This window comes from Chanodichthys erythropterus, chromosome 22, assembly GCF_024489055.1.
Source record: "Chanodichthys erythropterus isolate Z2021 chromosome 22, ASM2448905v1, whole genome shotgun sequence".
NCBI classification, from domain to species: domain Eukaryota; kingdom Metazoa; phylum Chordata; class Actinopteri; order Cypriniformes; family Xenocyprididae; genus Chanodichthys; species Chanodichthys erythropterus.
Window position 1 is genome coordinate 34,178,947 of NC_090242.1, and position 52,710 is coordinate 34,231,656.

Below are 52,710 nucleotides of genomic sequence, written 5' to 3' on the forward strand. Positions count from 1 at the left end.
AATAGGCCTACATACATGCATGCACAGTTTTAATGCAGCTTTAATCGCCTTTTTGGTTACATGACTTGGTATACGACAGAACTACGACATTGCATGCTCATATTTTCTTTTGCGCTTTATTTATAGTAAGTAATATACAGAGCGCCATATTCGTGCGTGATTGAAAAGTGCTCGGTCTTGCAGCCCACCAGTTGAGGAACATTAATGTAAGCTATAGCTATATAATGTTCGCCATTCACTGTTGTCAAATACGTATTTCAAATACAGAATAGTATTTTGTAACTTGTATTTGATAGGGTTGACAAATGGCTTTGTATTTTGTATCAAAATACTTTTAGTGTTTTGTATTTTTAAAATACTGTAAAATATTTTGTAAGAAGTCTACATGATGACATCATAAAATTGCGGCCTCTGATTGGTGCTTACTCAGTAGTTTGCAGAGACTTGTTGAGATTAGAACAGACAATTGATCCAAATGGAAGAAGGTGGTCAAGAAATGTGAAGGCTGCCAGCTTTCCATCAATTTTTTTTTTTTTTTTTTTTTTCTGTAAATTGCTGTAATTTTTAAGAGCTCATATTAAGTTTTGGTGTTCGTTTTGGTAGCCTAGGCTAAATAGTTTACCAATTTACATAATGTTCTTGAAATCAGTTATACTGAGCAGCAGCCCCCTATATGATTAACAATCAAATGATTAATTAGTTAGAAACTAGTTGCTATGGATACAGCTGCCGTCAGTTGTCTTATAAATTACTTGTTTGTCACTGAGTCAGTGTTGCTGATGCAAAGTAGGCCCTTTGTTACTAAACACCAAGTAACTAAATTAGGATTGAGTCACTTGCGAACATTAAACTATTGGTTACTTTAAAACTAACCTTCATCTAGGAGATCACAGGGATATGTTAATATTTGATTTGTTGAAGCCACAATATGTGAATTTTGGCCACTAGGTCGCTTATTCAAAACAAAGGCATAGCTTGATGACGCCTTGATTTCACTGAATTAATGGGATGTGTTGACTTCATGCCTACAGCTGGTGGAAAAGAATCATGTTGAGACTCAGGCAGAAATCATGTTCATGAATGTGATTATTAACGTTACTGTAGTATGAAGCAGAGCAGGCCGAGTGCTGTGAGAGCTGAATGAGGCCGCTGGAGTGATTGATAATGAGAGACGAGTGCGACACACACCTGGAGAGCAGCGGGACTTTTATTATGCCACATTCGCTGCTTCTGCTTCTTCCGGTCAAGCGTATGTGATGCAGCGCTGTTTTATCATATTGTTAGATGCATTTGTGTGTTGAAAGTTATAGTGCTACTCCATGTGATCGCTCGTCGGTGAGACACTTGTTGCACACTACAGTAAGATCAACCCGATCTCACGGCAATTCGTGCGTATTTTACGAGGTGGCTATATCGTATGAATTCATACGACCTCACTCGTACTAATTCATACATTTTTTGCTAAATCGTATGTATTTTACGAGTTGACAAATTCGTATGAATTCATACGAATGACCTACCCCAAACCCCGCCCCTAAACCTAACCGTCACTGGGGTTTAGACAAATCGTACGAATTCGCACGAGTGAGGTCGTATGAATTTATACGAAATAACCACCTCGTAGAATAAGTACGAATTGGTCGTGAGATAGCGTTGGATAGATCGATATTAGTCATGGTAAAACATGGTACTCACTTTTGGAAATTTATTTGGTCAACAAAATATATAACATTGTTCTAGTGTTTTTTTTTTTTGATATTTTAATCTAAACATATTTGTGCCTTTAACTGGTTGCATATGTCAGATTTATTGATTGACCTGGCAGAGAAAAGCTGTTGCTATCAAACATTGTTTACTTCATTACACTGACTCGGTTGATTGTGAAGGGATAGATCAAATAGGCCAACTGATGGAAGGTGAAAGAAATTGCATGCTCCCTTGTAAAAGTATTTTGTAGTATTTTTAAAATACAAAAATACAGTAGTTTATTTTGATACATTTTGTGGCTGCTGTATTTTGTAGTTTATTTTGATACACTTAAAATTAAGGTATTTGGTATTTTATTTTAAAATAAATTTGAATGTATTTTTGTCCAACCCTGACTGTTGTTCTGCTGAAGCTCATTCGGCACATGTATCATTTCTGCGCGCGTATGACTTGCGCCTGGCGCTGAGGCGAAGTTGGAGTGTGCATCTGAAAATCCTCTTTTTTTTTTTTTTTTTTTTTTTTGTTTTTTTGGGGGGGTCTTAAAGAGACTGTTCTGCGTTCAAATAAACGCAATTCTTGTCAACAAAAAAAGTAGACAAACAGCAGTTATGAGCAGGGTGGCCAAGCTTAGGCCAAGGGTAGGGCTGGGCGATATATCGCATGCGATTGTCACGCGCATTTCGTCAGCAAAGCCGGTTTCCTGATTACCGCTAAATCGCCATCACCTGCTTTCAAATGGAGCGGCATTTAATAGACAGAGCCGTAGATCACTAAGCCACGCAATAACGCGTTCATATCGCAGATGAATCGCCTTCGACAATGAACGAGATATTGCGTGGTTTGTCGGTGAACTACGGCCACCCCTGGCTCCGCCCCTGCTTACGGGAACAACATGAGGGTGAGTAATTACATTATTTTCATTTTTGGGTGAACTAACCCAATTTGCTCTTTCAATTTTCACCAAAATATGCAAGTTATTTTTTCAAATAAGTAACGCAAATTCACATTTAACTGACAGCTCTCCTGTCCCAATGTTGAGAAATAAAGTGCAGAGGTTTTGTGTGCGCTGTGTGAATATGATGGTTACTTTAGTTCTAAATGTGAACGTGCATTTACTCCTCTCACTTGCATGAAAACATTTAAGTATTTGTAATCATAGGTAATCCAAGGCATTCAGATCAAGCGAAAAATATTGTTAAAAACCCTTTATTTCATCTTGGCTATTACTTAAAAACAGGTGAGACACACAAGTAGAACACCTACGCGTTGCGGCTATTGCCTTCGTCAGGGTGTGAACAACAAACACATTGAGAGTTCATCTTGAGCAGCAGTTAATTAGTCCAATAACAAACACCTGGTTATGCTGCTTCAGGTAGACAAGAGTGAAGGAATTTTAAAGATTACATTTTTTTTTTTTTTAACCAGACACTGTGTACACCATAATTGAAATAAAGGGAAAAAAAAAAAAAATCATGAGTATCACAATGCTAATGGCATCACAAATCAAGTAACACAATTTTTACAAAGATCATTCAAACATATTACAAAAAAGGTACAAAGTCTAATTCCCCATTTAAACCTGGAAATGTAGTTGCTTTTAACGTATAAATCGAGAAAGACTCTTTGTAAAAGCTTATTAAAGGGATAGTTCACCAAAAAATGAAAATGTGATGTTTATCTGCTTACCCCCAGGGCATCCAAGATGTAGAGGACTTTTTTTCTTCAGTCGAACGCAAATTATGATTTTTAACTGCAACCGCTGCCGTCAGTCAGTCAAATAATAGCAGTGATTGGGAACTTGAACAATAAGAGTCAAATTAAACCCTGCGGCTCGTGACGACACATTAATGTCCTAAGACACGAAACGATCGGTTTGTGTGAGAAACCGAACAGTATTTATATAATTTTTTACCTCTAATACACCACTGTCCAACCGCGTTCAGCTTCCGGTTAGTGAGGTCTGATCGCGCTCTGACAACGGAAGTGATGTCTCGCGCTCATTGAAGTATATGGGCGAGACATCACTTCCGTCATCACAACGCGTTTTTTGACCTCACTAACAGGAAGCTGAACGAAGTTGGACATAGTGGTGTATTAGAGGTAAAAATGATATAAATTTGGTTTCTCGCACAAACCGATCGTTTCGTCTCTTAGGACATTAATGTGTCGTCATGAGCCGCAGGTTTTAATTTTGATTTGTCTAAGCAAGTTTTATTTACTGTTATAGATGAAGTTCCCATCTACTGCTATTATTTGACTGACAGATGGCAGCGGTTGCAGTTAAAAATCATAATTTGCGTTCGACTGAAGAAAAAAAAGTCACCTACATCTTGGATGCACTGGGGGTAAGCAGATAAACATCAAATTTTCATTTTTGGGTGAACTATCCCTTTAACTCTATCACCTCCTCTTTATAGACCTAGGAGCATGTTCTATGCCGATTATCTTCAAAGTACTTGGGCTGCCATGATTTTTTTCTTTATAATGAAGAGCCATCGGATATAAAGGATTACAGTCTCGAATAGCATTTTTATGTTCTGCTAGTCTAATCCTTAATTTCCTGGTAGTCATCCCTATATAGAAACAACCACATGGGCACTCCAATTGATACACCACAAATGAGGTATTACAACAAATAAATGATTTTACTTTAAATTCAAGACCAGAAGTTACACCTTTAAACATGTTCGTCTTAACCATATTGTCACAGTGATTGCAATTACCACATCTGTGATTTCCTGCACTCGGACTTAACCAAGAATTAGATTTCTTAGAGGGAAGGTGACTTCTCACCAATTTATCTCTAATCGTGGGTGCTTTTCGAAAAACAATGAAAGGAGACTTAGGCATAACTTCCCTGAGATGGGGATCACTCATAACAATATCCCAATTACTTTTTATAATTTTCTTAATTCTATTCGCTTCTGTACTATACTGTGTAACAAAATAAACAGAATTATCAGGATCTTGTGGTCTGTGTTTCTGTTCTAATAACTCATCTCTATTAATATTTTTTGCTTTAACAAAAGCTTATTTAATAACACTATTTTTGTACCCTCATTCTTGAAATCTTTGAGTCATTTCTTGCGCCCTGAAAGTGAAATCATCTTCCCTATCACAAATTCTTTTTAATCTCTGAAATTGTCCAAGGGGTATATTATCTGTCAACCAAGAGGGATGGAAGCTATCTGCTCTTAAAATAGTATTTCTATCAGTTTCTTTCCTAAAAATAGTAGTATGTAATACACCATTACTTTCTTTAAAAAAAATCCAGGAAATTTATCTCAGTGTATGAAAAATCAAGACTCAATTTCAAGTTCACATTGGTATTTAAATATAAGTGAAATTTTCAGGGCGCAAGAAATGACTCAAAGATTTCAAGAACGAGGGTACAAAAATGGTGTGATTAAAAAAGCTTTTGTTAAAGCAAAAAATATTAATAGAGATGAGTTATTAGAACAGAAACACAGACCACAAGATCCTGATAATTCTGTTTATTTTGTTACACAGTATAGTACAGAAGCGAATAGAATTAAGAAAATTATAAAAAGTAATTGGGATATTGTTATGAGTGATCCCCATCTCAGGGAAGTTATGCCTAAGTCTCATTTCATTGTCTTTCGAAAAGCACCCACGATAAAATCATTTATTTGTTGTAATACCTCATTTGTGGTGTATCAATTGGAGTGCCCATGTGGTTGTTTCTATATAGGGATGACTACCAGGAAATTAAGGATTAGACTAGCAGAACATAAAAATGCTATTCGAGTCTGTAATCCTTTATATCCGATGGCTCTTCATTATAAAGAAAAAAAATCATGGCAGCCCAAGTACACATACATATACATGCATATACATACACATAATAAATAAATAATCATTAACGTAGTAAACACAAATTAACATAATTTCAACATAATACTCAACCTGTTCGAAAAGGGATAGGTAGGAGCCATAAGCTTATTAAATCCTACCCCAGTACTTCAAATCCAAATCCCAATTAAACCAGATAAATCCAACATATCATTTTGACTAACACAAAGATGCTACTCCAATTTCCAACCTACCATATCTAACAAATAATATAAGGAAGAACAAACCATAACAAAATTCATGCAACATTGACAACAACTAAATTATCTTTCTGTACATATCAAAAATGTCTTATAACTTTTTTTAAATTGCAAGATATTTACACTTTCTTTGATAGAATTATTCGAATTATTCAAACTATTCCACAAGATCACCCCACAAATTGAAATGCACATACTTTTGAGCTTTGTTTGTGCATTCTGCTGTTTCAAATTTAAAGCCCCTCTCAAATCATAACCCCCCCTCTCTTTCTACAAACAGTTGTTGTAAGTTTTCAGGCAGCTGTTTATTTTTTGCTTTATAGATTATTTGTGCGGTCTTAAATTCTACCATATCTTTAAACTTTAAAGCACGTAATTTTAAAAACAATAAATTGGTATGCTCATAATATCCTACTTTATTAACTATCCTAATTGCTTTTTTTTGTATTGTGCTTAAGGCTTGTAAGGTGGTTTTGTAGGTGTTGCCCCACAATTCAACACAATTCAAGTACGGCAAGACAAGTGAGTAATACAAAATATAAAGTGCCTTGCTTTCCCCATTACTCCAATACTCTGTGCTACTTTTGCTCTGACATGTTTAATGTGGGGTTTCTAGCAGATTTTGTGATCCAAAAATCACATCCAAAAATTTATTTTCATATACTCTATCTATTTCAACATTATTAATAATTATTTTTAGTTGTGTATCAAATTTACGATTTCCAAACAGCATACATTTGGTTTTATCTAAATTTATCGATAATTTATTTAAGTTAAACCACGTTTTTAATTTATTCATTTCTGCTGTGACCATCTCCAAAAGCTGCTGCAAATTGGCCCCAGTACAAAAAATATTGGTGTCATCAGCAAAAATCACAAATTTTACAAAATTTGTCACCCTACATATATCCTTTATATACAAAATAAATAATTTGGGACCCAAAATTGACCCCTGTGGGACTCCACATATATCCAAGCACTCTGATCTATACTCTCCTATTTGCACAAATTGAAGTCTGTTACTTATGTAGCTTTCATCCAATCTAGTACAACCCCTCTTATACCATTCTCCAATTTAGTAATTAAAAAATTATGATCAATTGTATCAAATGCTTTTTTTATATCAATAAATACACCCAATGCATATTTCTTAATATCTATAGATCTGGCAATATCTTCAATTAACTACATTAATGCCATGGATGTAGATCTATTAGACCTAAATCCATATTGACTATCAACCAATAATTTATTCTTCTCAATAAAATTATCCAATCTATTAACAAAGTTTTTCTAATATTTTGGAGAACTGAGATAGTAAAGACACTGGCCTATAATTAGTAAATTGTTTTCTCTCACCAGCTTTATATAATGGAATGACTTTAGCAATTTTCATTTTATTTGGAAATACACCTGTTTTAAAGGATAAATTACAAATATAAGTTAGCGGTTTTACAATTACACCAATAACTTCCTTAATTAAAGCCATGTCAATGTCATTCCAGTCTATAGACCTTTTATTGTTCCATTTACTAATAATTTCAATAACCTCATTTTCATCAACTGGTTTCAGAAACATTGTATTTGGGTTACTATCTAAGTAATCCACAACATTCACCTCTCCTTCAATCTCTGGACATTTAATTTCCTCTGCCAAATTTGGTCCTATACTTACAAAAAAATTATTAAATCCATTAACCACATCATTCATGTTACCTAAAGTCCTCCCATTATCTATAAAGTACTGAGGGTATTCTATATTCATGGATCCATTCCTGACAATATTGTTTAACACATTCCAAATGCCCTTGATATCATTTTTCTATATCATTCAGTATCTTATTATAATAATCTTTCTTACTTATCCTCATAATACTAGTCAATTTTTTTTTTTTTATCTTTTTATATTTATTCTCAGCTTCTAAAGTTCTAGATTTTATAAATTGTAAAGTATTATTTTTTTACAAGCATTTAGTAAACCCTTTGTCATCCATGGTCTCTCTTTATATTTTTTATCAAATTGTTTCAAAGGACAATGTTCATCATATAATTTCAATATTGTCAGGAATGTTTCATATGCTTTATTGGTATCAGTCTCCTCATACAATTTATTCCAGTTATGTTTTAATAATTCATTTCTAAACGTATTTATTGATTCAGCTGTTCTAACTCTCCTGTAATTAATCTCATTAACATCTCTATACATCACATAATCACAAATGCACATCACAAACACTGGTAAATGATCACTTATGTCATTCAGAAGTAACCCACTCTTTATACTAATGTCCATTCTATTTATGTTATCTATTAGAGTTGCACAATAAGATGTTATTCTGCTCGGTTTAGTTATTAATGGAAAATAACTCATACTGAACATTACCTCAATAAATTCATCAGTAAGTTTATGCTTGTTGGGATTTAAAAGATCTAAATTAAAATCACCACAAATGAACACAACTTTATGATCTTTCTTAGCAAACAATCTTTCCATACTGTTCTTGAATGTTTCAACATTAGACCCAGGTGCTCTATATACACAACTAACGATTACATTTATCTTTTTTTCCAAATTAATTTCCACCGTTATGATCTCCATTACATCATCGATATTAGTTGTCATATTTGTCACAATTTTATAATTCAATCTTTTATCTACATACAGAGACCCTCCTCCTCCTTTTTTGTTCACTCTATTAACATAATTCAGTTCATATCCATTCAACTCACAATCTACACTCTTTTCATTAGTAAGCCAAGTCTCAGATATGGCTACCACCTGAAAAGATTTGTTTAGCTGACTTAAATATTCTTTGATGTTTTGAAAATTTGCATATAAGCTTCTGCTATTAAAATGAATAATTGACATTCCCTGTTCAGCTTTTATATTCATGTTAAATTGATCTTCAGAGTAACAACAGTTGTTGTTTATATTGTTAAAGAAATTATTCTCAGGGTCAATATCTTGTTCAAAGTCCATTTAGTCCATAGACACATCAATCAACGTCCGTCACACACACCGATACACTGCATATTCTTTTCTTATGGGTGTTGTTTCACAGTCAGATATTTGTCCAGCTCCTCGATGCATCTTACAATCAACACTCTAGCCTCCTCTGGTGCCCCTTTAAGTTTTATATACACCTTGCAGTTTTATGTCCAAGTTGACTGGATTTTTTTTCTGCTTCCTTAGAAAGCGTGCCCTTTTGGCTATATCTGCATTCTTTTTTGTTAGGTGATAGAGTTAATAAGCTTTTCTTTCTGGATTTATACGTTAAAAGCAACTACCTTTCCAGGCTTAAATGGGGAATTAGACTTTGTACCTTTTTTGTAATATGTTTGAATGATCTTTGTAAAAATTGTGTTGATTTGTGAGCATTGTGATACTTTTTTTTTTTTCTTTATTTCAATTATGGTGTACAGTGTTTGGTTAAAAAAAAAAAAAAAAAAAAAAAAAAAAATGTAATTAAAATTCCTTCACTCTTGTCTACCTGAAGCAGCATAACCATGTGTTTGTTATTGGACTAATTAACTGCTGCTCAAGATGAACTCTCAATGTGTTTGTTGTTCACACCCTGACGAAGGCAATAGCCGCAACGCGTAGGTGTGCTACTTGTGTGTCTCACCTGTTTTTAAGTAATAGCCAAGATGAAATAAAGGCTTTTTAACAATATTTTTCGCTTGATCCGAGTGCCTTGGATTACCTATGATTACAAGTATACAGCTTTCCCTCGTATCCAAAGAGCACCGAGATTGAATTTACACCCCGTGCAGCACATCTCTTGCATTATCTTTTTGTACATTTAAGTATTATTCAAATAAATTACACAAATATAATGTATTTAATTTCACTTTATTAACCAATGTCTTTGCTGCAGCTGACCTTCAATGATCTAGTTCAAACATATAGTAATAAGCAAAAATGACTTAAGAGTGTTGAATTTCCTTCTCCTTTATGCTAATCTTTAATAAAGAGTGGCAGCACAGCTGAAAGGTTTGCCCTCTATTGTACAGGTGAGAATATGCAATCCCTTCACTTTTGGTGAGAAATGTCCTTAACATTTGCCCAAAAATATAACTTTTTTTGCTGTTATTAAAATACAAACAAGCAAGCCCAGCCCAGGTGAGGAAAAAGTAATACAAAGGTAGAGGTAGAGAACACATTAATTTTCATAAAACATAACACTTGTAAAATGTAAGCTTGTTACGGACTCGTTTTTCACATTTCTATATTAAGATTGAGGTTTTTTTTCTTCGTTTTTTTTTCATTTTATGGAATGAAACCTGGTAAACAGTTTTAATGCATGCAACTCATTATCTAATGTAAGAGCATCATAAAAATCAGCTGAATGAGTTAAATTGTTTCTAAACGACTATTTGAGCAAACATTTGCACCTGAATATTCCAGAGTGATTGTACTTAAACCTGAATAATTGAGAGTGATTGTAAGTGTGATAATCATCTGCTAAACGAGTAACAGTGACCATAATTCACACATTCAGTCAGTGAAGCCGCTCCCACAGCCGTTCATCAGAGTTCAAATGCTGGGGAATATTCCTATCTTCCCACAGGAGAAGAAGCAACAATCAGGAGGAATTACTCCAGGAGAAACTGCTGACATACAATTGTAAAGATGGAGTTTGATGAAGAACCCTGCAGAATACAAGATGAAGATACAGAGGAACAAACAGGTTGGTGTTTTATTTCCTTTTCTTTAAACCCTGAAGTGACATACATATTTTCTGAGTGACATACACATTGGTAAAGACTCATAACAATAGATTAAAATCTATTAAATATGGACATTATCATGCTGAGAAACTTAAAAATAATATTTTGTTTATAATTTTACATATTTCTTATTTTACATGCAATAACACAGAAAGGAATAAGGTAGGTGGATAATTCTTTGTTGGTGAAGTTGTGTTCCCCTACATGCGCGCTGCATCTGGATCAAATTTTGTGGTGTTAGCATAAAGTAATCAAAAGTTGTAGGGTGTGTTATTTGTCATAACTGTGAGGAATATCTTATGATCGACGCATTTAATTACATTCATTATCTTTAGAAATAAAGTGGTTTATGCAAGGCATCAGGTGTTTCGATTACGCGAAAAGACACATGACACTCGTTTAGGTGTCTCACAATACGTCCTTCTATGTTGTTTTGCACTGAATAAAATGATTTAAAGTACAGTAATGATTTTATAGATAAACGTCCACTACTGTGGAGATGAGTCAGCATTCACTGCAGCCGAAAACTTTTTTTTGTTGTTTATCAATGAATTATTAAAATATTAAAGCAATCTCCTTGGCATTTTTCCTCGACGCATTCATAATCATTACTTCTGCTGGTGCGCTGTGGCATTAGAGATAGGCATATGTGTATGTTGTGTGTGTGTGTGTGTGTGTGTGTGTGTGTGTATAATATAATATATATAATAAATAAATAAATAAATAAAGTGTGTGTGTATGTACTCATTTGGCTTTCTTTAATTTTGTGAATTTTATCATGTTGATTTTAGACTCAATGGAAGTGAATGGAGATGGAAATGCTGCCATTTTACAGACTGAAGAGAATTGCACACAAAAAAAACATCAGAAAACTGGACTCAGAGTACCTCTTGCCTGCTCTTGGTGTGGAAAACTTTTCTTTTATGAAACAAACTTAAATGTGCACATGAGAATTCACACTGGAAAAAATCTGCTCTCGTGCACTAAGTGTGACAAGATTTTCACTCTGAAAGGACACTTAAATGTGCACATCAGCAGATCTCACCCTAACGAAGGACCTTTTACCTGCTCTCATTGTGGAAAGAGTTACAAGCGTAAAAAAAACTTTAATTTGCACATGGAATCTCACGCTGAAGATAATCCGTTCTCATGCACCAAGTGTGAAAAGAGTTTCACTCTGGAAGGAGATTTAAATGTGCACATGAAATCTCACACTGAAAAAGGACCTTTTACCTGCTCTGAGTGTGGAAAGAGTTTCATGTGGAAAACAAACTTAAATGTGCACATGAAAATTCACACTGGAGAAAATCTGTTTTCCTGCACTAAGTGTGAAAAGAGTTTCACTCTGGAAGGACACTTAAATGTGCACATGAGATCTCATACTGAAGAAGAACCTTTCTCCTGCTCTGAGTGTGGAAAGGGTTTCATCAATGAAGAAAACTTAAAAAAGCACATGGAATCTCACACTGGAGAATATAAGTTCGCATGCACTCAGTGTAGTAAGACTTATAAATACAAAGGCGGTCTCAGAGTTCATTTGCTCACTCACTCACAGGTGAAACGGTTTCGCTGTGATCAGTGTGATAAAACATTCTTAACGTCATCAAACTTAAGATCACACCTTACTGTTCATTCTGCTGAGAAGCCCCACATATGTTCATGTGGAAAGAGATTTTCACTTCGGGGAGCTTTAAAACAGCATGAGCGTATTCATACCGGTGAGAGACCTTATTTGTGCTCTGACTGTGGGAAGACATTTACTTTGTCCAGCGACTTGACAAAACACCAGAGAATTCATACTGGAGAGAAACCGTACAAGTGTTCACACTGTGAAAAGTGTTTCGCTCAGATAGGTGCCTTGAAATCTCATGAGAGAGTTCATACTGGAGGGAAATCTAAACAAAATATTAGAAAAAGAAAAGGAAAAAAGAAAAAGCATTGCCGGTAGTTGTCTAGTGAACAGAATTCATAATCCGATTAATCGCCTTCAAGCGATTAGTTTGATATTCTTCCAAAGCTAAAGATAGTTTTCTTGCAGAACTTCAACACCATCTGAGAAAGATTTTATTATTATTATTATTATTATTTATTTATTTATTTATTTGAATAACACTTATGAGGATTAGTTAAGATTTTTTGTTCAACATTGGAAATTGTGGGGAGGTCAAAATGCCACAAAATTTAGTGGGAATGCTTTTGTTTATGTTGGGGAGTAAGTATAGTTAAACTAATTGAATGATATCAGTCTATTATCTAACAAATTCAGGGCTGGGTTTCCCGAAACCTTCTTAACTCTACGTCGTTCTTAAATTATACCTTAAGCTGTACCTTAACGTTAATACGTGTTTCCCGAAACGTTCTTAGTTAAGTATACCTTCTGTAAGTCATACTTTCGTAAGGTTGGTCTGGACCACTCTTAGCTATACCTTATCACTGTTTATAGTCAATACGAATATAATTCTGAAGCTGTAATACACCCAGTGTTCGATTAGGATTATGGCAAAGAATAAAATGCAAAAAAATTTAATGCTAAATTCAAATGTGCTTAAGCGCTGATCCAGAGACAGACGCGCGCTCTGCGCTTGTCATGTAACTTTATCACAACTATTCGGTGTTTTTAACCTCATCGCGCTTTATTTTAGGTTTCAGACATTTAAATACACATTTGAATTAAGTAGGCTACTGCATAAAAAAGATTTAACTGTCTACGGAAGCTGCAACAGTAACCCTTTTTTCATATTTGATGTTTTATTCATATCAGATACACATTGTTTATGAAACAATAAAAGTTTACTCCATTCTTCTCCCAGTTCACCGGCCACATACTTTTATGTATTTCGGGGAAGATTTCGTATTCTAACTGCCGTGCAAACTCATCGCGTGACAAAACACATTCACTTCCACTTATTTTACAATCGTAAATTCATCATATAGTTAACAAGTTTGTGAATATTAAAAAAAAAAAACCGATATAAACGAGATACCTACATGTCTGTCAGCTGCATGACGCGTCTCCAAGGAATTAAAACTTTATTCTAAATAAAGGTCGCCTTAAACTCACGCTGATGGGAGCTCCGCGCCCCCAGAATATAGATAAATTACAATATAGATTTAGTTTGCAATTTAGATTACTTTTATAACATATCATGAGTCCTGATAAATGCAATTTCTACTTCTGAAGTGCTTATTTTTATAAAGAACACTGATTTCTCACATAACGCACTGAAGCAGCGACTGTATAGAGTGAATTATCGATTCTCGAGCCATCGATATCAACCAATTCAGCACCGCCACCATGGACAGCACCTGGTAACGTGGCACTTAAGAAGATATACCTTAAGCAACCTCCTAAGGAATAGTTCGGGGAACACGCCTAGAAACGGTACATCTTCAGTTAAGGTCTACCTTTTAGAGTCTTCGTAGCGCGCTAAGAGACAACGTTATCGGGAAACCCAGCCCAGGTTATTTGCTTAAAGTTAGTATGGCTTTCAAGAGGTTATGCGTTAATAATAATAATAAATAATGTTATTATTATTTATTATTATATAATGTCATTATCTATATCCACTCATGTCTTTTGTAATTAAAAAAAAAAATGGAACAAAACATGCTTTTTCAATTGTCTATGCATTGTGATGTATCAACTCTGCATTAATAAATCACTGTTTTAAACTGAAACGTTTTATTTTCCAGTTTCTTCTTAAAATATGGACTTTCACAAATATACAAAATTGGAAATTAACCTTATTTAAACTGTACTGTCTATGGATGTGTAATTTCAAAACATTATTTCATGAAGCTTCAAAGATTTACGAAACTTTTGTTTCGAATCAGTGGTTCAGAGCAAACTACCAAAGACACGTAATTTCATTAAACAAGGCTTTGTTTCGTCATGATTTTTTTTTATTATTTTTTTTTCAGGATTTCAATGGTTCACGTGACTTTGGGAGTTTGATACATGCTCTAAAACACTGATTCGAAACGAAAGATTCATAGACCTTCAGGAAGCGGCATTTGAAATCATCACTAGATATTGTTAAATAACGTTATTTTATTTTATTTATTTTATTTTTTGCCACACAAAAAGTATTCTTGTCGTTTCATAACATTAATGTTGACCCATGTAATCACGTGAACTGTTTTAAATATGTCTTCAGTACCTTTCTGGACATTGAAAGCGTTAATTATTTTGCTTTGTGCTTTCGTATCTTGCTTTGGAATTTTTGTTCCGGATATGAATGAAGGCCTTACGGGTGTGGAATGACACGAGGGTGAGTAATAAATTACAGAATTTTCAAAGTTGGGTGAACTAACCCTTTTAAACTAAAAGTGGTCTGAGTGATCTGATACAGAAGAGTTCCAAAATTTTGGGTCAGTGACTGGAAAAGCATGATCCCCCTGACTTTTGATCTATGAACCACTAAAAGAAGCTGATCAGAGGAACTCAGGCCTAACAGAGTGCCGGTTCAGTAATGTCTCCAGGTGGGTTGCGCCAACCCATTTAGAGATTTAAAAACAAACAATAAAATTTTATATTCAATCTGGAAACGGACCAGCAGCCAATATTTATTTTATCACTAAATTAATTATCATCTTTATACTTTAAAAATTATTAAAGAGCAACAAAAACACTCCAGTGTTTCATCTAAGAGAACTTGCTACTGGTCAGCATGTCTAGTATTGAAAAGACGTCCACTGAGGGGCCAGAATGAAAGTTATGACGTCTTTTCTTGACGTCTTCTGGACATCCGATATAGATGAACAAGCAGAATCACCAAAGGAGAAAAATCATCGTGGAGATGAGTGTTTGCTTTAGTTGGGCTCTTGTCCCTTGACTTAGTTAAAACAGCCCAAACTAATTTTAATGAGTCATAACAGCCAGATAAGCAAAGAGAAATGATCAGGTTTTGGTTATGTTTTCACATAATCATTATTTGATCTGAATCACTGAACTCAATTGGAGTCCAATCTCTGAGTTAGATTTGCATTATAGATTACAGCAGCACTGTGATTCTACAGCAGAAGATCAGCTTTTACAATACGATTCAGATGATTTCAGAAAAGGTGTGCTGAACAAAAAAAAATAAAAAATATTTCTCTTAGGCACACACAGACATCAAAAATCAGCCTGTGAATCTCAACAGTGGTGGCCATCAAAAAGCATGTTGCAGTGCATTCTGGGAGCCACCAATGAAAATTCACCCATGCCTCCCATCATGCATTGCTGCATGAATAAATTATGAGCTGAATTGTCTTAGTAATTTTCTTTATTCTCACTATTTAAATTTTTCTGTTTTTATGTGACTTTTTAGTAGCTTGTTTTCTAATGTTCAGAGTTGATCTGTTGATCAGAATATGTTGCTTGTCACCGTCATTGAGATTCACAGGTTGATTCTTGATGTCTGTGTGCACCTTTTATAGAAAGATTTTGTCTTTTTTTTTATCATGTGAAATCTTTCAGATTATATTGATAAAGCTGATCTGCTGTAGAATCACAGTTCTGCTGTAATCAATAATGTAAATCTAACTCGGAGATTGGGCTCTAAATGAGTTCAGTGATTCAGATCAAATAATGATTATGTTGAAACATAACCAACACCTGATCATTTCTCTTTGCAAGTCAAGTCTTTGCAAGTGTGAGTCAAAACAGCCAAACAAAAACTATTATTAAGAAGTTAAGGGTCAAGAGCCCAACTAAAGCAAACACTCATCTCCACGATAGTGGCTTAAAAATTGTGATTTTTCTCCTTTGGTGATTCTGCTTGTTCGTCTATATCGGATGTCCGGAAGACGTCAAAAAAGACGTCATAACTTTCATTCTGGCCCCTCAGTGGACGTCTTTTCAACCTGAGACAAGACCTCAAAAAGACGTCTTCTGGACGTAATTTGCTCAGTGGGATATGTGCAGTATTAAACACGTATTTATACAGATTTAATCTGGCTCCAAAAACTCTTCAAAAAGAACACAAAGAACGGCCTTCTCAGCTGTCATAGTTGCAACTCTTCAGAACAGGGTGTTCAATGCACCGCCGTTTCCTTATAAAAAACGGTTCAACGTTTTGTCGTGGCTAAATGCAGGTATCGCAAATTGATTTCAATATCCCATTTCCTCTGAATCTCTTCTAACAACTTTTCTCTATCATCTGTATACCTTTCAATATGATAACATGTTCTACCGTTTCATTTTCTCCATCGCGCCAAGATTCGAACCTCATCCATCCACTAAGGCGGAATCGAGGCTTCGAACGTCATCGATAACGTCATTGGTAGAAAGCGAAACAAGCCTCGATTCGCGCTTCGCTGAAACCTTCCGGGATTTCTCGACACACGCTCCGAAGCCTCGGCACAGAACTTAACATCCTCACCACTTTAGTAAGTGACGTTTTGAGTTTATATTAATTATAAAACCGAAACCAGATGTTTCTATGGCATGTAGATGTATATGCGTTTACTACAGCCAATATAAAACAATATTTATATATATTTTATATTATTTTATAAACTCGCGCCAAAAAAAGCAGCGCGTGGTTTTCTGTTATGCTTTCGGGTTTTTTTTTTTTTTTTTTTTTTTTTTGTCAGAATGTATGTTTATAGCCATATCTGTGACCTGTGTGTTAGATGAATTGCAGGACTATATTTAACGTGTCTTTTCCCATGCATCCTTCAGCTGAAAGGCTGAATCTGAAGGTGTGTTGATTGTCCTCTGGGATGTTTAACACATGCACAAACACTAGACGGGTTTCCTGTATACAAACAATAGTGGATGCGCGCTCATTCAGGGGACAAAACCGCCAATAGACCAAAATATTATTTTTCAAAACCATTTATTGCAATATTTTTTTAAAAGTTGTTTACAACCAAGTCACCAAAATACAGTGAATCCCAACACAACCCAACACACAACAGTAAACCTATTAGCCTAATTACAGTTCACACATATGCTTCCCTAGTGAAAAAAGTATACTTTATTGTATTTTAAATATATTCCCTTTTTCTATAGTACAATGCAAATATACTAACAAAAATGTACTATCTTTAAATATGTAAAAACTATATTAGCATCATATTTTCACAATAAAACTTTTAACACACTTTAAAATAAATATACTTTAGTATATTTTCTAAATACATTTTTTGAAAAATATACTTGAAGTGAAAGTTCAGTTTATTTTTTAAAAGTGTATTTATTTGCACTTTAAAAAAATATATATTTGCGGTATATTTTAACTGTGTGTTGAAAATTATCATTGTAACAATGCACTGAAAGTGTATTTTAAAAAATACATTATTTAATATCCTGAAGTTATTTAGAGTTAAATTATATATTTAGTTAGTTTAGTTAGTATATTTAAGTTTACTTATTCATCCTTGGAATTCATTTTATTACTTGTGCTTATTTATTTCAGTATGACTAATGCATTAAAAGCATATATAATATATATATTCACAGCTATGGAAAAAATTAAGAGACCACTTAACATTGATTTCTGAACTTGGAGTGGTCTATTATATATATATATATATATATATATATATATATATATATATATATATATATATATATATATATATATATATATATATATATATATATACACTAAGATTTTTAATGTTTTTAAAAGAAGTTTTGTCTGCTCACCAAGGCTACATTTATTTAATTAAAAATACAGTAAAAACAGTAATTTTGTGAAATATTATTACAATTTAAAATAACTGTGTACTATTTAAATATATTTGACAAAGTAATTTATTCCTGTGATCAAAGCTGAATTTTCAGCATCATTACTCCAGTCTTCAGTGCCACATGATCCTTCAGAAATCATTCTAATATGCTGATCTGCTGCTCAAGAAACATTTAATTATTTTCAATGTTGAAAACAGTTTTTTTTTTTTTTTTTTTTTTTTTTTTTTTTTGTACTTTTTTTTTCAGGATTCCTTGATGAATAGAAAGTTCAAAAGAACAGCATTTATCTGAAATACAAAGCTTCTGTAGCATTATACACTACCGCTCAAAATTTTGGGGTCAGTAATAATTTTTTTTTTTTTTAAAGAAATTAAAGAAATGAATACTTTTATTCAGCAAGGATGCATTAAATCAATCAAAAGTGGCAGTAAAGAAATTTATAATGTTACAAAAGATTAGATTTCAGATAAACACTTTTCTTTTGAACTTTCTGTTCATAAAATAATCCTGAAAAAAATATTGTACACACATATTTTGTACAATTGTACAGCAAATTGACATATAAAAAAATATATATAATATAATATTCCCTTATTCCTCATCTGGGATCATTTAAAACCCTTTGAAGCTACACTGAAACTGTAATTTTGACCTTCAACTGTTTGGGCTCCATTGAAGTCCACTATAAGGAACCCTTACCCAAAAGGGTGATAACACTGGACCCACAAATGGCCCCTCTATGGGGTTTTTGAGTAACAGTGACCACAATTCACACCTTCCAGAGTTTAAATGCTGGGGAATATTCCGATTTTCCCACAGGAGAAGCAGCAAGCAGGTGGAATTACTCCAGGAGAAACTACTGCCATACTATTTTAAAGATGGAGTTTGAGGAAGAAACCTGCAGAATGAGAGATGAAGATACAGAGAAAGAAATAGGTTGGTGTTTTCCTTCATTCTCTTTAATGACTGATGAGGAACATTATGATGAAAACTGACATATAACGGTAAATCTAAAACTAGATACTATTAGATTCAGTATTAAATTAAATTTTTGTTAAATTAAGAATTAACTTTATTTTTAGATTCTCATTTGTTCTTCATTAATTGAATTTTGGGAATTTAATATTGATTTTATACCCAATGAAAGTAAATGAAAGACAAGCACCATAAATTTCAAAAACCTCATTTTACAGATGATGATGGAAATGAAGTTGTTTCACAGACTGAAAAGAATTTCACACATAAACGAGCTGGAATATCTGGAGTCAAAGGATCTTTAACCTGTTCTGAGTGTGGAAGGAGTTTCAGACAGAAAAGACAGTTAAATGAGCACAGGAAATCTCACACTGGAGAAAAACAGTTCACATGCACTCAGTGTGGAAAGAATCTTGCAAATAAAACAGTGCTCAAAACACACCTAAAAATTCACACTGGAGAAAGGCCTTATACATGCACTCAGTGTGGAAACGGTTTCATTAGCAAAGGACAACTAAACGATCACATGAGAATTCACACGGGAGAAAAACCGTTTACATGCACTCAGTGTGGAAAGAGTTTCAGGTTAAAGATGTTTCTCAAAAATCATCTGCGGTATCACTCTGGAGTGAGATCATTCAGCTGTGATCAGTGTGATAAAACATTTATTGTGTCATCACACTTAAGTAGACACCTTAAAATTCATGCTGCTGTGAAGCCTCACTTTTGTTCTTTTTGTGGAAAGTGTTTTTCACAACTGCAACATTTAAAAAACCATGAGCGTATTCATACAGGTGTGACACCTTATATGTGCTTTGACTGTGGGAAGACCTTCACTACATCCAGCATATTAAAAACACATGAGAGAATTCATACTGGAGAGAAACCGTACAAGTGCTCACACTGTGGAAAGGGATTCACTCAGGCAGGAGACCTGAAAACACATGAGCGTATTCATACTGGAGAGAAACCGTACAAGTGCTCTTCATGTGGGAAGAGTTTCATCCAATTAAGTAAATTACAGGTCCATATGAAAAAGCATTGCCCAAAGGTGTCTTAAGTGATCAAAGTTCATGTCCAGATCTGATGCAATTAGGAGATCCAATGTCAGATGACTAAATTGATTTTATCGGTTAATAAAATATAATCAGAAAGTAAATCTTAGACATATTAATTTTAAATGATAAAAATGTAAATTTAATAAATGAAAATTATCATGCCAGAATAATACAGTTATCAATCTTCCAATATCTGAAATATTGAAGTCCAAAATACAAGTATTATCAAAGTAAAATATTAGAAAAAAATATGAATCATACTTTAGTAAAATCTTAATAAAATTTTAGTAAACTCTTAGCCCAATCCAAATATAATGTTAGTCAAAAATCTAAGTATTTATAATAGATAGGCTATACGTATGAGTGAAATGATCTTACCTATGGGGAATAAGTTTGATGAAATCGTGTTGATATAAAAATGCAAAGAGCAGAAACTGAGTCACATCTGAGAAGACGCCAGAAGAGACTGATCATAGGAGAAAATGGGTCCTTCTTATACCCCAAAACTAGACATCAGCTGTTTCCTCTTTTGGATATAACACAAGTGGAAGATTTTATGTTGGTCTCAGCATTGAAAGGTGCCCTAGAATGCTTTTTCAAAGATGTAATATAAGTCTAAGGTGTCCCCTGAATGTGGCTGTGAAGTTTCAGCTCAAAATACCCCATCAATTTTTTTTTCTAATTCATTTTTTAACTGCCTATTTTGGGACATCATTATAAATGCGCTGATTCAGTGCGCATCCCTTTTAAATCCTTGCACTCCCCGCCCCCGAGCTCGCAACTCTGATACATTCCATGAACAAAGTTCAAACAGCTAATATAACCCTCAAAATGGATCTTTACAAAGTGTTCTTCATCAGATCATGTAAGTATAGTATTTATTTGGATGTTTACATTTGATTCTGAATGAGTTTGATAGTGCTCCGTGGCTAAAGCTAACATTACACTGTTGGAGAGATTTATAAAGAATGAAGTTGTTTATGAATTATACAGACTGCAAGTGTTTAAAGGTGCCCTAGAATAAAAAAATTGAATTTACCTTGGCATAGTTGAATAACAAGAGTTCAGTACATGGAAAAGACATACACTGATTTTAAACTCCATTGCTTCCTCCTCCTTATGTAAATCTCATTTTAAAAGACCTCCGAAGAACAGGCGAATCTCAACATAACACTGACTGTTACGTAGCAGTCGGGATCATCAATATGTACGCCCCCAATATCATCCTTGCTTGCTACCTAGTCTGATCATTCAGCTCTGTGCAGCTCCAGACGTTAATACTGGCTTGTCTAATGCTTTGAACATGAGCTGAATATGCAAAATTTGGGGGTGTACATATTAATGATCCTGACTGTTGCGTAACAGTCGGTGATATGTTTTGCCTGTTCTTCAGAGGTCTAAACAAATGAGATTTACAGAAGGAGGAGGAAACCATGGTGTTTGAGACTCACTGTATGTCATTTCCATGTACTGAACTCTTGTTATTCAGCTATGCCAAGGTAAATTCAATTTTCAATTCTATGGCACTTTGAAAGAAAGTAAACAGAGGGTCTTTTGTCCTCTGTTAAAGCTGTATTCTATACTATAACATCTGTTTTTCTTTATTTACTGGAACCATTTCCATAAAAGGAACAAGGCTCTGCTAGATTTGAATGTGAGACAGGGAATGGTCGCTGCTTTTGTATTGCAAGTATAGGAGAGGGTCAATGGGATCCCTAGGAAAGCCTGGGTAACTGACCGGGAGATAACCATATTTAGACTTGTTTTTCTATATGTATCACATTTCTATACCGTGAGCTATATGATGTATTCTCTCTCTCTCATTGGTTAAATCTATACTACACCCCTTGTACTCTTTCTATATAATCTCTGACCCTGCTAAATAAAAATGAGACTTTATACTCTCCCTCAGCACTGAGATTGTTCATTCAGTTGCCAATTAAGAGGACTGGGATGAGGCACGCCTTAGGAGCTATAATCTAACAACTGAAACCACAAAAGCTTTTAAAGCCAATCAAAAATAATACAATTGTCTCAGCATTTTGCAGGTCCAAAGTACAGTCTGAGATGGACAAATAAGTTATTGGTTCCTCTTTTCATGTAAATCAGATACATCTGTGAAGACAAAGACCTGTTATGGTATACTTTGGCCTTTTTTTCAGAGTATGCATAGGTCTACTTTTGCAGACACTGCCTTTTAAAAATATATGTACTTTAACACCCATATGCCAATGGAAACTTTCAGACAGTGTGTGCGTTTACAGCAGACTTAGAAAAAACACACTGGTCAAGCAAAGTGACCCTTAAAAGGCTTTTTCATTAGAAACAGTGTATGTTTGCCATAAAATGATAAAACAATAAATGATTACAATATTAATGATTAAATGATTGACTATAATAAAAAAAATAAAAAAAACATTTATCCATGACTTAAAAATAACTTATTTGATATTCAGATTAAGCAAAATGTGGAATTTGTGAGTCAATGGCAACAATAGTCTATTTAAGCTATTATTCATACACAAATAACTTGGTTTTTTTTATTCTCACTCTTAAGAGGAGATGCACTGAGTTCATACTTAGTGATTTCAATGGGAAAAAAAGTATGATCTCAGAGACTCTGCTACTCTACAAGATATAAGTGTCTGAAATCCCCAAATATCCTTTTCTAACTGATATAGGCTTGTTATAATGCAAATTATGATATGCCAATACCTGTACAAGACAAGCTAAGACAAGCCCAGACTTACAGCAGGTGGACTGTGTTTATAGTTTGGAGAGTCTTGTCATTATGATGTTCATCAACATTATCATTCACTGTTCCTTGTTGTGGATTGATCTCTCCGCCTTCATCCAGAATGCAGAATCCCTGGTAATATTCAAAAAACTGCTGAAAACTCATCTCTTTTGTAAGCACTTCAGCTCATCTTAAAAGAATAATCTTTCACTTCCTCTATTCCCTCCCTATAAGCAATGTCTAAAACTTGAATTGTGAGCACTTCTTGTGTCTATTAACCTCTTCACAATGATTCACTTATTGTATGCCTCGCTTGTAAGTTGCTTTGGATAAAAGCGACTGCAAAATGAACAAATGTAAATATAATGTTCTGAAGTTTGCATGTTTGTTCCTTTGAACGATTCTTTACAGTCATTTAATTTATATTGTATCTTTGCAGGGAAACGGCTCATATACTAAATTTGTTTATGCTATTCAATTTTTTTGCTGTTTATAAAATATTCAACCAGTTTTTCAACTTATAGGCCCCACAAATGTCAAATGTAAGTCCACTTTTTACTGTTTAAAACACTGTTTATGAACCTACTTGTTCATTATTTGTGTTTAATTTAGACCTCAAATATCAACATACATACAGAAGAACCTCAATAAATGTTTGAACTGGGATATCAATCTCTCTCGTTTCTCTAACCGGAAACACCCATCCATTTCTACTTTTACTCAACCTGAACCCTTTGAGCGCCTCATAGCCCTCATACAATAATACGAAAAAGAGCAAAAATGTTTATTATTTAGGCCTAATGAAAACATTTATTTTACATTAAGGTACCAATTGTATGGGGTACCCCCAATGTCCTTAAAAAAATGTTTTAACTAAAAATGGCTCATATGGATCCTGAGACACACACAGAAGATAAAATTGCTTGGAAAAGGGAATGTGTTCTGTTGCAATTCAGCACTTAAAACTTAAATTGATTTAGTGTAGGCCTACTGTCTCAAGCCTCTCATGTGTTTCTATAGAAAGTTATGACAATAGTTCAGCAGTTCATCAGATGTTCCTCTAGATGTCGCCATTTGTTTTCATTTCAACCACCTGGAGACTAGGGTTAATCCACATTCATTGAACTGATAACACTTGCTCTGCTCCTCTTGTTCCACGTCTGTAAACTGAATATCTATGTGTAACACAGTTAAGTTCGTAGTGGGGGAAGGAAGAGGACTGGGTCGACGAGCAACTGCTGACTGAGACTTTTATTAACTTTCCACAAAGTTCAACAGAAAGACTGTGCAGCGCACAACAACGAAAATAAACAATCCACAACGGGCTTCACTCCAGGTTCGGTATACACCATCCACAAAGGGCTTCACTCCAGGTTCGGTATACACAATCCACAAGGGCTTCACTCCAGGTAACTCGACACGACTCAGTCAGCAGTTCCCCTCTCTCTCACACACTCCTGCTTCTCACGGCGTTTTATCCTGTCTCCGCGCCAATCACTGGAATGAGAAACAGGTGTTCGTGATTTGTATTCAACCCACTAACTTACCACGCGTCTCCCGCTATTCTCTCCGGTTGCAGACCTCGCTGAACCACGCCCCCCTCGCCACACTATGCATCTGAGCGCATTTTACTTTCTCTTTCGAATTAGCACCAATTCTCAGGCAGCAATTACTTGAATGCTGGGTTCATTATTATTCTTAATAAAAACCACAATTAGAAAAACACAACTAATCTTTTGCAGATTCCCCATTAGCATTGGGTTTAAATCCAAAATATTGTTAAATAGGCTAGGCGCTTTTAGATTTCTCTTTGAAACCGAATCACCCACCATGGTCTTGTCAGTCAGCTATGACTGTCATTAGGCTCATGCTGCATTGAGCAACATGTTAAGTTTTTAATTGTAGTGTCAGTTTTCTAACTGAACTAAATGATTTTTTTACTATTAAAAATGAAAAATGATAGTGGGGGGTGGTGTAGCGGTGGGCAAGTGATGTATTCGGTGTTGCGGCTGAACGCCGGTAACACAGACTATCGCAGCAAGCCTATCTCTGTCGTGTTGCTCCTTTACTTTGACACAATATTTCAGAAACCATGAATGCACTAATTTGTCTAAAAACTATGTATTCAGATTTTAAAACAATAATCTAAAATTGTACAATCTTACTTCAAATTGACATCAAGATTTATATTCAAATCCACAATATCAGTGACAGGCAACAATTTCAGGAGTCCAGAACAGAAGGTATAAACTGAAGATGACAAAAACAATAGACACCCGAGATTCCCCTCAACTCAGTTGAGGGGAAGTGATTTCTAATCGCGATTTTCTAATGAACTCTTTCTACACTGAGTGCATGTCAACGGTTTTTCTCCAGTGTGAATTCTCATGTGCACATTTAAGCCTCCTTTCTGAATGAAACTTTCCACTGAGTGTCTCCTTTAGGTGTCTAAAACTCTTTCCACACTCAGAGCAGGTGAAAGATTCATTCACTCCAGTTTTTCGAGCTTGTTTTTGTGTGAAACACTTTTCAGTCTCTGAAATATCTGTTTTTGCATCTTCCTTTGAAATAATTTAAATGATTTGAATCTCATGTTGTCTTCATTCACCTCCATTGGATCTAAAATCAACATATCACATTTTCAAAATTTAAAGAGAAATGAGAACAGCAATAATCTATAAAAAAAGTGAGTCACAATTAAGCAAAAATGTTGTCCCTCTTTTAGATTTGATCATAATGTCATTAAAGAGATTGCAGCAAAACACCAACCTTTTTGTTCCTCTCTATCTTCATCTTTTATTCTGCAGGGTTCTTCCTTAAACTCCATCTTTACAATAGTATGTCAGTAGTTTCTCCTGGCTTAATTCCTCCTGCTTCTCCTGTGGGAAGATGGGAATATTCCCCAGCATTTAAACTCTCATGAACGGCTGTGGGAGCGGCTTCACTGACTGAAGGTGTGAATGGTGTGAACAGATTTATGTTCAAACACACTCTTGCAACATTCTTGCAAAAAGTGGTGTTATCAGAAATTAGCTCTATATTTCCAGCACTGTTAAACTATCAGTCTTCAGTTCAGAGAGAAGCTGAAAGAATATTGATGAGTGTGAATGTGTGTAAATTAGAGACAAAGGAAAAGTTTGCAATTCAGAGATACAGGCATTTAACTTTAAAATCTTCAGTTTTGTGTGTCAGATTGTTGCATAATAATTTACAGAAAAACTGTTAGAACAAATCTGATTCTAGAACATTTGTTGGTTATGTTTTAAGTGTCTGAAATTATAGAGTAGTACAGGACATATATAATGTCAAAGGCCCACCCCGTTTCCTTTGAGATGTTCAGTTTATTAGTAAAATAAAAACCGGTGGTATGTAAGATACAATTAAGTTTTGTAGAAGTTTTAAAAGAATTTTAATATTTCTTTTGCATGATAAGTTTTATATAATAGCTACTCAACATTGTTAATCTAATGGTGATGGTGAGGGGGGTTGTGGTTTTACTTGGGAGATGCTTTTCGTCATTTTATCAACAAGGGAGATGTTGAGTGAGACAGAGTAATAATTTATTTCTAACAATAAACATCAAATTTCATCTCAAAATGGTAAATTGTACCAAACAGGTAAGAATGAATAAAACTAACAATAACTAAAAAATGTAAATGTGTTGGATTTATTGATTTTTATTGGACAAATAAAATAGTCTCACCCATTCATTTCCTATATGGGCACCCAGAGTGTCCATGAAGGACAGATTAAGGATTTGTTTCCTAACTACTTAACATTTTTGAATCAAGTCTAACCTTGTGTGTGTGTGTGTGTGTGTGTGTGTGTTTAGGTGGTAAACTTAGGAAAAGTAAAAAGTCTTGTACTGCTCAGATTTAGGAAACCATTTTTATTTAAAAAAAAAAAAAAAAGAAAAGATTTTGTCCACATTAGTCCTCAAGGAAGATTTAGTGTTAAATAGCCTAACGCTCAACAAAATTTAACTTATAATCTGTTGTGTAAATAACTGGTCAGTAATGGTCTTAAGGGACTATATGTCAGTGGCCATCCTAGGTGTATATGACTTTCTTCTTTCTGATGAACATAATTGGAGATATATTAATAAATATCCTGCCTCATCCGAGCAACACACTAGATTTAAACTATTATTTTGATAGGTTTCCATTATCAAATTAATCAAATTTCACTACTAATTTTAGCAAATTATCCAGCTTTTGATTAATCTGAATATCAAGAAATTTACTTTATGTAATATTTTGTAAGTGATGGATCTGAACATGAACATTTGCTAATCAGACAACTTCGGGCAACACTTTTTCTTATGAGTCCATAGATTAAATAATCGGGTGAAACTCTTCCCACATGAAGAGCACTGGTGTGGTTTCTCTCCAGTATGAACTCTCATATGATCTTTCAGGTTTCCTGACAGAGCAAAACTCTTTCCACAATGTGAGCACTTGTACGGCTTCTCTCCAGTATGAATTCTCTGGTGTTTTTTTAATGCACCTGATGTAATGAAGGTCTTCCCACAGCAAGAGCACATATAAGGTTTTACACCAGTATGAATACTTTCATGCTCTTTTAAATGTTGCAGTCGTGTAAAACACTTTCCACAAAAATAACAAATGTGAGGCTTCACAGCTGCATGGAGTTTAAGGTGTCTTCTTAAGCCTGATTCCACAACAAATGTTTTATCACACTGATCGCAGCTGAATGACTTCACTCCAGAATGAACGTGCAGATGATCATTGAGAGCGGTTTTGGATGTGAAACTGTTTCCACACTGAGAGCACGTATAAGGCCTCTCTCCTGTGTGAATTCTCATGTGTCTTATAAGGTTTGATTTTTGTACACAACTCTTTCCACATTGAGTGCATGTGAACAGTTTTTCTCCAGTGTGAATTCTTGTGTGTCTGTTAAGCTCTGATTTAGTCATGTAACTCTTTCCACACTCAGAGCAGGTGAACGGTTTTTCTCCATTGTGATTTCTCGAATGTACATTTAAGTCCTCTTTGCGACAGAAACTCTTTCCACACTGAGTGCATGTATAAGGCCTCTCTCCAGTGTGAGATCTCATGTGTACCTTAAGGTGTGCTTCATGTTTGTAACTCTTTCCACACTTAAAGCAGGTGAAAGGTTTTTCTCCAGTGTGAATTCTCATGTGTCTGTTAAAGTGTGATTTGTATGTGAAAATCTTTCCACACTCAGAGCATATGAATGGTGTTTCTCCATTGTGAACTCTTGCATGCACATTTAAGTCCTCTTTGCGACAGAAACTCTTTCCACACTCAGTGCATGTATAAGGCCTCTCTTCAGTGTGAGATCTCATGTGTACCTTAAGGTGTCCTTCATGTTTGTAACTCTTTCCACACTCAGAGCAGGTGAACGGTTTTTCTCCAGTGTGAATTCTCATGTGTCTATCAAGGCGTGATTTATATGTGTAACTCTTTCCACAATCAGAGCAGGTTAAAGATCCTTTGATTCCAGATTCTCCAGATTGTTTTTGTGTGAAATTCTCTTCAGTCTTTGAAATGGCTGCATTTCCATCTTCATTTTTGAAATGAGGTTTTTGAAACAGATGTTGTTCGTCTTCATTTTTAAAAGTTAGTTTTCCATCTTCATTTGTGAAATTATGTTTGTCTTCATTTACTTCCATCAGGTCTAAAATCAACATATTAAATTCAATTAAAAAAGGACAACTGAGAAACAAAGAAATACATTTAATTCTTAAATTAGCACAAATCTAGTTTACTACTAAGTCTACTTATAGTATCTAGCTCTAGATATAATCTTTTATCAGTTCTCATCTAAAACCCAAAGTATACTTCACTTTTTACACATACACAGGGGTCAGTGTACTTTGCACGTACTTGTGCCACCCGATTTTTGTAACCACACATTAATTTGCATTAAATTTCTTTTTGCTATTATCCACAAGGTGGCATATTTGCCTGGGGGCGTCCATTCACAAGGTAGTCAAAGAAAAACTGCATTAACAGAACAGACCGGAACGCATGCAGCGTCAGCGACAATGGAGGTAGTACCCTCATTTGTACACCTGAAAGAATACAAAGATATTTACATGAGTTGTAACTCATACTGACAGATTGATCAAAACTGCACATGTCGAATGCTTGTGTATGCGGACGAATCAAATGAAGCATACTTTGCAAGGTTGTCCACGTTCATTCAGCATACGGTTAAAAAACCTAAAGTATTCCTAGGGCTTTAATGTTCCTCGTCAGTCATTAAAGAGAAGGAAGGAAAACACCAACCTATTTGTTCCTCTGTATCTTCTTCTTTTATTCTGCAGGGTTCTTCCTTAAACTCCATCTGTACAATAGTATGTCAGTAGTTTCTCCTGGAGTAATTCCTCCAGCTTGCTGCTGCTTCTTCTTCTTCTTCTCCTGTGGGAAGATGGGAATGTTCCCCAGCAACTCATGAACAGCTGTGGAAGCAGCTTCACTGACTGAAGGTGTGAATTATGGTTGCTGTTGCTCATTTAGCAGATGATCATCACACTTACAATCAAGCTCAATTATCCAGCTTTAAGGGTAAGGTAGGTAATTTTTGGAGAGGCTAGCAATAGTGAGCTTTGAAAGCATAAGATCTCACCCTCCCTACAGTGCATCTTCAAAGCCAAACCAAAACTCCAAAACACATGAAAGCGTACAGCAGGGAGCAAAAAAAAAAAAAAAAACGTAAGCATGTCCGACTACTACAAACCATACGCCAACAAATTACACCCCCTACCTCAAGTTATGCCCCCATAATGAAACAGCGATTCGCAATGTCATCAGAGCCGTCATCACTACTACTACACTTCCTTCTTCACTTCCCTAGCTTTTTAAGCTTCACTATCACCACCTAGTGTTAAGGTCGTATAACATTTCACCAGACCCCATAAGTAATCCTGTTTATTTTCCTCAGGTTATGAAGCATTTTAAATATTAAACTGAACAGTAAATCTTGATTTTATGTAGGTTTGGGGTTAGGTTTTTAGCTAGAATTACTATGTGTATGTCTAGTGTATTAATCTGATTGTATAATTTATCTTATGTTTTACAAATATATTTTATTTAATACTTAAGATTCAAAAGCAAAATAAGTCTTACAAACATTTCACGCATAAAACTAAATAATTTACTTCAAAAGATTGTTTTAGTCAATTACATCCACGCTTGTTTCTTCACAGGAGGCATGACTTGTTTAGGAAGGATAAAAGGAGGAGTAATGACAATGGAGGATGAGAGAGGACCAGGCCTGGGACATTTAAGTTGTGTTTTGTATGTGCGGCAGTTGGCCATGATGCACATGCCATTTAATTTTGTTTTATTTATTTTGTCAATAAAACCTACATTTACAGTTCGTTAGTTCCCCCTTCTTCCCTGAGCCCTGAACTTTTTTACATTTATATTTAAAAGCTTTTTAATTAACACATTAAAATAAAACACTATGGAAAAAAACACCTTAGGCTAAGAGATATTCCTTTAATTTACCTCTGATCTCCCATGCATTTTCTTCGTGTCAGGGCGAGCTCAGAAATGGGAGTATTTTGAATTAGAATAAAAAAACAAAAAAAAAAAATGTAAGCTTTATGCGTCCATTTAAACGACCGTCAAATTAGTCAAAGCGCGCAACCCAAATAAATTTCAATCACTAACTGCTCTGAGTATAACGTCAATGGTTTTCATCTCTTCCAAATTACAGTAGTTATGGCATGAACGCAGCATATCCTTGTTGTTTTGGTTCAGGAGGATTGCTGTTTGTTTTTGCCGCTCTGTGACTGATGTCTGTCTACAACTCTGCATAGTCTTCTTCCAAGTTCACACTGCACGATTTTCAAAGTGGTCAGATCACTGTTCTTTTCACACTGCATGTCTATCTGGGGTAGCATTCAGATACCACTGTCTGGTTCGCAAACTATGTTTCACAACCAAACACATGCGAGAAGTGGACACCGTTTACATTGGTGCCGTGTAAACGAAAACAATCCTCGTCTACACTGGCGTTCCCACGGTGTTTCAGAAACTATCTCCGTCTACAGCTGAAAACGTGTGTACAAGTGTAAACAGATGCCTCTTGTGCATGTAGGCAGCTGTAGTATTAAAAAAAAAATGCAAAATACCTGCTATGACATGGTCGTAAGGGTAGGCAAAGCAAATGTGTTGAATTATTTTTAGATGCTATATTCATACTTATTGGTTATAAAAATTTGGTCAATCTTTACAAAAACTTTCTTGAACAAATCGCCTACCCTGCCTTTAAAGGTACAATATGTAATAATTTTGGCCACTAGAGGTCGCAAGAAGCCTATTCAAAACAAAAGCGTAGCTTGATGACGCTACGTTTTAGAGCGGAATCTTGGGACATGTGGTCTCCATCTCAACGGATGGTGCAAAAGAATAGGGATAGGACTCTGGAACAAATCATGTTCATGGATGAGGTTATTTAGTATGAAGTAGAGCAGGACCGAGTGTTGTGGGAGCTGAATGAGGCCGCTGGAGCGATTGCGCAACACACGCCTCACGAGCAGCGGAACATTTATTATGACACAGTCGCCGTTTCCGCGCTGTTTCCGCTTTTCCGGTCATGAGTATGAGCAAAGAATACACTCTTTGGTATGAAGTAACGTTAACGCAGCTCTGTTTATTATGAGGTGCATTTGAGTGCGTTTAAAATTATGTTATAACGTTACTCTGAGTGTTCTCTCTGCGGCTGCTGTGAGACACTGTTACACACTGCAGTAAGATTTTAGCGATATCATATTAAATGCTGGATGGTTTGTGTTGATAAATGGCATGGAATTAATTTTAAAACGTATTGTATGATGGAGACAATTATGTATTACTATTAATACAAATAATTATGTCTATTAAAACGTGTAATACATTAATGGCGTCTTTGGTGTTTTCATGGTTTCTACAAAATAAAACCGGAAACCGAGGGTAACGCGGGTATGATGCAATTGACAGGCGACTCCTCACACGTCACGGAGCCTTGGGTAAAATTGCAATTTTCTCATGATTTACAAATAGTTAGAAAAATGTGGGATATTGTAAGTATTCAAGTGAACAAAATATATAACACTGGCCTAGTGGTTTTTGGATATTTTACTGCAAAAATATTACATATTGCACCTTTAAGTGTTTTGCCCAAACAACTCCTCTTGCTGATTTTTATGTTGCTATATTAGATATGATTTGCATTAATTGAAAACTGTTTATCAAGTTTCATTTATTCATTACATAAAATGAAAACACAAATCATAATATTCACAAATTGTAATATGAAAAACCAGTCAGTAGCGAGTTTACGTTTCACGAGCGTTTACATCAAGTTCATTTTGATTCATTTCTAAATGATTCACTGAATGAACCAACTCGTTTAGTCGCTTGGATTTACATTTCTCCAAATAAATTATAAAACTAATATACTCACAGTCTAGAAAGCAGCAGATTTAGATCAGAATGAACGGCTGTGTTCCACTTCACATGTTTATGTTCCCTTCCCTCGCTCACTTCTCTTCTTCTCCTAGACTCAGATGTGCATCATTGCTTCGGTTGCACGAGCGCCCTCTATTGGTGGAAACTAATCTCTAATAAACTATCTAACCTTCATAGACTAGTTGCAGATTATACAAACACTTTATCTCCCCAAATATGTTTCATTGGGGATAAACAATCAAACTTCAAATATCTGCTAAGAAGTTTGAAACTGTATTTACCTTCTGGACTCCTTTGACTGTTGTGTGTTGATGTTCATTTTAATATAAATCTTGACTTAATTGTAAAGTTAGATTGTACAACTATTAATAATAAAAATGTGAGATAGTAAGAAATATTAAGATTTAACTTAAAAACTCTAAAAATAAAATTAATGTCCTCAAAGTCTGAAACAGTTAAAATGTTTAAAGAATCTCAAAATAAGTTAAGCTCAAAATAAGTAAATTTTCATTACTTTTTTGGACTAAATTGTTTGTCAAAATAAAACATATAACCATATAATAAGAGCCTAAATGACCTTAAACTTTATCCCCAGGCACAGTCTTTCAGAGTATTTTCCCATAGAGAACATAAACGCACATAAAGCTGCACAAACAGAAATGTAAAAAAAAAAAAAAAGGACTTTGCCTCATGTTTGTGTCTGATTTTATTTTTATATATATATATATATATATATATATATATATATATATATATATATATATATATATATATAAAAATCCACAAAATTTCTTTATGTATCAATTATAAATTTGTCTCTGTTACACAAACAGTTAGTTCAACTAAAAATTTTTGTTATAAGTCATTAATTATGTAATGAAGGTCTTCCCACAGTCAGAGCACATGCTCTTTTAAATGTTGCAGTCATGTAAAACACTTTCCACAAAAATAACAAATGTGAGGCTTCACAGCTGCATGGAGTTTAAGGTGTCTTCTTAAGCCTGATTCCACAACAAATGTTTTATCACACTGATCGCAGCTGAATGACTTCACTCCAGAGTGAAAGTGCAGATGGTCATTAAGAGCGGTTTTGGATGTGAAACTGTTTCCACACCGAGAGCACGTAAAGGCCTCTCTACAGTGTGAATTCTCATGTGTCTTAAAAGGTTTGATTTTTGTCCACAACTCTTTCCACATTGAGTGCATGTGAACATTTTTTCTATAGTGTGAATTCTCGTGTGTCTCTTAAGCTCTGATTTAGTCGTGTAACTCTTTCCACACTCAGAGCAGGTGACTGGTTTTTCTCCAGTGTGAATTCTCATGTGTCTGTTAAAGTGTGATTTATACGTGAAAATCTTTCCACACTCAGAACAGGTTAAAGATTTTTTGACTCGAGATTTTCCAGCTTGTTTTTGTGTAAAATTCTCTCCAGTCTTTGAAACAACTGCATTTCCATCTTCATTTTTTGTTTTTTGAAGCAGATGTTGTTTGTCTTCATTTTTATTTGTCAGTTTTCCATCTTCATTTTTGAAATGATGAGGATTTTGAAGCAGATGTTGTTCATCTTCACTTTTACATGACAGTTTTCCATCTTCATTTGTGAAATGATGTTGTTTGTCTTCATTCACTTCCATCAGGTCTAAAATAAACATTAAATTAAAAAAAGACAAATGAGAGACAAAGTTAATTCTTAATTTAGCACAAATCTAATTTACTTGTCTACTAGAATCTAGTTCTAGATGTATTCTTATGTCAGTTTTCACCAAAAGCCCAAAGTATAATTCACTTTTTACACATACACGAGGGTCAGCATACAGTGCACGTGACATGAATTTCATCGTCAGAAGAGTATGAGTGTACTGTACGCGCACCGCCTGATTTTTGTAACTGTGCATATGGTTTGTTTTCAAGTCATTAGGTTACCCACAAGGTGGCAACCATGCCCTGGGGGCGTTGATTCACAAGGTAGTCAAAGAAAAACTGCATTAACAAAACAGACCGGAACGCATGCAAGCTACAGCGACAATGGAGGCCTACATAGATGAGAGATTGTGCAAAGAAGCTTGTACAATCATTTGTACAACTCTAGCATGAAAGAATACAAAGATATTTACATGAGATGTAACTCATAATGACAGATTGATCAAAACTGTGCATGTCGAATGCCTGTGTATGTGGATGAGTCAAATGAAGTATACTTTGCAAGGCTGTGCATTTGACTGTCCACGTTCATTAGCATACGCATAAAAAAACCTAAGTATTCCCAGGGCTTTAATGTTCCTCATCAGTCATTAAAGAGAAGGAAGGAAAGCACCAACCTATTTGTTCCTCTGTATCTTCTTCTTTTATTCTGCAGGGTTCTTCCTTAAACTCCATCTTTACAATAGTATGTCAGTAGATTCTCCTGGAGTAATTCTTCCTGATTGCTACTGCTTCTTCTCCTGTGGGAAGATGGGAATATTCCCCATCATTTAAACTCTTATGAAAGGCTGTGGGAGGTGCTTCACTGACTGAAGGTGTGAATTGTGATCGGTCGTTTCAGTGTGGCAAAGTAGTTTAATTCCAAGTAAACTTTTATCTTACTCCATTATATTATGACATCGAATTTAGATAAGAATGTCAATTGATTGTTGTTCATTTGTATAACAATTTAGCTCTACATTTGATTATTCTATTTAACTATTTGCTCTTACTGTACTCGTTCATTTGGATTCTTATAACGCTTTGAGCCTCGCACCGGCCGAGTATACAATCTAATATAGCCTACACAAACTCGTCAGTATTGGTCATTATTCAGACGCGATGACAAATACTTTTAGACGCCACACTACGCGGCTCAATTTTGATTCATTGCTAAATGATTCACTAAATGAACCGACTCGTTTAGTCTCTTGGATTTAGATTTCTCCAAATAAATTATAAAATAAATGTACTCACAGTCTGAAAAACGGCAGATTTAGCGCAGAATGAACGGTTGTGCTTCACTTCTAATGTTTATGTTCCCTTCCCTCGCTCACTTCTCTTCTTCTCCTAGACTCGAATGTGTGTCATTGCTTCGGATGCAGGAGCGCCCTCTATTGGTGGAAACTAATCCCTAATAAACTATCTAACCTTCATAGACTAGTTGCAGATTATACAAACACTTTATCTCCCCAAATATGTTTCATTGGGGATAAACAATCAAACTTCAAATATCTGCTAAGAAGTTTGAAACTGTATTTACCTTCTGGACTCCTTCGACTGTTGTGTGTTGATGTTCATTTTAATATAAATCGATGGCTAGTGAGGTCTCCATAGGAAGCAATGACATTTCCTCTCTCAAGATCCATAAAGGTACTAAAAACATATTTAAATCGGTTCATGTGAATACAGTGGTTCAATTTTAATATTATAAAGTGACGAGAATATTTTTGGTGCACCAAAAAAAAAAAAAAAAAACTTATTTAGTGATGGCCGATTTCAAAACACTGCTTCAGGAAGCATCGGATCATAAATGAATCAGTGTAATCAGCTTCAACAGGTGTCTATTGTATACTGGGTAACATTGAAAGGGCATAATGAATCACACCCTGCACTCTAAAAAATGCTGTGTTGTTTTTAACCCAGCAATTTTTAGAGTGTACTAGATATGTATTTCATGAGTGCTGGGAACATACCAAAGACTATAGAATAACACAAAATGTGTCACTCGTATTGTTTTGAATGGGAGAAAGTGTAACGCGCAATATGGCGGAATAAGTCCCGCCTTCTAAAGCCAAGAGCCAATCGCCGACTGGTAAAGTCATCGCGTCACTTCAGCGGCCGTTAGAATCACCGGTTTCTAAACAATCAGACGCGCGCCCCCAAAGAGACGCGCATTTAGGTCTGCGCATGCGCATTAGCTTGATCCAGCCTGAAAAAGTTTTTTTGTCATGATTCGAGCGTTTAGAAACTAAATTTATGAGTCGGTTGTTGTTAGATTTCATTGGTGATTTCAAATATCAAATTTAATCGCAAGGTTGACGAACAGTTTTGGAGAATCTGATGTTTCCCCATTCAAAGAGATAGGAGCTGCATGATGTCCAGGATGCCCGAGAGGCGTTTCAAAGATGGCCGCCGAGTGAAATGACTTGTCTTAAAGGGACTTTGAACATACTCAAGGAAATAATCGCAGTATAGGATGGATAGGTATGCAATTAGCCCAATTATAGCCAAACTGTGTCATTGCCTGCTATTCCTCCATGGATGTTTCCAATGCCCTATATAGACATTCAGTTACACAAAGAAAGTAAGGAGAATGAGAAAATATCAGAAGAATATGTTGTTCGGCAATACATGGTAAAGAAGTATAGAGATATAATACATATTTTTACCAACGGATCAAAAGATCCAATGTCAGGCAAAACTGGAGCAGCTGTATTTATTCCAAAATATCAGAATCAAAAAGAGAACAACTGATAATTTATCAGTATTCACTGTTGAATTAGTTGCATTTCTCTGCTTTACAGTGGGTGGAGGAAATTAATATTGAGATAGCAGTTATATGTACTGATTCTGTGGCAGCAGCCCTGGAAAGTTTACAATCTGGTCATTCTGATAGAAGACAAGATACTGTATTTGAAATTTTACAGTCATTATACAGGCTAAATAATAAAGGAAATGACATTGGATTTCTTTGGGTTCCGGCACATGTAGGGGTGGAGGGCAATGTGGTGGTAGATATTCTGGCAAAGAACTCACTTAAAAGCAGAAATGTAGAGATTCACATTGATATGAGTAAATCAGAAGCAAAAACATGTATTCGTAGGGCGGCACATGACATCTGGCAGACGCGTTGGGAAAGAGAGATGAAGGGGAGACACCTGTTTCAGATTCAGAAAAAAAGTGGGAAAAGGATATTGGAATTCAATATTAAGAAGGAAAGAATCATCATTAATTTTTAGACTTCGCATAGGACACACAGGGTTAAATTATAGTTTACATAAAATCAATAAACATCCTACAGGGAAGTACAATTAGTGTAATGAACCAGAAACAGTTGAACATGTTCTCATAAAATGCATAGCATATAAAAATAAAAGACAAGAGTTAAAGGATAAGATGAGGGAAATGGAGCATAATACAATATCATTAAAAAATATTCTGGCTAAAAAAATTGGACGAATTCCTATGGAATATGCAATATTAAGGTTTTTAAAGGAAACAGGAATTGATTTAAGAATATAGTTTTTTTTTTGTTAGTTTTTTCTCATTTCCCATCGATGCTCCACACTCCAGTTCAGTTGATGGCGGTAATGCACCGAAAGCTGGTCTGCCAACCGCCAATAAATTAAGAAGAAGAAGAAGATGAAGAAGACGAAGAAGACTAGTTGCAGATTATACAAACACTATTTATCTCCCCAAATATGTTTGATTTGCGATAAAGAATCAAACTTCAAATATCTGCTAAGAAGTTTGTAATTGTGTTACTGATGTTCATTTTAATATACATCTTGACTTAAAGTTAGATGGTACAATTATGAAGATTTAACTTAAAAACTCTAAAAATAAAATTAATGTCCTCACAGTCTGATAAACATATTGTTTCGAGAATCAGGATGGATTCAACTAGTACCCAAAATCTCAAAATACGTTAATTTTCATTATTTTTTTGGACTAAACTGTCAAAATAACATATAACCATATAATATAAGAGCCTAAATGACCTTAAGCCTTATCCCCAGGCATGGTCTTTCAGAGTTTGTTGCCATTTCTGCTGTTTGCTCGGTAAAAACTATTTTTTTTAATAAAAGATTTGATGATGCATACTATACTAGCAAGAAAATGATACCAGAATATGAATCCAATGAGATTAATTGCATAAGCATTTTCCCATAAAGAGCATAAATGCAAAAAAAGCTGCCGATAGCCAGTATATTATATATATATATATATTATATATATACACACACACACACACACACACAAACAAGAGGCAAAGTCCTGTTGTTTTTTTTTTTTTTTTTTACATTTCTTTATGTATCAATTGTAAATTTGTCTCTGTTACACTTAGTTCACCTAAAACTCTTTTTTAAAAAGTCATTAATTACTCACCCTCATGTCATTCCAAACCTGTAAGACTTTCACCATTCACAAATTAAGATATTTTTTATGTAATCTGAAATGTTTCTCTCAATAAAGGGAAATTATACATAACGTTATATTTTTATGACATGTAAGATTCAAGAATATTTTACGTTATTTTGCTGAAAAAATGTATTTTTACATTTTAGTGCTATAAATACGTCAAAATTGGATGTTTCAGCACCTTTCTAAACATACAAAAATATAAATTTTGTGTCTTTGAAAGTTATGTATTTATAGCTACGTATTAACAATGAGACCAGGCTGGAATGCACAACCGAATGCACTGAACCAATATGATGAAACATATCTGACAAGTTTTCTCAACTGTTTAGGTTCACTTAAGACTTTATAACCAACTGTATACAAGAATACTTAAGTTGCCTCTGCAGCGCACGTGCTTTGAGTGTGTGTGCACAGAAAACGTGTGATTGTGAAATTTGCCTCTTCTTGCATTTTAATTGTTTAAAAAAGCTTGAGTGTTTTAAATTGGTAAGACACAATTACGTGCAAATAATAAACTTTCACTATATAATGGCTAAATGCCTTTAATCCATGAATCACATGCTTTCCGAACCATGGGGCCTGTTCGTACGGATCACGGATCGACTGTGATCAGTTACACCCCCACTTAGAATGCAATACACTACAATTTTGACCTTCTCCAAAGATTCCCCTTGTCAAACCATCAAACTTCACTACTAATTTTAAATTACTCTATTTAAGGTAATTCCTTCTTTTGCTTAATCTAAATATAAAATTATTTAAAAGTCATGGATCTAAACATGAACATTTGCTAATTAGACAACTTTGGGCAACACTTTTTCTTATGAGTCCATAGATTAAATAATCGGGTGAAACTCTTCCTACATGAAGAGCACTGGTGTGGTTTCTCTCCAGTATGAACTCTCATATGATCTTTCACGTGTCCTGAATGAGCAAAACTCTTTCCACAATGTGAGCACTTGTACGGCTTCTCTCCAGTATGAACTCTCTGGTGTTTTTTTAATGCACCTGATGTAATGAAGGTCTTCCCACAGTCAGAGCACATATAAGGTTTTACACCAGTATGAATACTTTCGTGCTCTTTTAAATGTTGCAGTCGTGTAAAACACTTTCCACAAAAATAACAAATGTGAGGCTTCACAGCTGCATGGAGTTTAAGGTGTCTTCTTAAGCCTGATTCCACAACAAATGTTTTATCACACTGATCACAGCTGAATGACTTCACTCCAGAGTGAACGTGCAGATGATCATTGAGAGCGGTTTTGGATGTGAAACTGTTTCCACACTGAGAGCACGTATAAGGCCTCTCTCCTGTGTGAATTCTCATGTGTCTTAAAAGGTTTGATTTTTGTACACAACTCTTTCCACATTGAGTGCATGTGAACAGTTTTTCTCCAGTGTGAATTCTTGTGTGTCTGTTAAGCTCTGATTTAGTCATGTAACTCTTTCCACATTGAGAGCATGTGAAAGTTTTTTCTCCATTGTGATTTCTCGTATGTACATTTAAGTCCTCTTTGCGACAGAAACTCTTTCCACACTGAGTGCATGTATAAGGCCTCTCTTCAGTGTGAATTATCATGTGTACCTTAAGGTGTCCTTCATGTTTGTAACTCTTTCCACACTCAGAGCATGTAAAAGGTTTTTCTCCAGTGTGAATTCTCATGTGTCTGTTAAAGTGTGATTTATATGTGAAAATCTTTCCACACTCAGAACAGGTTAAAGATCTTTTGACTCGAGATTTTCCAACTTGTTTCTGTGTAAAATTCTCTTCAGTCTTTGAAACAGCTGCATTTCCATCTTCATTTTTGAAATGATGAGCATTTTGAAGCAGATGTTGTTCATCTTCATTTTTATATGTCAGTTTTCCATCTTCATTTGTGAAATGATGCCGTTTGTCTTCATTTACTTCCATCAAGTCTAAAATCAGCATATTAAATTAAATTAAACAAAAGGACAAATAAGTCATAAGATAAAGTTAATTCTTAATTTAGCACAAATCTAATTTACTTCTGTCTATTAGTATCTAGTTCTAGATGTATTCTAGAAAGCCCAAAGTATAATTCACTTTTTACGTGTACACAAGGGTCAGCATACAGTGCACGTCACATGAATTTCATCATCAGAAGAGTATGAGTGTACTGTACATGCACCGCCTGATTTTTGTAACCGTGCATTCTTGTACGCACAGGTAGAATAATTTGTTTTGCAGTAAATGGTTTACCCACAAGGTGGCAACCATGCCCTAGGGGCGTCGATTCCCAAGGCAGTCAAAGAAAAACTGCAGTAAAGGTGCCCTAGAACGCACACAAGATGTAATATAATTCTAAGGTGTCCTCGGAATGTGTCTGTGAAGTTTCAGCTTAAAATACCCCATAGATTTTATGGGGCATAATTATAAATGTGCTGAATCAGTGCGTGTCCCCTTTAAATGCTTGCGCTCCCCGCCCCCAAGCTCGCAACTCTATAATACTCATAAACAAAGTCCACACAGCTAATATAACCCTCAAAATAGATCTTTACAAAATGTTCATCATGCAGCCTATCAGATCATGAAAGTGTGGTATTTATTTGGATGTTTACATTTGATTCTGAATGAGTTTGATAGTGCTCCGTGGTTAAAGATAACATTACACACTGTTGGCGAGATTTATAAAGAATGAAGTGTTTATGAATTATACAGACTGCTAGTGTTTAATAATGAAAATAATGACGGCTCTTGTCTCCGTGAATACAGTAAGAAACAATGGTAACTTTAACTACATTTAACAGTATATTAACAACATGCTAACGAAATATTTAGAAAGACAGTTTACAAATAAGTTTAAAAATATCATGATATCATGGATCATGTGAGTTATTATTGCTCCATCTGCCATTTTTCGCTGTTGTCCTTGCTTGCTTACCTGCATAAAGTCTGTTGATTCAGCTCTGTGCAGCTCCAGACATTAATACTGGCTTGTCTAATGCTTTGAACATGGACTGGCATATGCAAAATTTGAGGGCGTACATATTAATGATCCCAACTGTTGCATCACAGTCGGTGTTACGTGGAGATTCACCTGTTCTTCAGAGATCTTTTGCACAAATCAAATTTACATAAGAAGGACTAAACAATGGTGTTTGAGGCTCACTGTATGTCATTTCCATGTACAGAACTCTAATTATTTAACTATGCTGAGGTAAATTCAATTTTCAATTCTAGGGCACCTTTAACAGAAAAGACCGGAATGCATGCAAGCTACAGCGACAGTGGAGGCCTACATTGACGAGAGATTGTGCAAAGAGGTTAGAAAGTAGTCTAATTTGTACAACTCTAGCATGAAAGAATATAAATATATTTACATAAGTTGTAACTCATACTGAAGATTGATCAAAACAGCGCATGTCGAATGCCTGTGTATGTGGATGAGTCAAATGAAGTATACTTTGCAAAGCTGTGCAATCGACTGTCCACGTTCATTAGCATACACATAAAAAAACCTAAGTATTCCCAGAGCTTTAATGTTCCTCATCAGTCATTAAAGAGAAGGAAGGAATACACCAACCTATTCTTTCCTCTGTATCTTCTTCTTTTATTCTGCAGGGTTCTTCCTTAAACTCCATCTTTACAATAATATGTCAATAGTTTCTTCTGCAGTAATTCCTCCTGCTTGCTGCTGCTTCTTATCCTGTGGGAAGAATATTACCCAGCATTTAAACTGAATTTCTGTGGGAGTGGCTTCACTGACTGAAGGTGTGAATTATGGTCACTGTTGCTTATCACACTTACAATCACTCTCAACTATCCAGCTTCAAAGGTAGGGTAGGTAATTTTCAGAGAGTCTAGCAAATTAACAAATTACACCCCCTACCTTAAGTAACGCCCCCATAAAGAAACAGCCATTCACAATGTCATCAGAGCCCCTGACATCATTCGCTGACATCATCACTACTACTACACTTCCTTCTTCACTTCCCTAGCTTTTTAAGCTTCACTATTGCCACCTAGTGTTAAGGTCATATAACATTTCACCAGACCATTTTCCTAAGTTTTTAAAGCATTTTAAATATTAAACTCTACAGTAAATCTTGATTTTATGGAAGGGTAGGTTTAACTTTTTTTGATATGTGTTGATGCCATGAAATGTAAAAAACTTATTTTGCCCTTAAAATGATACATTTTCTCAGTTTAAACATTTGATATGTCATCTATGTTGTATTCTGAATAAAATTTTGAAAGTTTAAACTTCCGCATCATTGCATTCTGTTTTTATTCACAATTTGTACAGTGTCCCAAATTTTTGGAATCAGGTTTGTATAATTTAACTTATGTTTTGCAAATATATGTTATTTTTTATTTCATAAGATTCAAAAACAAAATAAGTTAGTCTTACAAACATTTCATGCATAAAAAATTAAATAATTTACTTCAAAAGATTGTTTTAGTCAATTACATCCACTGTTGTTTCTTCACAGGAGGCATGACTTGTTGTAGGAAAAATAAAAAGAGTAGTAATGACAATGGAGAAAGAGAGGACCAGGCCTGGGACATTTAAGTTGTGTTTTGTATGTGCTGCAGCTGGCCATATGGAAGAGGATTAAGGCCAAGCAATAATAAAAAAATAAAACCATCTCGAGATTAAAGTTGTTAAATTTTGAGAAAAAAGTTGAGATAAAATGTTGAGAATAAACTCATTAAATTGCGAGAAAAAAGTCGTTAAATTACGAGAACAGATTCGTTAAATTTTGAGAAAAATGTTGTTAAATTTCGAGAAAAAAGTTGAGATAAAATGTTGAGAATAAAGTCATTAAATTAACGAATTTATTCTCATAATTTAACGACTTTATTATTGTAATTTAATGACTTTATTCTCAACATTTTATCTCGACCTTTTTCTCGAAATTTAACGAGTTTTTTCTCTAAATTTAACAACTTTAATCTCGAGATGGTTTTATTTTTTTATTATTGCTTGGCCCTAATCCTCTTCCGTATGGCCATGATGCACCTGCCATTTAATTTTGTTTTATTTATTTTGTCAATAAAACCTACATTTACGGTTCCCCCTTCTTCCATGAGCCCTGAGCAAGCTGTGACATGTCATACTGGCATAATTCCACTGCAGCCATGCGTAGCCATATTCAGCACATAAACCAAACAAATGCCAATCGCATGGCATTGATTCATTGTTTCAAATGGATCATATATACATACAAGTCTTTAGGGCATTTCTTACTTTAGACTAGTTGACTAGTCAGTTACAAAACTTCCATTTAAACGACTGTCAAATTAACCACTTAGAGTATAACGTCAAGGGTTTTCATCTCTTCCAAATTACAGTAGTTATGGCATGAATGCAGCATATCCTTGTTGTTTTGGTCCAGGAGGATTGTAAATGGTGGCTGCTGTTTATTTTTGGCGCTCTGTGACTGATGTCTGTCTACAACTCTGCATAGCCCTCTGCCGAGTTCACACTGCACGATTGTCAAAGTGGTCAGATCACTGTTCTTTTCACACTGCATGACTATCTGGGGTATCCCAGACTATCTAAAATATTTAAAATATCTCAAATGTTTACACTGACAGGACATAAACAAAACAAACACTCATCCTACATGTGTGTAGCATCTTTGTTTGGATCATGATTAAAATACAGCGGTTGCCTCTAATTTCAAATGGTTACGGATGTTTTTTGTAAGACCAGTTTGGCCTGTTATAGAGCAAATACACAACAAATACATTTGCTTAAAGAAAAAAAAAAAACAGCCACAGTATAAGATTTTGCTAATTTGCTTGTTTAAAAAAAAAAAAAAAAATCGGAATCGGCCATGATTGTAATTGCATCAGTAACATTTTAATTTCTTTACAAACAGTGGTGTTGTTTTAAAATAAAATAACTCTTTTAAACAGGTGCTCCTTAATTTCAGTTGGGTGCTCCTAAATTTTGCAAATAAACATGCAAATAATTTGTATTGGTTATAAAAAATCTGGTCAATCTTCACATTCAACCAGCTTAAAGGGGTCATGACATGAGAAATTAAATTTTCCTTGAGCTTTTGACATATAAGAGGTCATCATACTTTAAGAATATCCTGTAAATTTTAGAGCTGAAAACTTTCTGTGTTCACACCAGACGCGACTTGCGCGAATAAATCGCGCTATTCGCGCGTAGTTGGACGCTTGAACATTTTGAGTTTACTCGCTTCATTCGCGCGTGACATTCGCTTCATTCGCGCGTGAAAATCCCTTCACAACAGACGCGAATTCGCGTCATGAGAGGGGCTCTCCCGCTCCTTTATGTGTCCCAGACTCTCCCACTGCTTTCTGCACACTTCCTCTGAATAAACACAATTGTCAGTGGGGAAATAATTGTAAATTACAGCGAATAAGCTCAATTGGTCGTCTTTAGTTGGCTTGTAGTCTTAATATGTATTTATATATATATGTATATATATAGCTCAAATTGAGTAAAGACCGTTTTTTACAACTTATCAGATAGTCCGACCTCCTCACTCACTTTCTTTCAAACACGATCCTTTTTATTTCTGTTTCTATAAATGTATGAAGATGTACAGCGACGATGATTTTGTCCTCCATTGTTGTTTCGAATTTCTGCCTCAGCTCGCTACGTCACGTCACTACTAGAGCAAGCTCCTGATTGGTTAACGCGGCGCGGAAATTCGCCAAAGTTCAGATTTTTCAACTTGCGCGATTCGCGCGAATCGCGTCATTCGCGCCGCTTCATTCGCGCGAATCGCGCCGCAGGATGTCAATTCGCGTCTTTGCATTGACTTAACATGTAAATCACTCGCGCTTACCGCTTCATTCGCGTCCGGTGTGAACGCACCATTAGTCCAATAAAAGCTTTAATTGACACCAGACCCAGCAAACGACAGGATTTACTAAGTGGGGATCTATGACGTCAAAGGGCAGCAAGCACCGCCTCTGCAGAAGATGATCAACGCCTACTTCTTACTGCCTGTTTAGCCCCGCTCACCGATTTGCGCATGACATGCAAAAGTAACATAGGCCTAGTGATGGGCAGAGCGAGGCTTCGTGAAACACTGAAGCAGTTGAATCAAATGTGCCGTAATGATTCAAGGCTTCGAAACAATCTGACACTTGACTCCACGGTGACCCCTAGTGGTCAAAAGAGTGTAAATGCAACAAAACTCAAACTAAACATGCAGTAAAAACACCTTTTACAAATATATTGCAAATGTTTTATTGAAAGTAAAATCTATTAAATGCAATTAACTAATTCTCTAATAAGATTAGGCTACATATAGAGTGACTGTATATCTGTTTTTTTTATCAATTTTCAAGGCTTGTTTCTCTGTTCCATGGCTCAAGCTAAACAGGCCAATAAGGGATTAATAACTACCATTATTTATTTTAATTATTCTAATGTCTAATTAAAACATCTACAAATTTATAAAACTGATCAGAGATCAGGTAAAACCCATAGACACTTTTTCAATGCTTCTCAGTGAATCTGCATGATTCATGGTTTAACTTTATCATCGCCCTCTACCGGTGAACCACTGAAATGTCGAATTGTTTTGAAATGTTTCGAAACAGTGAGGACGTAATGAAGCCTCGTTTACTAAAATCACGTGACTTTGGCAGTTTGATACACGCTCCGAATCACTGATTCGAAACAAATGATTCATGAAGCTTCGGAGCTTCATGAAGCATGTGTTTCGAAATCAGCCATCACTACATAGGCCTATGTGGTGCTAAACCAGATTGAGCTACCAAGCAATAAACATGCCGTTGAGGATTACAAAATATTGTGCAGTGCCTGGACTCGACAGTAACGCAACAACATGTAAGTAACAGTGCTAATTCTATTGGCTACAATGTTCATCTCTGCAACCTTTCATGCCACAATCTAAATATAATGCCATAGGTCTAAATGTAATGAAACACTTTTCATGATTAGTTAACCTTAGAGCTGTAATAGTAAAAACGCTCTAAGAGAGAGTAATACTTGGATATTTTCATATGCAAAGATGTTAGCCAATCACAGCAGTGGGCGTTTACACTAAAGTCTCACAGCAGACATTGCCCCTTAAAACAGAGCGTTTAAATCAGAGGTTAAAATCAGGGTAGGAAAAATGCCTTTTATTCATGAATTATGACAATTTTGGATTTAAAAAGCACCCCAGGAAACATTACAACACACTAAACCAACACAGTTCATGACCTCTTTTAACAAAAACTGTTTGTGGAACAAATTCCCTAACCTGCCTTTAAGTGTTTTGCTCAAACTCCTCTAGCTGATTTGTATGTTGCTTACATTAGATATGATTGACATTAACTGAAAACTGTTTACTAAGTTTTATTCGTTCATTACATAAAATAAAAACACAAATCATAATATTCACAATATTCACTGTAATATGAAAAACCAGTCAGTAGCGAGTTTACGTTTCACGAGCGTTTACAAAATCAGTCGGTTCATTTTGATTAATTTCTAAATGATTCATTGAATGAACCGACTCGTTTAGTCGCTTGGATTTAGATTTCACCAAATAAATGATAAAATAAATGTACTCACAGTCTTAAAAACAGCAGATTTAGAGCAGAATGAACGGCTGTGTTCCACTTCACATGTTTATGTTCCCTTCCCTCGCTCACTTCTCTTCTTCTCTTAGACTCGAATGTGTCATTGCTTCGGTTGCACGAGCGCCCTCTATTGGTGGAAACTAATCCCTATTAAACTATCTAACCTTCAAAGACTAGTTGCAGATTATACAAACACTATTTATTTCCCCCAAATATGTTTTATTTGGGATAAAGAATCAAACTTCAAATATCTGCTAAGAAGTTTGTAATTGTGTTACTGATGTTCATTTTAATATAGGCTACATCTTGACTTAATTTTAAAGTTAGATGGTACAACTATTAATAATAAAAATGTGAGAGATATTAAGAGATATGAAGATTTAACTTAAAAACTCTAAAAATGAAATGAATGTCCTCACAGTCTGAAAAAAAAAAAAAAATGGTTTCAAGAATCAGGATGGATTCAACTAGTACCCAAAATCTCAAAATAAGTTAATTTTCATTACTTTTTGGACTAAGTTGTTTCAGCGCCTTTCTTCAACAAAAAATTATATTTTGTGTCTTGAAAGTTAACAATGAGACTAGGCTGGAATGCACAACCGAATGCACAGAACCAATATGATGAAACACATCTGATTTCTTCCTCAAGTTTTCTCAACTGTTTAGGTTCACTTAAGACTTTATTACCAGCTGTATAAGAATACTTAAGTTGCCTCTGCAGCGCACGTGCTTTGAGTGTGTGTGCACAAGAAAACAACATGTGATTGTGTAATTTGCCTCTTCTTCTTGCGTTTGAATTGTTTAAAAAAGCTTGATTGTTTTAAATTGTTAGGACACAATTACGTGCAAATAATAAACTTTCACAATATAAATGGCTAAATGCTGTTAATCAATGAATCACATGCGTTCCGAACCATTGGGGGTATCAATGTGCATGCAGATCACTAGGAGGCAGTGTCTGCTGTAATGTGTATCAAAACAAAAGCCAAAGAAGCAGCAGCTTGTCATGCAAGTTGTCAGAGAAGCTTACAAATAGAAACAGCAGAAAATCTGCAAATAGGTAATTACTTTTGTTGCAGTATGACTGCATGTGTCCCCTGAAACAGAGCGTTTTTCATTCCTATGGAAGTTGAAAGCACTTGCTCTTTTCCGAGTGCTCCGCGCTAGTTTTTTTGACCAGAGGGAGTGGTTCTAGCAGACCAATCACAGCGCTTGCGGTCCGCGTAGAATTGACGCGTTGTTAAATTTTTGAAGAGGTGCACGTCAGGCTATGTCATAGCCTACACATGGTACAAACAGCCTAGGCTGTAGCCACGGCGTACAGTCGATGCAGAAGTATAAATCAGCCTTAACGCCCAACCAAAGCGTCGCACTTTCACCAAAATAACGATTGGTGATGTACTGTTTGAATGAGAGAGCACGGGTAGCACCAAAAATTAAGAGAACCGTTGCGCAGCCAACTAAGTTAAACTGCTGGTCAAAGAGGGACGTTAAAAAGAATAAAGCATACTGAGAAGGAGGTATGAGAATATTGTGTAAGTAACCCTCCACATATATTTTAGCTAGCTAATCCATTGCAATTTACAATGTAACTGTAACCAGTTAGGCTACCAAAACAGCCGTCTATTTGGTTAGTTCATTTTTTCAATAGTGTCTGTAATTATCAATGACAAAAGTATTCACATCGGTGTTTGTTTTCTTCCTAAATTAATCTGACTTTTGAACGAATTGGCTGAATGAACGATTTAAGTGACTCACTCAACAAAAAAGCAAATCGCTGCCGCCTACTGGCGGTTTCAATATTTAACAATTTCTTTCTTTTTAGAATCACTTATGTTAGAATTTGATGAATTATACATACATTTCATAAAGTTATGAAGTATAGATAGATAGATAGATTATCCAATAACGCTACACATAAAACAGATTATTATTTTTTTTAATTAAAAAATAACAGGCAGCATACCAACATGAACATTTGCTAATTAGACAACTTTGGGCAACACTTTTTCTTATGAGTCCATAGATTAAATAATCGGGTGTAACTCTTCTCACACGAAGAGCACTGGTGCGGTTTCTCTCCAGTATGAACTCTCTGGTGTTTTTTTAATGCACCCGAAGTAATGAAGGTTTTCCCACAGCAAGAGCACATATAAGGTTTTACACCAGTATGAATACTTTCGTGCTCTTTTAAATGTTGCAGTCTTGTAAAACACTTTCCACAAAAATAACAAATGTGAGGCTTCACAGCTGCATGGAGTTTAAGGTGTCTTCTTAAGCCTAATTTTGCAAAAAATGTTTTATCACACTGATCGCAGCTGAATGACTTCACTCCAGAGTGAACGTGCAGATGATCATTGAGAGCGGTTTTGGATGTGAAACTGTTTCCACACTGAGAGCACGTATAAGGCCTCTCTCCAGTGTGAATTCTCATGTGTCTTATAAGGTTTGCTTTTTGTACACAACTCTTTCCACATTGAGTGCATGTGAACAGTTTTTCTCCAGTGTGAATTCTCGTGTGTATGTTAAGCTTTGATTTAGTCTTGCAACTCTTTCCACACTCAGAGCATGTGAACTTTTTTTCTCCATTGTGATTTCTCGTATGGACATTTAAGTCCTTTTTGCGACAGAAACTCTTTCCACACTGAGTGCATGTATAAGGCCTCTCTTCAGTGTGAATTATCATGTGTACCTTAAGGTGTCCTTTATGTTTGTAACTCTTTCCACACTCAGAGCAGGTGACTGGTTTTTCTCCAGTATGAATTCTCATGTGTCTGTTAAAGTGTGATTTATAAGTGAAAATCATTCCACACTCAGAACAGGTTAAAGATTTTTTGACTCGAGATTTTCCAGCTTGTTTCTGTGTGAAATTCTCTTCAGTCTTTGAAATGGCTCCATTTCCATCTTCATTTTTGAAATTAGTATTTTGAAGCAGATGTTGTTCATCTTCATTTTTATATGTCAGTTTTCCATCTTCATTTGTGAAATGATGCTGTTTGTCTTCATTTACTTCCATCAGGTCTAAAATAAACATTAAATTAAATTAACAAAAAACAAATGAGAAATAAAGTTAATTCTTAATTTAGCACAAATCTAATTTACTTCTGTCTACTAGTATCTAGTTCTAGATGTATTCTTATGTCAGTTTTCATCTAAAGCCCAAAGTATAATTCACTTTTTACGTGTATACAGGGGTCAGAATTCATCATCAGAAGAGTCTGAGTGTACTGTACGCGCACCACCTGATTTTTGTTACTGTGCATACTTGTACGCCCAGGTAGCATTTAATTTGTTTTGCAATAATTAGTTTACCCACAAGGTGGCAACCATGCCCTGGGGGCATCGATTCACAAGGTAGTCAAAGAAAAACTGCATTAACAAAACAGACCGGAACACATGCAAGCTACAGCGACAATGGAGGCCTACATAGATGAGAGATTGTGCAAAGAAGTTAGAAAGTAGCCTCATCAACTCTAGCATGAAAGAATACAAAGAAATTTAACATGGGTTGTAACAAGTCAAATTAAGTATACTTTGCAAGGTTGTGCATTTTACTGTGTGCATTCACTAGCATAGACGTAAAAATATTCCTAGGGCTTTAATGTTCCTCATCAGTCATTAAAGAGAAGGAAGGAAAAAACCAACCTATTTGTTCTTCTGTATCTTCATCCTTTATTCTGCAGGGTTCTTCCTGAAACTCCATCTTTACTATAGTATGTCAGTAGTTTCTCCTGGAATAATTCCTCCTGCTTGCTGATTCTTCTTCTCCTGTGGGAAGATAGGGAATATTCCCCAACATTTAAACTCTCATGAATAGCTGTGGGAGTGGCTTCACTGACTGAAGGTGTGAATTATGGTCACTGTTGCTCATTTAGCAGATTATCCAGCTTTAAAGGTAGGGTAGGTCATTTTCAGGAAGGTTATCCACCCTCCCTTCAGAGCGTCTCCAAAGCCACACTTCCTCCAAAACACATGAAAGCGTACAGCAGGGAGCAAAAACAGCAAGTGTTTCTGACTGCGTCCCTCAGTGCTACAAACCACGCGCCAACAAATTACACCCCCTACCTCAAGTTATGCCCCTATAATGAAAAAGCCATTCACAATGTCATCAGATCCCCTCCCTCTAGATTTGTTGACATCATTACTACTACTACTCTTCTGGTATAAAATTTAAGCTTCACTATCGCCACCTTGTGATAAAGCAAACAGATCTTATAACATTTCAGATTTATGACTTATTTTTAACAGCATTAATTATGGGATTTGTCTGTTTGATTCATTGTTTCAAATGGATCATGTATACATGCAAGTCATAAGTGTGTTTCTTACTTAAGACTAGTCAGTTACAAAACAAACTAATAAATTCAAGTAATGAACCGCTCAGAGTATAACGTCAAGGGTTTTAATCTCTTTCAAACTACAGTAGTTGTGGCATGAATGCAGAATATCCTTGTTGTTTGGTTCAGGAGGATTGTAAACGGTGGCTGCTTTTTGTTTTTGGTGCTCTGTGACTGATGTCTGTCTACAACTCTGCATAGCCTTATGCCGAGTTCACACTACACAATTTTCATCTGATCACTGTTCTTTTCACAATGCATGACTATCTGGGGTAGACTTTACAATAGTAAGAATAGCCGATACCTCTGTATGGTTCGCAAATTATGTTTCACAACCACAACCGTGAGAAGTGAGAAGAAAATAAGGAAAGGTCACAAGTGAACCGAAGTTCTCACACAAGATTAGGGCGGTCAAATTTGAATATTCGTCGAATTTAAAAAAAAAAAAAAAAAAAAAGGCACATTCGAATGTAAAACCCGTGCATTCGAATTTTAGCAGTGTCAAGAGGTGTGCAAGCCATGTTGACGTAACTGACGCGGCTTGTTTGTTGTTATGTTATCCAGTACTGCAGGGTGCATTAATGTGATAAATATAATAGAGTCGTCAAAAAGTGAGCACGCTGATGTTGACACAACTTCACAACTTCACTGGATCAGATGGATATGTATGAAAGAAACTATGCTACCCTCTCAGTTGGTGGCAAAAAACATGCAGTGTGTTTACACATATTGGGCAGCTGGCAAAGACATAAGTTGACTATACCTGGCTGGCACATCGGTCAGGGTTGCGTTTCCCAAAGCGAACTATGGTCGCAAGTTCCGTCGTTACCAAGAGAGTTCAGTGGGACTTAAGAACATAGTTGACTAACGATGCTTTTGGGAAACACACCCCGGAGCTGAGCGCGTGTTTTCATCAGCTGTACATTGTCAAAAAAAAAAAAAAAAGGAAAAAAACACCTCCTGGTGTTTTGACGAGCAATATGTAGATGTGTAGTGAGCAGACTATTTCTGAATGGCAGGTCCCCATTTTGTGTTCATGTAGTACAAACATTACGCTGTCTGTTGAAGCGTTTTTTCTCAGGTTCGTGATGTACTTACAGTTTTTATGCACTTTTTTGTTACCATGCATGTATTTATAAACAATTGTTTGAAAAAAAAAAAAAAAGTGAATGTCATTTCATTTCAATAAAAGATGCGATGCTTGATTTGGTGTATATTTGCTTATTGCGCTAGCTCGCGCTCTCTTGTGGGCATAGCAGACAATAAAATACTTTTTTTCCCCTCTAACATTAAGTATTGCCTTTGG

At 35.3% G+C, this 52,710-nt stretch overlaps 5 protein-coding genes and 2 long non-coding RNA genes across 14 annotated transcripts; 3 read left to right on the forward strand and 4 right to left on the reverse strand.

Moving 5' to 3' along the window:
• Positions 1-11,416: 11,416 nt before the first annotated feature.
• Positions 11,417-14,107, forward strand: LOC137013154 (gastrula zinc finger protein XlCGF57.1-like). Its single transcript, XM_067376784.1, has one exon. It carries the CDS (start codon positions 11,458-11,460, stop codon positions 12,457-12,459), a length of 1,002 nt encoding a protein of 333 aa, XP_067232885.1. The 5' UTR covers positions 11,417-11,457; the 3' UTR covers positions 12,460-14,107.
• A 2,720-nt stretch (positions 14,108-16,827) lies between these two features.
• LOC137013127 (gastrula zinc finger protein XlCGF57.1-like) lies at positions 16,828-21,267 on the forward strand. Its single transcript, XM_067376752.1, has 3 exons — positions 16,828-16,883; positions 19,015-19,131; positions 19,389-21,267. Exons 2-3 carry the CDS (start codon positions 19,074-19,076, stop codon positions 20,228-20,230), a joined length of 900 nt encoding a protein of 299 aa, XP_067232853.1. The 5' UTR covers positions 16,828-16,883; positions 19,015-19,073; the 3' UTR covers positions 20,231-21,267.
• Positions 21,268-26,893: 5,626 nt separating this feature from the next.
• Positions 26,894-33,034, reverse strand: LOC137013123 (oocyte zinc finger protein XlCOF6-like). 8 transcript variants are annotated; one of them, XM_067376743.1, is made up of 3 exons: positions 32,407-33,034; positions 29,241-29,369; positions 26,894-28,626 (listed from the first exon to the last, which is right to left on the reverse strand). In XM_067376743.1, exons 2-3 carry the CDS (start codon positions 29,296-29,298, stop codon positions 27,254-27,256), a joined length of 1,431 nt encoding a protein of 476 aa, XP_067232844.1. In that variant the 5' UTR covers positions 29,299-29,369; positions 32,407-33,034; the 3' UTR covers positions 26,894-27,253. The 8 variants fall into 8 exon arrangements, with proteins under 8 accessions (XP_067232844.1, XP_067232845.1, XP_067232849.1 ...); XM_067376744.1 differs by having other exon boundaries at positions 29,241-29,372; XM_067376748.1 differs by lacking the exon at positions 32,407-33,034 and adding an exon at positions 29,010-29,023 and having other exon boundaries at positions 29,241-29,680.
• On the forward strand, positions 28,946-32,380 carry LOC137013129 (uncharacterized). Its single transcript, XR_010893665.1, has 3 exons — positions 28,946-29,002; positions 29,279-29,440; positions 30,161-32,380. It is a non-coding gene; the product is annotated as an uncharacterized lncRNA (long non-coding RNA).
• A 102-nt stretch (positions 33,035-33,136) lies between the features above and the next one.
• Positions 33,137-35,773, reverse strand: LOC137013128 (uncharacterized). The gene is made up of 3 exons (XR_010893664.1): positions 35,349-35,773; positions 34,730-34,852; positions 33,137-34,050 (listed from the first exon to the last, which is right to left on the reverse strand). It is a non-coding gene; the product is annotated as an uncharacterized lncRNA (long non-coding RNA).
• Positions 35,774-38,433: 2,660 nt separating this feature from the next.
• On the reverse strand, positions 38,434-47,158 carry LOC137013125 (gastrula zinc finger protein XlCGF57.1-like). Its single transcript, XM_067376750.1, has 3 exons — positions 47,060-47,158; positions 42,065-42,187; positions 38,434-40,436 (listed from the first exon to the last, which is right to left on the reverse strand). Exons 2-3 carry the CDS (start codon positions 42,120-42,122, stop codon positions 39,310-39,312), a joined length of 1,185 nt encoding a protein of 394 aa, XP_067232851.1. The 5' UTR covers positions 42,123-42,187; positions 47,060-47,158; the 3' UTR covers positions 38,434-39,309.
• Positions 47,159-49,048: 1,890 nt separating this feature from the next.
• On the reverse strand, positions 49,049-50,770 carry LOC137012312 (gastrula zinc finger protein XlCGF8.2DB-like). The gene is made up of 3 exons (XM_067375436.1): positions 50,713-50,770; positions 49,777-49,971; positions 49,049-49,524 (listed from the first exon to the last, which is right to left on the reverse strand). Exons 1-3 carry the CDS (start codon positions 50,768-50,770, stop codon positions 49,049-49,051), a joined length of 729 nt encoding a protein of 242 aa, XP_067231537.1.
• Between the last annotated feature and the right edge of the window lie 1,940 nt (positions 50,771-52,710).

What these genes read in the sequence shown, in the direction of transcription:
- LOC137013125 (XM_067376750.1), bottom strand. Translation starts at nt 42,122, where the DNA reads ATGGAGTTTAAGGAAGAACCCTGCAGAATAAAAGAAGAAGATACAGAG. An exon ending in AGATACAGAGGAAAGAATAG is followed by an intron (nt 40,437 to 42,064) that starts GTTGGTGTATTC and finishes TGCTGATTTTAG; the next exon opens with ACTTGATGGAAGTAAATGAA.
- LOC137013123 (XM_067376743.1), bottom strand. Translation starts at nt 29,298, where the DNA reads ATGGAGTTTAAGGAAGAACCCTGCAGAATAAAAGAAGAAGATACAGAG. An exon ending in AGATACAGAGGAACAAATAG is followed by an intron (nt 28,627 to 29,240) that starts GTTGGTGTTTTC and finishes TGTTGATTTTAG; the next exon opens with ACCTGATGGAAGTAAATGAA.
- LOC137013127 (XM_067376752.1), top strand. Translation starts at nt 19,074, where the DNA reads ATGGAGTTTGAGGAAGAAACCTGCAGAATGAGAGATGAAGATACAGAG. An exon ending in AGATACAGAGAAAGAAATAG is followed by an intron (nt 19,132 to 19,388) that starts GTTGGTGTTTTC and finishes CTCATTTTACAG; the next exon opens with ATGATGATGGAAATGAAGTT.
- LOC137013154 (XM_067376784.1), top strand. Translation starts at nt 11,458, where the DNA reads ATGAGAATTCACACTGGAAAAAATCTGCTCTCGTGCACTAAGTGTGAC.
- LOC137012312 (XM_067375436.1), bottom strand. Translation starts at nt 50,770, where the DNA reads ATGGAGTTTCAGGAAGAACCCTGCAGAATAAAGGATGAAGATACAGAA. An exon ending in AGATACAGAAGAACAAATAG is followed by an intron (nt 49,972 to 50,712) that starts GTTGGTTTTTTC and finishes TCAAAAATGAAG; the next exon opens with ATGGAAATGGAGCCATTTCA. An exon ending in GTGTGGAAAGAGTTACAAAC is followed by an intron (nt 49,525 to 49,776) that starts ATAAAGGACACC and finishes AGAGTTGTGTAC; the next exon opens with AAAAAGCAAACCTTATAAGA.